Raw genomic sequence first — 72,089 nt, 5'->3', positions numbered from 1 at the left:
TTCCTCCCCACTGTTGTCAGACTCCACAATAAAGACTTTTGCAGCTGATCAAACACACAAACCCACACATGTGCAATAAGACTGCTATATGTGCAATTCTTCTTCTGACGAAGTTGTGTTTTTGTATTTTCCTACTCAGTTGTATATAGTATTTGTATTTCTATTTTATTCTATTGTATATATTATTCTATTCTATTTTATTCTATTGTACATAGTATTTTATTTTATTTTATTTTATTCTATTGCATTCCAGTGTTTTCTAATTTCTGCTACATAACTTTGCACTTTTGCTGTAACAAAACAAATTTCCCACCTGTGGGACTAATAAAGGCCATCTTATCTTATCTTATCTTATCTTATCTTATCTTATTATCCAGTATTTTACATAGTACCTTTTTTAGGGTCCCATCATAATTTCTTCAGAAGTAGCTAAGTACTGATTATGATGCCAGCATTTTCCCACATTTTCTAGATACTGTACCAGTACTGTCTGTAAAATGCCATCAAAAAGTCAATTAAGTTTTATTCTTTCTCACCTGTCTTTCTGTCTCCTTTCACTTTTTAAAGGTTGTCATGTTAGAAAAAATATTTTGCCCTGCCATGCTGTTTATTGATGTGGCAAATGAATGGTTTATGAAAATACATCTAAATCTGTCATCAGTAATCAGTAATGATCATGTCTCACCTCTAGTCTTCTCTGTCTTAATCTCAGGTTTTCACCACATGTTGTAGATAGTTCAGGAGATTAACTCGACCAAGCAGTCTACTTTTGGGTACTGTTTAGAATACCAGAATAGGGAGGATGGTGTAGGTTTAAGTTTATTAGACTGATACATATATACCAACAAGACAGCGTACATCACTGTGACAACAGCGTTTGTTTTCATTCAAAGGCTTTATGGTTTTTCCTATAATACCTGGTGGGCCGGTCTCTAGTCAAAATGCCCGGGACGATTTTTTGTCCCAGTCCAGCCCTGGCTGTTACTTTTGAGCATCTGGTAAAAAAAGAAAAATGCAAATTATATGTATATAAATACAATCAGAACTTTAGAAAACTGACTCTGAGATCTTGATTATGTTAATTTGACTGATCCAAGTCACACCACAAGATTCATTACCTTAAAGATGTGACTTATCACTTTCATAGCAGTAGGTGAATGAATGTTTAAATCTGTTTTTAAAGTGTGATACCAGATTGAACATCAGGAAAAGACTTACAGATCCTGAATGAATCAGTCAATAACAGACTAAAAACAAAACACGCTTGGACCTGGAAAGTGCATCCTAGACCAACTAAAATTAACTTTATCATTTTACATTTTACTCAAAACATGCTGGCAGATTGAAATGACACCTTTGCATTCCCATTGTGATGACTGCTTATGTAGTCATGTGTGAGTCAGTCAGATCATTTCCATAGACAGCCACTTTGCATCAGCAGCACCATGCTCCAGTGCTCTGGGAGAGTTTATAGTCCTGAGAGTTGAACACTGGATGACTGACAGCTGTCCTTCATCACAACAGAAGCCACAGAAATCCTCCTCATCAAAAACATGACTTTGATCTGCGTCCTCATCTGGACTCTCCTCTGCTGCTGCTTCACAGGTAAAGTCCAGAGAATCAAACTCCTCTCCTCTATCAACATCTGTCCCTCTGAAATGAAGCCCACAAAACCATGAAGCTGCTTTATGTTTTTGTCTCTGTATCCTCAGAGTCCAGAGGACAGATCACAGTGACTCAGCCTGGAGCAGTGAGCTCTGCTGTGGGAGGATCTGTGAGCATCAAGTGTAGGACCAGTCAGGATGTTTATGTTTATAGCAACAATCATATTTTAGCCTGGTACCAACAGAGTGATGGAGACGTTCCCAAACTGCTCATTAAGCGTGCCTATGAGCGAATATCAGGGATTCCAGCTCGTTTTACAGGCAGTGGATCAAACTCTGACTTCACTCTGACCATCAGTGGAGTCCAGGCTGAAGATGCAGCAGTTTATTACTGTAAGAGTTATCATGTTATCAACAGTCAAGGTGTGTTCACACAGTGAAAAACAGTCGTACAAAAACCTCCCTCAGTCAGACTGAACAGAAACTTAAGTGACTGCTGCAGCTGGAAGATACTGCAGAGACTGATACAGTTCACTGAGGACACACACACACACACACACACGTAAAATAAAGCTATTCATCAAAAATTCGTGTCCTACTGCTATCGCATACATGTTGTGTTCAACTTTCAAATATATATTTAACTAAAAAACAAACGTGGGCCATTAACAGATACCAGGATAAGTCCTGTTCCTGACCTTTGACCTTAGAGCAAACCACTGAATCTGTAGCTGTGTCCCAAAACGTCGGCTGCATCCTCCGGAGGCCGCATTTGAAGGCCGATTACGTCACAGCCCGGCGACGAAGGCTGTCCCAATTCGTCGACTCCTTCAAATGCGGCCGACAAATGCGTCCTTCATTTCCCCGAATTTGAAGGATGGGTTGGGTGTGTCCTTCGTGGCCCACCATATCCCAGAATTCATAGCGCGGTCCAGCCAAATTTCAGCTGCCAACAATGGCGGCCGCTACTAAGTTTTAAAATTAGTCTTATTAATCTTTCTGGGTCACAAAATAAACTTTTAACATATTTTCAGGCGAGAAAGTAGCTGTGTAAATTTCAAATATCTGCTTGGTTCATCAAGACATCGCATATTTGCAAAAGTGCGCCGACGTTTTCGGAGACGTCTGTTACCCACCCGCTCGATAGCAAACCGGGGGGTTCAATGATCACTCGAGCCGGCGAGAGCAGCGGACTCCCGGCTTCATCGTTTTCAGACCCCCGCTCTTTCGCTACTCAGGTTAAACATGATATATAAGTCACTCGGATAACTTAAAAATGTAATTGTTTGCCTTATTTCGGTGTTTTATTTGTTCGTGAGTAAATCGGGTTGGCTGAGATCAAAGTTATTAGATTATTAGATTAAATAAAACTTTATTAATCCATCAGGTGGGTTCCTCCGGGATTTTCACACAGCTGAATAAACGTCAAACAGAAAACTGATTAAACAGAAGTGTGAGATGGTCGAGAATTTACGCCAGTGTCCTGTTATATTTTAGATAGCAAGGAGCAGACGGCCAAGTTTATTAAACTCCACCGACACAGCGGTGACGCAAATCTGAAGGCTAGACCGTCCCATTTCACAGCCTCGCACTTCCGGCCTTCTCGGTCTTCGAAGGACCCGGCCCACGTAGACCGCGAAGGCCGGGTCCTCCGAAGGATGCAGCCGACGTTTTGGGACACAGCTTATATCAAGATAAAATAATCTGAATCCAAAATCTGAAAATGTTCCTGATCAGTGAGGGTCAAAATAAAAACAATACACCTGTGAATTTAAGATTTTACTGTAAACATGTCATCAAACATGAACATGAGTGAAAAAGCTGTTATTGAACTGAAGGTGTTTTAATTTTATTCATATTTTGTTCATATCATCATTCATTTAATCTTCTCCTTGTTCGTCAATGAAATTAAAAGTTTGTACTTCAGATTCTTTCTAATCACTCCTTGTATTCGTTGACTCTCCTGTCTGTGAGTTCTCCTCAGAACAAACAGCTCATACGAGACACTAAAGACTCTTTCTTCTTTAGACTTGCTTTGTAGTCTGGTGAGATTGTTTCCATGGCAACATTCATGTAATTTTAAATAAACATAAAAATAACCTGTATAATTTTCAAACTCCTTTTTCAGCTTTTGCCAAAATGCAGATCTCCTTAATGGTTCTTTCAGCCTGTGTTTTATTTTACCAGTGTAAAATAAAGACATCATGTTGGAGTGCAGAGTTGGTCTAAATTCTTGTAAATGAAAAATATATTCATCAACTGCAGGTTTGTAGATTTTAAATAAAATAAAATGTCTGATTCAACCAAAATTCACTTTGCAAAACATCTTTATTACCTAAAACATGAATGTTGTCATTATGAGAAAGAAAATAACAGTTTTAGTCTTTATTTGTTCTTAAAAAATAAAGATGGAGAGACAGTTACAGAGTTGAGAATGAGAGCATTAAACCAGTATCAGGTTGAGTCAGGTCAGGACTGGGAACACTGGACTCTCCTCAGTGGCTCTGAGACCAGAGTCTGGCAGCCCTGGGTGGCCTCACAGGTCACAGAGCCCACCTTCATCCAGCGGTCTGCAGGGAGCCTCAGGGTGCTGCTCCAGCTGTAGAGGCCGTCATTCTGCAGCACCACGGGGCTCCTGCTCTCCTCCCAGCTGATGCTGCCACTGCCATCCACCTTCCAGGACAGACTCCAGTCTGAGGGGAAGCCCTTGTTGGCCAGACATGTGATTGTTGCAGTCCCCTGCTGTAGCTCCTCACTGGAGGGGGGCAACACTGTCAGGATGGGACGGGTATCACCTAGGAGACACCAATCAGCTTAGAGCACAGGGAGCACACAGCTGTCAATCAAACCACAGACAGTCGGACACCTTTACTGTAAGAGCTGATTTTCTCCGTTAAGAAGTTTCTGTCAGGTGTTTTTTCTGCTCCACCAGTCATTAACTCACACATTGTTTCACTTCCCTTTAAGAAAGCTCTCATGCATATCAGCACAGAGAGAATCATCACACAGTTTGACCTGAAATATGTTCAAACTACACTGGAAATAAAAGAAGCAGATGTGGCAACATTTACAAAACAAGTTTAAAGTCATCAATATTGTACATGACTTATATTAATATTAACTGGAAACAAATAAATAGAATATATATTCAGTGACACAAAATGCTCTTCATGTGTATCTAAAGCAGTTTTTAAAATTCACAAAAACTCAAAATAATTTCAAACAATACTTGACAAACTAAAGGCAAATGAGATCATATTAATATTTTCCTTTGATTTTTTCAGTTTTAATTTGACTGAAATGTAGACATAACATTTTGACAGAGCAGATCTGAATCACCCTCCATGACATAAGAGGATAATTCAAAATTCCAGCATTAAACTTGTTGTAAAGTTACGTGCTCTCTCAAAATCAGAAGAGAAATTGTTAATCAATCTTCAATATAAAGACAATATTTGATAGTAAACCAGAATAAACTTACTTCCAACATTCAGTCTGGTTCCTCCACCGAACGTGTACCACAGTGATACAAACTCATTGAGGCGCCGTACAAAAACCTCTGACTGTAGAGAGACACGGCTCTCTGACTCTGAAACAAACAAACTCAACAAAATAATTCACTGTTTGCACAGCAGCAATGACTCAGCTGATATGACTTCTTGAAATAACATCATACAATATGAGATTGTTAGAAAGGTGTCAAAGTACACAACACACACGATGATCGTGCTCACTATTATTGTGTTTTACTGACAGTTATGAACTCAACGAACACAGTCTGTTCCAGTCCAGCTCTCCCCGTCCCCGCTCGACTCTGTCTTCACTATATAGAGGAACAGGAAGAGACAGCGTCATCAGTCAGTCGCCACCACCTGTGGCTCACCTGCCTCCTGGTACCGCCCCCTTGAGCTCACTGTATCACTCCTCCCCTGCAGCTGAGCCAAGGACCACACCTCCACCACAGAAGGCAAATCAAAAATACCCATTTTGGCACTCTCTGTTATGGACACAGATGTCCAGATTTGTATACAGAGTAGCATGAAAGACTCAAATGTAAGCACTAATTAAGGTGCAGAAAAGTGCTGAACAATCATAAATTCTCAACAATCAGTTGTTTGTTTCTGCTCATTCAATTCTGTAAGAATTAGAAATGTGAAGGTCCCAAGTTCAGTCTGTGGATTTTACCTCCAACAGCACCTTTTATCCAGGTAAATCTTCCTGAACTTAAAGTGTCTGTGATGATAACAGAGATTCTATCATGATGGGTTTTATTCATTAATTTTATTCATTTTAATAAAGCTGGAATTCAGTTGTGTAATTGTTTGTTATTTATGATTAAAAAAACATCAACAGCAGTGAACAATGATACTTGATCTTCCCCACTGTTACATGTCACATGGTTGTGATCATATAGCTACAGAAAGGTGTTATAGGTAGTGCTGTCAGAGATAACAGCCTCATTTAAAAGATACTGATTGTGTCTGTTTGTGTTTTACAAGAACTCATTTGAAGCAAAGAGCAGTGACTGTACCTCCACATGTCTGAGCTCCTCACTCTTTCTGAGACTGAGCTCAGCTACTCTACAGCATGAACCTGTGACCTCATTAATTCATATTTTAAATTAATCCAGATATATCCTTACTAAATATTATGATAAGCATGTGAATCCATCAATGAACCATAAAAAAAATTGAATAATAGGAAATATTTTGGAAAAGAATATTCTGAAGAACAAGCTTATATATCTGCTCAAACTATGATGGATTGAATTATTCCTCGATAAACAGCATCGTCAGATTGATCCAAGTTCATGTCAGTCAGTTCATTTCCATAGAGAGGCACTTTGCATCAGCAGCACCATGCTCCAGTGCTCTGGGAGAGTTTATAGTCCTGAGAGTTGAACACTGGATGACTGACAGCTGTCCTTCATCACAACAGAAGCCACAGAAATCCTCCTCATCAAAAACATGACTTTGATCTGCGTCCTCATCTGGACTCTCCTCTGCTGCTGCTTCACAGGTAAAGTCCAGAGAATCAAACTCCTCTCCTCTATCAACATCTGTCCCTCTGAAATGAAGCCCACAAAACCATGAAGCTGCTTTATGTTTTTGTCTCTGTATCCTCAGAGTCCAGAGGACAGATCACAGTGACTCAGCCTGGAGCAGTGAGCTCTGCTGTGGGAGGATCTGTGAATATCAAGTGTAGGACCAGTCAGAACGTTTATGTTTATAACAACTACCATCTTTTAGCCTGGTACCAACAGAAAGATGGACAACCTCCCAAACGTCTCATTTACTGGTCTAGCACTCGAGATTCAGGGATTCCAGCTCGTTTTACAGGCAGTGGATCAAACTCTGACTTCACTCTGACCATCAGTGGAGTCCAGGCTGAAGATGCAGCAGTTTATTACTGTCAGAGTGAACACTACATGAACAGCCAACACGTGTTCACACAGTGAAAAACAGTCGTACAAAAACCTCCCTCAGTCAGACTGAACAGAAATTGAACTGACTGCTGCAGCTGGAAGATACTGCAGAGACTGATACAGTTCACTGAGGACACACACACACACACGCACACACACACACACACACACACACACACAAACACACACACACACACACACACAAAATAAAGTGATTCATCACAAAGATTGTCTTTAGTAAATGAGATAAAAATAAAAAGTGAGAGAATATGTGATATATAACATGGAATCTTCATGACTTTGACCTCCCTACATGTGTTATAACCAGTCATGTGAATAACGGCGTTACTTTTTTCAGTAACGAGTAATCTAACTAATTACTATTCCTATCGTTACAACGCCGTTACTGTTACTAAGAAGAACAAGCGTTACTATTTTTCAACAACCAGACGGTTGAAGCTGTCTTCAGCTTACTGCATCAGTTGTAAGGAAGTAGCTGTCTACGTAAGTAATCTGGGGGCTACATCTTTAAGCAGCCGCGCGCGCTCCCGCGGACGGCAATCACTTTCTGCCCGATGATCACTTTTTGGCACAACACCTGGAGCTCAGGGGGAAAAACAATCGCATGAGTGCTGCTGTTTGACTGAGGAAGATTAAAGCAGTCGTGGTAAGTAGTGATGGGTCAGTCGCGAACGAAATGGCTCTTAGAGCCGGATCTTTGATGTGAACGATGCGAGCCGTGGGTTTTTTTTTTTTCTTTCTCTCACCCTCTCTCTCTCTCTCTCTCTTTTTTTCCACTTCACTCCGCACGCGAGCCTTGTGCTTTGCGCTGGGCAGAGGGGGGAGGGGCGGTAGTTACACTCGCAGTAGCACAGGAACAGTGCGGGAGGGAGAGACAGAGAAAGAGAGCCAGGGACAACAACGTTACATTAGAAAGGTATAGTAATCATCCACAACTATTTTCAGTTGCAGATGATAAAGGATTCAGAAAGCTTATTCATGCAGGCCCATATGACAGAGAATATGCATCTTCTTTTTGTTTTCATATTTTAATTTATATTTAATTGTGTTGTGGTTTGCAGTGTTTTGTGTTGTTTCATTTTAAATTTGTTTAAAAGGAAAAAGCTGAAAATTTAAATAGTTAAAAGTTGAAATGTGAATAGTTGGTTTTTGTATTATATGATTTATTTATTACATTTTATGTAATAAAATGTAATGTAAACAGATGTAGCTCTGTTTTGGAAGTTCAGTTAACGCTAGAAATGGGTTTTGGAGTTTGTATGTGTTTTGTCTCTAGGGGCCACTGTATATATTTATATATAAACATATAAATATAACCACTTTCTTTTACATTAGTAATTCCTTTTGTGCATAATTTTATATTATTGTTAATAATAAATTAAAATTAAAGCAACAAAACAACCTGAAGAGCCGGTTCGGAGCCGAAAGAGCCGGCTCTTTTTAGTGAGCCGAGCTAAAAGAGCCGGTTCTCCAAAAAGAGCCGGAAATCCCATCACTAGTGGTAAGCCAATCACATGACCACTTAAAGATGACAAAGCAAGAAGGTGATATATACCAGTTTTTAAATTGTGTTGATAGGCCACGTAAAACCAGAGTCATGATAAACAATATATATGCACCATTTTTTCCTCAATAGTTGTGTCACGTTTACTGTCTAAGGACAGCCCTAGCAAGATCTCTCTGCTTATGAGAGTGCTTGCTAGCGCTTAAAAAAACAAACAAACAAAAAAAACCAGCCCTTTCGTGTTGGTGGAAAAATGCACCATGTCGACCAATCAAAAAATGATATGGCAACATGACATTTAGTTGTTTAGGAAGAGGAGGAAGTTTTAGGAGTGACGGTGAGAGAGAGAGAGAGAGAGAGAGAGTTTTGAGATGTGAGAGATTTGTGACGTTTAGCGTGTTTGGAGTGTGTAGTTAATGTGTTGTCTTGTGTAGTTAGTGTGTAGTGTTGTGGATAGTTTTGTGTTGTGTGTCAGAACAATGAGGCGACTGCTGTCTCCAGGTAAATGGTTGCAAATAATTTTGTTGTTTGCAAAACTTGTGGATAGGATTTTAAAATTGACAATTTATATTTGCATTTAAAGTTATGAAATATGATTCATTAAACATGTTTGTGGTTGTTACAGTAAAAATTATAACTTTTTCTACTCTGATTTTATGGTTTTTGTCTGATTTTAGGTCAATTGTGTTATGTTAAAATGAAAACATAACTGTAAATTCAGACACGTGAGGTTGTGCTGAAAAGGATGATCCCAAACAAGGCAAAGTAAATAGTTTTAAAGGTGAAATGTGGAGGGAAAATCAAAAGTAGTTAAAAATGGCCAATTATACCCTGGACCCAGAGGGTTAAACATTTTTTTTTTAAGTAACACAATAGTTACTTTTCAAGTAATTAATTACTTTTAGAATTTTGTAACTCAGTTACTAACTCAGTTACTTTTTTGACGAAGTAACTAGTAACTATAATTAATTACTTAATTACAGTGTTGGGGAAGTTCAACACTGGTTATAACATATATTTATTAAAGTTACATACTTGCATCAGGGACTGATAAACTTGTTGGCATGATCTGAGGTGACCAAAACAAATTCCACCTTCCAAAACTTTCTTAGAACCTTCTCCCAACTTTATATAAATTGGATTGTAAGAAAGGCAATCAAAAAAATACACGTCTTTGTACTCTCTGTTATGGACACAGATCTATAGATCTTTATGGACAGAGCAGTATGAAAGACACAAATCGAAGAACTGAGTAAGGTGCAGTGAAATGCTGAACAATTGTACCTCCTCAATAATCATTTGTTGTTTGTGTCACGGGCGTAAGCTAAAAGGGAGCCCCTTCTATAACGGGGAGAGCAGCAGGGGGTGATCATGGAAACAGAAGACGTATTATCTGGTTAAAATAGTCAATAAAAAATAAATACACTTTATTTACATTAAAAAACACTAAAATACCCTGATCAGGGGAGAGAAAAATAAAAACATAAAACTCAGCACAATAAAAACATAACGGTGCTCAGTCCATGAGCTAAGCCCCAAGTTCCGAGTCAGGCTCCGCCACTGTCATGGTCCTGGGACATTTTGACCCAGTGTTCTTCGTTTCCTGTGTTTCTGTATCATGTTAAGTTCATTTGTTATTCTTGGAGTTCCTATCGGTCCCAAGTTGTTTAGTTTATTGGGTTTCCCCTCTTGTTTTATTCCATGTTTCCCCCAGTCCATCATGTCTGTGTTCTCCCTCCTGCTCCTCAGTGTACTCTCTCTCTCCACTCTGTATCTCTGTGTATTTCCGGTTTTATTATTAATAATAATAATGGATTGGATTTATATAGCGCTTTACAATGCCATTATTCATTCACGCTCACATTCATACACTGGTGGAGGCAAGCTACGGTTGTAGCCACAGCTGCCCTGGGGCAGACTGACAGAAACGAGGCTGCCATATCGCGCCATCGGCCCCTCTGGCCAACACCAGTAGGCGGTAGGGTAAAGTGTCTTGCCCAAGGACACAACAACCAGGACAAAAAGGCCAGGACAGAAAGGCCGGGAATCGAACCGGCGACCTTCCAGTTACAGGTGCACTTCCCAACCCCCTGAGCCACGGTCGCCCTTATTGTGAAGGTTTGTGTCTTATGTTAGTGTATTCAGTTTATGTTTCCCCTGTCTCGTCTTGTCTGATTACTCCCAGCTGTTCCCTCCTTTTGTGTCTCATTCCCTGATTGTCTCTTTGTGTATATAAGCTCTGTGTTTTCTGGTGTGCGTTGCTGGTTCGTCTGTGTTCTTTCCCTGCATCATCCTGTGAATTCTCCCTGCTTGTTGTCTCCTCTCATGTTCAGGTTTGTTGTTTAGGTTTTAGTTTTCCCAGTATAGATTATTTCTAAGTTCTGTTTCTTGTCACTCTCACCTTTTGTTTGTTAATCACTCAGTCTCAATAAAGCCTCTCACTTCACTGCAATATCAGTATCTTGGGTCCTTTGTTAAATTCTACACGGCTCACCCCGCAAGCGGTGACAGCCACACTTCCCGGCCGTGAAGAATCCGATTACACCAGTGGGAGCCGGGCCGACCGCGTCCTCTGTTGTCACCTCGCCGCTCCGCTTGAGCTTCCGCTAGGCACAGGAGAGCAGCGGCAGTCACTCTTCTCAATTTCCCGGGGTATTACATGAATCTTAACAAGTGGTACTTACCCCGGGAGGCCAGAGCTCTGAACTCCGCCCGCCGCTGCTCCGGGTTCAAACGTACGGTCGGCTTTCGTCAAGCACCCACTGTCAGCTGTGGTTTCCCACTGAGACTACCCTCGACCGCTCTCAGCTCACTGGGCCAGTTTTCTAATATGGGGCGTCCTTTTTGCTAACCCTCGGTTTGGCTCGCCGTTCAGTTCAGCTCTCTGTTCTCTTCTCTCCATCCCCTGTCATTACGGCGTCTCCTCTCGCTGCCCTTCAGGTGTCTCTAATCAAGCATCAAGTGGAGGAAGGCGAAAGGGAGGGGCTTCTCCCCAAACACAAACAATATATACAAAAACTTGAAACACTACAATATGCTCTAACAAAAATAAACACTGACACAGCAACACATGCAAAGGAAAAAAATAAAAAGAAGGACATGTCCCATCCCCCAGATGACATTTGTTACTGCTCACTAAATTATACAAAAGTGTGTTACATCCTCGGTGTAACAAGAATGTGTCTCCACACTCCAACTCCACCCAAGAAAGAGCAAAATCTCTGCGCAAGTGTAAATGCAATGCAGCCGTTTATTGACTTTGGCAGTGAGCTGCCAAAATAACAAACAAAAGATCTCTAAAGGTCCCTAATCTTCTCTGCCAAACTAAAAGTAAAAAAAGTCCATTTGTTTCCCTAAACTACTACTGGAAAAACAAGGGAACACAGGTTTCAACAGTAAAGGCTCACTGCTATGAGGCTGCTGCAGTGTTCAACATATACCGCCAGAGAAAGGGTTACCTAATTTACAAAAGTTTTTACAACTGTCCCAAAAGAGTTGAGCATTTCTTTGGATGTGCCATTATTAGTTGGAGAAAGCTTTCTTTACTCGTCCAAGTGATGAAACTTTCTCTCACTGAAAACACTACGAACAGAAGAAGAGAATTTTGGGGGATTTCCTCACCTGGGTGGTTGAGAATACATCAAGATATTTACAACTATTTACAAAGGACAGATCACAGTGACTCAGCCTGGAGCAGTGAGCTCTGCTGTGGGAGGATCTGTCACCATCAAGTGTAGGACCAGTCAGAATGTTCATGTTTGGAACAACAATCACCGTTTAGCCTGGTACCAAAAGGAAGATGGAGGAGTTCCTAAACTGCTCATTCACTCTGCTAGCACTCGACAATCAGGGACTTCAGATCGTTTTACAGGCAGTGGATCAAACTCTGACTTCACTCTGACCATCAGTGGAGTCCAGGCTGAAGATAAAGCAATGGTAAATGGTACACGGACTGGTTCTTATATAACACTTTTCTACTCTGCTTGAGCAATCAAAGCTCTTCATAAAACGCCTCATTCACAGACGTTCATATAAACACTAAATCCTATGCCTGAGTGCTTTCTATCTATGTCTGTGAAGGTTCTCAGTCATCCAGGTCATCGTAGTCAAAGGAGTTAGCAAAGAAAAGCGTCTGGACTTCTTTGAGTTGCTTGAAGACGTTTCACCTCTCATCCGAGAAGCTTCTTCAGTTCTAAGGTCAAATGGCCGAGAGTCCCAGATTTAAACCCAGTGGGAGTATCCCCCCAAGGAGGGACAAAGGACCCCCTGGTGATCCTCTAATCACATGCGCCAAGGTGTGAAAGTGGGTGTGGGACCTAATCAGCCAGGGTTTCGGGTGAGCTCATTGTGAAACCTGGCCCCACCCTATCATGTGATTTCCTGAGGTCAGATGGCCCAGGATGTGAGTGGGCGTTAAGGCGTCTGGGGAGGGAACTCAAAACTGGATTATAGATGGCAGACAGTTGGTGTCGTAAACCACCGCCTCTGTTCAAAGATGGTCGCTCACAGTGGACATAGATGGCCTCTTTCACTCCTCTTTCAAACCATCTGTCCTCTCTGTCCAATATGTGAACATTGGCATCCTCGAAAGAGTGACCTTTATCCTTAAGATGCAGGTGGACTGCTGAGTCTTGTCCTGTGGAGGTGGCTCTTCTATGTTGTGCCATGCGCTTGTGAAGTGGCTGTTTGGTCTCTCCAATGTAGAGGTCTGGGCATTCCTCGCTGCACTGTACAGCATACACCACGTTGTTCAGTCTGTGTTTTGGAGTTTTGTCTTTCGGGTGAACCAGTTTGTGTCTGAGTGTGTTGTTGGGTCTGAAGTACACTGGGATGTCGTGCTTGGAGAAAACTCTCCTGAGTTTCTCTGATACACCGGCTACATAGGGGATGACAATGTTGTTGCGTCTGTCTTTCTTATCCTCCCTCGCTGGTGTCTGATCTTCTTTTCTGTGCCTCTTTGCTGACTTTATGAACGCCCAGTTAGGATAACCGCATGTTTTCAGTGCTTCCTTTACATGTGTGTGTTCCTTCTTTTTCCCTTCAGGCTTAGAGGGAACTGATCAATATCTGAGTAATATTATTCATAATTAGGCACTAACACACATGGTGTCTTGATGCATGCTCAATCATCTAGATAAGTAAAACCCACAAGGTTGATTCGGTTCATCTGGATGTAATGTTATCAGTGGGAGAAACATTTCATCACTCATCCAAGTGACTTCTTCAGTCTCAGCTGACTGCAGGTTTCCCCAAACCTTATAAACAGTACATTTGCATAATAACTGAAACCAGCCCAGTGAATGAACAGTGGGCTGGGAGGTCAGTTCGTTGATCATTAATATGCAAATTCTCATGACCATTAATAAACAGCCAATGATCAACGGCCATGAGTAAGACACACAGTCTGGTGCAAAGATTCAGTAAAGTTCTGATGATGTGCTGCTTATTTGTTTTTATGCTGTAATCTTTATAGTGTAGTACAGAGCAAGATGAAGAAATGATGACTTTTCTTCATGCAAATATTTACCTACTGTATTGCCAGATTTGAAGTATGTCACAGAATAGCCTGCCCAATCCTCACAACCAAAGCTTGCTCAGCATAAGACGCACAATGTAAAACTTCAAAAAAATACTTTTAAAAGTAATCAACAAAATGCAAATTGCTGATTTTATGAAAAACTCAATGGATTAATTAAAAAGACTAAGAGAAAAATCTGATGTAATTACAGCAGACTGAAATACCAAATCACTGATTCTTGAACACAGAGTAAACCTTTTATAATGGACAAGGGCATTTCCATGATTTCCATAGAGAGGCACTTTGCATCAGCAGCACCATGCTCCAGTGCTCTGGGAGAGTTTATAGTCCTGAGAGTTGAACACTGGATGACTGACAGCTGTCCTTCATCACAACAGAAGCCACAGAAATCCTCCTCATCAAAAACATGACTTTGATCTGCGTCCTCATCTGGACTCTCCTCTGCTGCTGCTTCACAGGTAAAGTCCAGAGAATCAAACTCCTCTCCTCTATCAACATCTGTCCCTCTGAAATGAAGCCCACAAAACCATGAAGCTGCTTTATGTTTTTGTCTCTGTATCCTCAGAGTCCAGAGGACAGATCACAGTGACTCAGCCTGGAGCAGTGAGCTCTGCTGTGGGAGGATCTGTGAGCATCAAGTGTAGGACCAGTCAGGATGTTTTTGTTCAAAGCAACTCTCACTGTTTAGCCTGGTTCCAACAGAAAGATGAAAAACCTCCCAAACGGTTCATTTACTACACTAGCATTCGAGATTCAGGGATTCCAGCTCGTTTTACAGGCAGTGGATCAAACTCTGACTTCACTCTGACCATCAGTGGAGTCCAGGCTGAAGATGCAGCAGTTTATTACTGTCAGAGTTATCACTACATCAACAATCAAGGTGTGTTCACACAGTGAAAAACAGTCGTACAAAAACCTCCCTCAGTCAGACTGAACAGAAGCTGAACTGACGGCTGCAGCTGGAAGATACTGCAGAGACTGATACAGTTCACTGAGGACACACACACACACACACACACACACACACACACATACACACACACACACACACACACACACACACACAAATAAATTTTCTCTCAAAGGCATTTAGCACAGATTTGTGCTTAATTAACTACAGAAAAAAGAGTGGGCCACTAACAGAAACCAAGATCAGTCTTAGTAATGACCTTTTACCTTAAAAGTGGAGACACTAAATCTATATCAAGCCATAAAAATCTGAAGACAAAAATCTGGAAATGTTCCTGGTCAGCGAGGATCACAATAAAAACAATACACCGGTGAATCGCAGATTTTACTGTAAATATATCATCAAACATGAACATGAGAAGGTGTTTTCATTTTTTGAAAAATGAAAAAGGTCATTATCTATTTGCACTGTGAAGTGCTGTCCAATGACTTTCCAACTACTCCAATGAGTAAAATTGGCTCCAACATCTTTCACAGATGATGTGACATTCTTCAGATCAGTTTTCCTTCTTCATCATTTTCTTTTCCAATTATGCTGATAAAATTTCATCTTGGAACTGTTCCTGCTTTTTTAAAGTTTTTTTCTGGCAAAGTCTATTCCAGTCTTCCAGTTCTTGAGTGTAACCAGCAGTTTACAACTAGTAACAGTTTCCTTTCATGAAGATGACTCTTGATCTCTTGGTAGTAGACTTTGACTATGATACAGCCACCTGGGGCTACTGTAGCTCAGAAGCATCCATCCAATGCATCCATCTCAGTCTGAATGTGTTTGAATGTTGCATAGAAAGCATTCCAGTAGGAAAAGCATACAAAAAAGTGCTTGTATTTCTTTATGGGTGAGTGATGTAAATTATGTAGAGTTTTAGAGCAGAAAAGCACTACAGAGAAACCAGCCCATTTCCCCTTAGACTAAGGAATTGGACTTGTAAAGTACTAAAAATTAAGCTGTGGTAAAAAAAAAAAATTCCTTAAACTATGAATTCTGTCCTCATTCGTTTCAGCTTTCTTCTGTGGTCTTTTAGGCCTTATTTGTGTTGTGCTGGCCAATACAATCATTCCTTTTAAAAATGAACCAGGTTGTTGATTTTGATAATTCATTTGACCTCATATGCTAGGATCTAATTAACAACCAATAAATGCAATCAGATAATTTGAAATCAACTCATCTGTTTAATTTGTCTTAGAATAATGACGGGACAGGCTTTATCTGTTGATGAAATGGCTTGAAGACAATTGCTCAGTTATTTTTGAGCCTCTGAAAAAAAAAGAAAAAAGGAGCATCCTTGTGGCAAAGACGTCCACATGTTATCTGCTCCAATACAGGACGAAATTTAGAAAACCTACTTTGAATTTCACTAAAATGTGAAAAACATGTGATCATGTTTAATAATCATGCTTTATATTGGACGGGAAAAAGAGTTAGTGTATTACAAAAAGGGAAACAACTGTTAGTGCAATGGGTGAACACAATATCATGACAGTCAGGGCATGTGCAATACTGGGGTTTGTGCAATATAATTGATGTGTTTCTGTTATTGTTATCTAAACTGTCCTCTGTGTCCACTCTTCTTGTCATTTGTTTGTTCTAGTATAATGTGATGACTGTTTTTGTCCTTGTCACATGACCTGTAAATAGTGTCTCTGTATGTTTTTACTAACTTGTGTTTAACACCAACCTGCCAGAGGGTCTGCAGATGGAAATTAGCCCAAGGCTATAATTCAATTCAATTCAATTCAATTTTATTTATATAGCGCCAAATCACAACAAAAGTCGCCTCAAGGCGCTTTATATTGTACAGTAGATAGCACAATAATAAATACAGAGAAAAACCCAACAATCATATGACCCCCTATGAGCAAGCACTTTGGCGACAGTGGGAAGGAAAAACTCCCTTTTAACAGGAAGAAACCTCCGGCAGAACCAGGCTCAGGGAGGGGCGGCCATCTGCTGCGACCGGTTGGGGTGAAAGAAGGAAAACAGGATAAAGACATGCTGTGGAAGAGAGACAGAGATTAATAACAGATATGATTCGATGCAGAGAGGTCTATTAACACATACACTGTAAAATATAACTTGTTGTTTCAACTTAAAAATATGAGGTAAAGGGCTGCCTTAAAATTTTAAGTTAAGTCAAGAAATAGAGTTTGTTCTTATAACACAACCAATTGTTATCTTAATGAAAAATCACATGTTGTCTAAACTTTCATCTTAGTTTAGTTGACTGAGATTTATTAGTCAGTTCAACTCCTTTAATTGTCATCTTTACTTGGGAAAACCCTTTCAGCTAAATTAAAATAATCTATTGTTTAAACTCTTGTCCTAGTTCAGTTGACTTGGGTTTTTTAGTTAATTCAAATACTTTAGTAGTTCTTTTAACTTAGGAATCTATTTTAGCTTAACTAACATAATCTGTTAGCTAAGTTGATTTAAGTTTATTAATTAACTGAGCTCCTTAAGGTAGCTGAGTGAACTTGTAAATCAGTTTCATTTTAATTATCAGAGTTGATTGACTGGATGTAAAGAAAAATGTGTATTAAACATCTTAAGTTTTGTTTTGTTTTTTTTGGCTTTCTAACATCCATTTCAGCAAAACTACCTGTTAGGTTTATCTTAGATCTCAGGTTTAAATATCTACATTCCTTTAAATTAATTTTCTGTTGTTTACAGAAAAAAAATAAAACCCCACAGATTCCATTAAAGTCTATCTGATCATTTCATACAGAAAGTTTGTTTTAAGAACATGACAAGACAATTACTCATGAGCACCCAACATTCACCATTTATTGTGCCATCTTAGTCATCTGAGAAACAGAAAAATCAGTGACGTAGCTCATCAGGCTCACAATCCATCAAAACTCAAAGGCTGCCTCCTGTGAAACAATAAATTTGAACTTGGTCTTGAGCCCAGTTTGGGTGAAGATGAAATTCTGACCAATACTCTAGGAGCAGTAGTGATTCTTGTGAAGTAACAACATAAAGTCTGCATTAATGTAATGTATCAACGGGACACTTGCTATTTTAGAAAAGTTATTCTTTACATTTACAAAATTTTTAAACTTCATTGTGCTCAGTCACACCTGTTAGCATAAAACTTGAAATATTAAAATAGTACAAAACCTTTGATAAGTGACAGTAAAGATCAGTTTATAATAACTAAGACATCAAACTCTTGTATTTGTCTTCGTTTACAATTGCAACAAATTCCACAGAACCAATATCTCTGAAAATGACTGCATGCTTCTGAAACATTTGATAATATGGATATTTCAGAAACATTAGTTTGAGTCTGCTCAATTGCAAAACAAAGGAAAAACTACTGACTTGCATGAGATAAGCATCTGCAAAGTCCAGCATTATATTGTTGTTCACATAAGTTTCTTAAACCATGAACAAATGAGTAATTGTCTAATCTGGAATGTAAAGTGTAGTCATTTAGTGACATACAAAAGTGAGAATGAGAACTTGCAAGAATAAAAAAACAAACAGTAAAATAAAAACTGTCCTTAACACTAAGGATCATACAATTACAGTTCTGCATGGCTTTCTGCAAGAGTCTGTTTCTTAGACCATGCACTAGTGAGATGCACTGCCTTCCACCAATGTTCATTAGGATGTTCTGAATGACTTCAAAGATGTCCTTAAGTTCCTTTGGATAGTCTATGTTGAGGGCAAAAAGAAGGCCCATCAGCATGGAAATGGCACTTGAGACATCCCTCAGATTAGACAGGATTACTGCCGCCTCAAGGACAACCAACACATCGATGATGTCTTCTTCTTTCACCATCGCAATGCCAACTTTCATCCTCTTAGAAAACGCGTCTTCAATACCTGTCGGCTATAAAAGGGTTCAAAGACAAAAGATAAAATAAAATTACACAATTACAATTACACAATATCCCTTGTGCTTAACAATTCATGTCTTTCCAAAGAAGAGCCATACTGATGCTTTGGATGATGGTGATTGGCTTTGGGTAACACTTATTAGTTGTTAAAGTTTTTTCAGAATGAGATATGCACCCCCATGTTACAAATCCATTTCTTGCTTTAAACAAAGACCATGTTCATAAATAACTGAGCATGTCTTCAATTGCAGAATTCAAACAAAATTTTCAATTTAAATGGTAAATGGCCTGTATTTGTATAGCGCTTTACTAGTCCCCTAAGGACTCCAAAGCGCTTTACACATTCAGTCATTCACACACATGGGTGGATGACTGAATCGTGACTCAAGAGTTGACAGTTCGTCTTATAATTGGAAGGTTGCCGGTTCGAGCCCTGGCTCCGACAGTTTCAGTCGTTGTGTCCTTGGGCAAGACACTTCACCTGTTGCCTACTGGTGGTGGTCAGAGGGCCCGGTGGTGCCAGTGTCCGGCAGCCTCGCCTCTGTCAGTGCGCCCCAGGGTGGCTGTGGCTACAATGTAGCTTGCCATCACCAGTGTGTGAATTTAAATCTACTTATGCTAAATATTGGCTGTGCTCTAAACCAAATCTGGCTGAGAATACATGAAATGTGCAAACTGCAGCTACACTACAGGATCAGATTATGGCTCCATAGACAATGCTTCTTTAATCAGTTTATTGATTAAAGTTTATTTTTTCCCCCTATATTAACAGCATGAAAAAAGAGCATATAGACATGGCTGAACAGGTTGCATAATTGGCACTGAATATCAACATCCACCTTTACCCAGCTGCCCAATGACTCTCGGCCAGTAACCTTTAATTGATTACCCAGTCTACACAGTCTCTTTTCCAGGGTCCAGGACATTTCACCAAAGTATTGCCCCCCACAGCTGTAGCAGCCACTGCAGCCCCTTAAATATCCTAATATCTCTGCCATTACAATATACAATGTGAGAAATCAAACGTAAAGCTGAAGTGAACAGTACAGCAGCGAAATGTCAAAGACCCTGGTGAAGACATGAATAAACACAAGACACTAATAATATCAATGCTAGCTTGCCAGTTAGTTTCTCTGAAACCCAGACCAAATCCAGTGTCAAAGATCTTGTAATAATACATTTGGTGAGGAAAAAGTACACATGTACTTTTTAATTTAAAATCCACTGTGGTGCTGTCATTATTAAATTTACTAAAAGAAACAATGCTAACCTTCACAGTCTTGAAAGTGTGTGAGGGATCTTCCTTTAGAAAATGAGGTCCTCTGTCCTCTTCCTTTGTGTAGGGCTCTGGTCAAAGAAGTCAAAAAGAAAACAAAAACACTTTTTAAACAGTGTTTATGAAGCATGTAGACAGCTCCAAATTCACAGCTTTTTGATACATAATTCCATCAATATATGATTATCATTGGAGATTTTGAATCAGGCTTATCAGGACATTCAAGTAGAATATGATATCCAACCTACCACCAATATACAGATTCTGTAAAAGTTACCACACTAAATGTCCAGTTGTGAAATATGATGACAGACTTTACTTATCAGCTTTCTTTCAATGAGTTCATCAGTTGAACTGGATAACCTAAAACTTAAACAAAGGATTAGATTTCGCAGTTGAACACTTACATCATCTCCGAAGCATCTTATGAGCCTAGTTAGCCCTCCTATGCCGCTCTTGATTTTGTACAGCTCCACGAACCTCTCCATAATGGTCAAGCACAGCAAAAAGGAACCCTTTCAGGTCAACAGATGTAAGACGGGCAAATTCTGCTTCAACCTGAGCAATAGAAGAAGAGGGTGGAGAGTACAGGCAGAATAAAAAAAAGATTCTTTGAGACCCAAATTTAAGCAAATGGTCATCTGAGGCCCATTAGAGAAAACACAAACACACAAAAGCAAACAAACAAAAAGATGCACTTTACCTGCCGTTCAGCAAACAAGGAAGTTCAGAGAACAATAAGCTCTCTCTTGAAATCTTTTAAAGTAGAATGATTGTGAAAATGACTTATGTGATGTAAAACTTTAGTAAACGTGCGATTAAAAGAACACTGAGTAAAAGGACAAGTAACAATTTCCTTATTCCTCAGATGTTTACCTTGATGAGCAATACTGTTTTAGTCCAACTGCCTCATTAAAGTTACACAACAGGCTTTTTACATTAAAGCCAGCAAGTCCATTACATACTCCCTTTTTAGATCTGAAATACTGTGCAGATTCTGTGTATATGTAGTGGACAGCAATTTACCCCAAAGAGCGCAAAGTTTGCAAGTCCACCTCATTTAAATGACAAAGTCAAATGTGATCATCTAGACCTGTGAAAATAAATTAATGACAAACTTGCAGTTATGGATGTTATTACAACCACAAGAACCTAAACAGTCTGCTCCATTGCTTTTGTTAATGAATCATTTGTTGGTAACACGTCTGAATATTTAGTTTATGCCACCTGCATGTGATCATCAACAGTGCCATATTACTTCTTAAGAAGTACCCTGACACTACAATCTTTATATCATTTGTTCTACAGAGCTATTAAGTTACAATATAATCTGTGGTGTTTCCAGTATGACAAAATGCACAAATTGTAACTTACCATTTGACTCCACTGACAAAAATAAATCCCCAGCATCAAGTTTGGCTTCACAGACCTAAAATAAGTAAAATAAAAATATATGTTATAATTATATTGTTTTCGCCATTTATTCATGTTTGCTAATTTTCTGACATATAAACAATGTTAGTTTTGTTACAATACAGAGAATGCAGTTTAATTAAAAGGTAAATTATGCAAAAAAAAACAAACTTCTGCAGTATACCATGCCAAAAATCAGTGTCTCTGATGCCAATTATTTTATCACTACAGCTCTTTTAGTATGGAAACTCACAATCTAGTCATACTGATCACAAGAGTTCAAAAATAAGTCAAAATAGTGAGCTGTTGTTAAGCATAAAGCATTTCAGGGTAACAAATAACTGCACAATATAATTAAAGCAAAAAATAAGCACACTGGAGGACTATCTGATAAAAACTAATATAATGCTGGTTTGTAGACCATATTTTGTCTCAGTCCTCAGTGCACTCTTGCAGCTTAGCATGCAGCAGTTAATAACAACTTAAGTGATTACATAGGGATAAACAGATGACAACAAGCATCCGAGTCCTGCCAAAAAGTTCTTTTTGAACCCAGTCAGTTATTGGAAATATTGCCAAAATGAACTTCCACCAAAATACAACAGCCTGTGAACTTGAAAGAAATTTACAAGTACAGAGACAATATGAAATAAGCTTTATTAATTAGCTGAGTTAGCTTGCTAATATCGCAACAGGGTGAGTGCACAACCTTAAAGCTAGCGGCACAATACTTGTGATTTGCTCAGCGCCACATTAAACCCATAAAAAAGGCCATGTGTCAGTTTATTAGGTCAAGTTTGGTCATGACACACAAGCTGGACCTTGTCGGCTAAAGTTACATTAGCTAAAGCAAACATTTCGGTAAAAGAGAAAAACACACATCATGCCATAAATTCAAAACATGTTCCAACTTTTGTAGCTGTCTTTCCTTATAGTTATAACCAATGTTACTCACCTTGAAAGCATATTCCAAAGAAGACGATTAGAAAACGTCCAAGTAAAGTGAGCATGTCGTTAACCGCCAATTCCCCATGATGCACCTCGGTAGCAGTCACGTGAGGCAGTTTTGAATCCTGCTGTGCTCAACTTACCCGCATTGTCAAGTTCACATAAGTTTCTGATTTAGCTGGACATGAGTTTTCAAGTTAGCTTTTTTTGGTGTAATTGGGACGTTTTTAACTTGTAATTCTATGTTATAACAACAACTTCAGTCATCTATCGTCAAACTGATATAGAATAATATGTTGAAATAACAAACAGCTAGAATTACATTTTACAGTGTAGTGAGTGAGAAAGGTGACTGGAAGGGAAAAACTCAATGCATCATGGGAATCCCCGGCAGCCTACGTCTATTGCAGCATAACTAAGGGAGGATTCAGGGTCACCTGGTCCAGCCCTAACTATATGCTTTAGCAAAAAGGAAAGTTTTAAGCCTAATCTTGAAAGTAGAGATAGTGTCTGTCTCCCGAATCCAAACTGGAAGTTGGTTCCACAGAAGAGGGGCCTGAAAACTGAAGGCTCTGCCTCCCATTCTACTTTTAAATACTCTAGGAACAACAAGTAGGCCTGCAGTGCAAGAGCGAAGTGCTCTAATAGGGTGATATGGTACTACAAGGTCATTAAGATAAGATGGGGCCTGATTATTTAAGACCTTGTATGTGAGGAGCAGGATTTTGAATTCAATTCTGGATTTAACAGGAAGCCAATGAAGGGAAGCCAAAACAGGAGAAATATGCTCTCTCTTTCTAGTCCCTGTCAGGACTCTTGCTGCAGCATTTTGGATCAGCTGAAGGCTTTTCAGCGAGTTTTTAGGACATCCTGATAATAAAGAATTACAGTAGTCCAGCCTGGAAGTAATAAATGCATGAACTAGTTTTTCAGCATCACTCTGAGACAGGATATTTCTAATTTTAGAGATGTTGCGCAAATGGAAGAAAGCAGTCTTACATATTTGTTTAATATGTGCGTTGAAGGACATGTCCTGGTCAAAAATGACTCCAAGGTTTCTCACAGCATTACTGGAGGCCAAGGTAATGCCATCCAGAGTAAGAATCTGCTTAGATACCATATTTCTAAGATTTTCAGGGCCGAGTACAATAACCTCAGTTTTATCTGAATTAAGAAGCAGAAAGTTAGCGGCCATCCAGGTCTTTATGTCTTTAAGACATTCCTGCAGTTTAACTAATTGGTGTGTGTTACCTGGCTTCATGGACAGATAGAGCTGCGTGTCATCTGCATAGCAGTGAAAATTTATGCTATGTCTTCTAATGATGCTGCCTAAGGGAAGCATGTATAATGTAAATAGAATTGGTCCTAGCACTGAACCCTGTGGAACACCATAATTGACCTTAGTGTCTGAAGAGGACTCTCCATTTACATGTACAAATTGGAGTCTATTAGATAGATATGATACAAACCACTGCAGTGCAGTACCTGTAATACCTACAGCATGTTCTAATCGCTCTAATAGGATATTATGGTCAACAGTATCGAACGCTGCACTGAGGTCTAGCAGGACAAGCACAGAGATGAGTCCACTGTCAGAGGCCATAAGAAGATCATTTGTAACCTTCACTAAAGCTGTTTCTGTGCTGTGATGAGCTCTGAAACCTGACTGAAACTCTTCAAATAAGCCATTCCTCTGCAGGTGATCAGTTAGCTGTTTGACAACTACTCTTTCAAGGATTTTTGATATGAAAGGAAGGTTGGAGATTGGCCTATAATTAGCTAAGACAGCTGGGTCTAGAGATGGCTTTTTAAGTAAAGGTTTAACTACAGCCACCTTGAAGGCCTGTGGTACATAGCCGATTATTAGAGATAGGTTGATCATATTTAAGATTGAAGCATTAATTAATGGCAGGACCTCTTTGAGCAGTTTTGTAGGAATGGGGTCTAACAGACACGTTGATGGTTTGGAGGAATTAATTATTGAAGTTAACTCAGAAAGATCAATTGGAGAAAAAGAGTCTAACTTAACATTGATGGTACTAAAAGTAGCTGTAGATAATATTACATCTGTGGGATGATTATTGGTAATTTTTTCTCTAATGATAAAAATTTTATTTGTGAAGAAGTTCATGAAGTCATTACTAGTTAACGTTAAAGGGATTGTTGGCTCAGTAGTGCTCTGACTGTTTGTCAGCCTGGCTACAGTGCTGAAGAGAAACCTGGGGTTGTTCTTATTTTCTTCAATCAGTGACGAATAGTAAGATGTTCTGGCTTTGCGGAGGGCTTTCTTATAAAGCAGCAAACTATTTCTCCAGGCTAAATGATGATCCTCTAAATTTGTGACACGCCATTTCCTCTCCAGCTTACGAGTTATCTGCTTTAGGCTACGTGTTTGAGAATTATACCACGGAGTCAGGGACTTTGGATTTGAGGCCTTAGTTTTCACAGGAGCTACAGTATCCAGAGTCGTACGTAGTGAGGAGGTAAAATTATTAACAAGATAATCGACCTCTGTTGGAGTAGCGTTCAGATAGCTGCTCTGCTCTATGTTGGTACAGGGCATTGAAGATGATAACAGTGGGTGGATTATATTCTTAAACTTAGTTACAGCACTTTCAGAAAGACATCTACTTTGATAAAGTCTACTCTCCACTGCTGTGTAATCAATTATTGTAAATGTAAATGTTATCAGGAAATGATCAGACAGCAGAGGGTTTTCAGGAAACACTGTTACATGTTCAGTTTCTATGCCATATGTTAAAACAAGATCTAGAGTGTGATTAAAGTGGTGGGTGGGTTCTTTTACATTTTGAGAGAAGCCAATTGAGTCTAATAACAGATTAAATGCGATGTTGAGGCTGTCATTTTTAGCATCTACATGGATGTTAAAATCACCCACAATAATTATTTTATCTGAGCTGAGCACTAAATCAGATAAAAAGTCTGAGAAATCAGAGAGAAACTCTGTGTAAGGCCCAGGTGGACGATAGATGATAACAAGTAAGACTGGTTTCTGAGTTTTACAGCTGGGGTGGACGAGGCTAAGCATCAGGCTTTCAAATGAATTAAAAGTCTGTCTTGGTCTTTCATTAATTAATAGGCTGGTGTGAAAAATTGCTGCCACACCGCCCCCTCGGCCTGTGCTTCGAGATTTCTGGTAGTTAGAATGACTCGGGGGTGTTGATTCATTTAAACTAACATACTCATCCTGCTGCAACCATGTTTCTGTAAGGCAGAGTAAATCGATTTGTTGATCAATTATTAAGTCATGTACTAACAGAGACTTGGAGGAGAGAGACCTAATATTTAATAATCCACATTTCACTGTTTTACTCTTTGGTTCAGATGTGGATACTGTATTGTTCTTTCTTTGTGATTTTTTATGTTTAAGTTGTTTATTGCTGGTTTTTAGTTTGTTTTTTGTCTTTTTGGGAGCTGACACAGTCTCAATGGAGATGGGTTTTTGGGGGGGTAGCAGGAGGAGAGAAGCTGCAGAGAGGCGTGTAAGACTGGAACTCTGCTTCCTGGTCCCAACTCTGGATAGTCATATTTTGGGGGGTTTAATAAATTGGTCCATATTTCTAGAAATGAGAGCTGCTCCATCCAAAGTGGGATGGATGCCGTCTCTCCTAACAAGACCAGGTTTCCTCCAGAAGGTTTGCCAATTATCTATGAAGCCCACATCGTTTCTGGGACACCACTCAGATAGCCAGCAATTTAAGGAGAACATGCGGCTAAACATGTCACTCCTGGTCTGATTGGGGAGGGGACCAGAGAAAACTACAGAGTCCGACATTGTTTTGGCAAAGTTACACACCGATTCAATATTGATTTTAGTGACCTCCGATTGGCGTAACCGGGTGTCATTACTGCCGACGTGAATTATGATCTTACTGTATTTACGTTTACCCTTAGCCAGCAGTTTTAAATTTCCTTCAATGTCGCCTGCTCTGGCCCCTGGAAGACAATTGACTATGGTTGCCGGTGTCTCTAGCTTCACATGTCTGAGAACAGAATCACCAATTACCAGAGTTTGACCCCCGGCGGGTGTGTCGCCGAGTGGGGAAAAACGGTTAGACACATGAACAGGTTGGTGGTGTACCTGGGGCTTCAGTTTAAGACTATGCTTCCTCCTCACCGTCACTCAGCCGCCCTCTTTCCCCAGCTGCTTGGGGTCTGCCGGGGAACAGCTAGCGGGGCCTACGCTATCTTCGGCTGCACCAGCTACAGGGGCCTGGCTAGCTACGGGTGAATGAAGGGTGCGAAGCCGAGTCTCCAATTCAGTAATCCTGGCCTCCAGAGCTGCAAATATGCTACATTTGTTACAGGTATCATTACTGCTAAAGGAGGCCGAGGAGTAACTAAACATCTGACACAATGAGCAGGAAAGTGCAGGAGGGACAGGTGAAGTAGCCATGGTGCTAGCGAGTCGGCTACGAGCTAAGCTAGCGAAACAGTAAAGAGACAGTGAGTGAATACTTTGGCTATAAATTAGGTAGTGAGTACACAGAAAGGGTGATTCAGATGAAGCACGTTAAGATTATACTATGAAAAAGGGATGTATCAAAAGATGTAAATTAAATTGCTAAGCAGAAAAGCTACTCAGAAACACCACTGTGTTTGAGCAGGAACAGGAAGTGATACTCTACCACAAAGCGAGCGAACACCAAGTGACAGCGCCACCAAGAGTCAGTCCAAGAAGCATCTGATGAGGAGCTGGGACTGGGTTAGGACCTGGCATATTTACATTTATTAAAATGTTCATTAATATGTATTGCCCCTCTTTCTAAAAATAAATAAATAAAATAAAATGTTAATTTGATTGATCCTGTGGGAATAAAGAAATTATTTTAGTGCTACAATACAGTGACCATCTGGAGTGTGAAACAAATTGCCATGTATGGAAGAATGTGAAAGAAAGAGGAACTTCTCTGTCTGTTTTTAGTAGAGGTGCAACGGATCACGGTTGATCCGAAATCCGAACCGATCCCACTCCACGGTTTGGTACGCACGTGATCCGAAGATTCGAAAAAAAAAAAAAAAAGTATGTGTATGTGCATGGTCAGTCTGTCAAGCGGTAGTTATGGGCAGCGCTAGCGGTCCAAGTAGCGGAGCAGAGGAGTTTGCGGCATTTAAGCAGCCCTTTGCTGCCCAGTCCAACCGGGCTAAAGCTATTACAAAAGCTATTGGGATGTTTAGCTGCAGACGGGAGGCCGTCGTCTGTTGTGCAAAATAAGGGGTTTAAACTGTGATGAACGTGCTTGAGCCACGCTATGATACCTCGTTGCGCGTCCACTTCAGTGACAAGATCGTTCCAAGCATGTATGAGCAGGAGAAGTTTAAAGTTATGGCTGAACTGTCCCAGGCATCTTCTGTTGCTCTAACTACAAATGGGTGGACCTCCAGGGCAACGGAAAGTCACGGGACCGTGACCGCTCGTTATATCACAGCGGAGCGGTAGATACAAAGCCCTGCACAGCCCTATAGATTACATTAGATTAGATGAAACTTTATTTATCCCTCGGGTGGGTTGCTCCGGGAAATTCAGTTTCCAGTAGCACAGCACCGACAGAAGATGGAAAATGTGAGCAGAAATATACCATATATACACATATATAAATACAGAGAATACAAAAGGGATAAATAGAATAAATAGGAATAAGAATACAAGGGAACGCCACATTTCAAGTATTGTGAATCATATCATTTAGATGTTTTTACAAATGTCTCTCAAACCACGTTGACTGACAAATGACACCTGTGAATTCACGTTGTGATGACTGCTTGTGATGTAATCCTGTTGAAGTCAGTCAGATCGTTTCCATAGAGAGTCACTTTGCATCAGCAGCACCATGCTCCAGTGCTCTGGGAGAGTTTATAGTCCTGAGAGTTGAACACTGGATGACTGACAGCTGTCCTTCATCACAACAGAAGCCACAGAAATCCTCCTCATCAAAAACATGACTTTGATCTGCGTCCTCATCTGGACTCTCCTCTGCTGCTGCTTCACAGGTAAAGTCCAGAGAATCAAACTCCTCTCCTCTATCAACATCTGTCCCTCTGAAATGAAGCCCACAAAACCATGAAGCTGCTTTATGTTTTTGTCTCTGTATCCTCAGAGTCCAGAGGACAGATCACAGTGACTCAGCCTGGAGCAGTGAGCTCTGCTGTGGGAGGATCTGTGAACATCAAGTGTAGGACCAGTCAGGATGTTATTAATTGGGACAACAACCAGCGTTTAGCCTGGTACCAACAAAGAGATGGAAAACCCCCTAAAATGATCATTAACTACACTAGCACTCGAGTATCAGGGATTCCAGCTCGTTTTACAGGCAGTGGATCAAACTCTGACTTCACTCTGACCATCAGTGGAGTCCAGGCTGAAGATGCAGCAGTTTATTACTGTCAAAGTCAGCACAATCCTAATAGTCAGCGGGTGTTCACACAGTGAAAAACAGTCATACAAAAACCTCCCTCAGTCTGACTGACTGGCTGATACAGTTCACGTCAGGGCGGTGTATCCACGCACCAATCGGAGCAGGGCCCTGGCACAGCTGAATTAACATAAACAGATACATTACCTGCACAGAACAAACACATGAAAATACAAGTTCGTAACACCAACATTCAGTCTGGTTCCTCCACCAAAAGTCCACCACAGTGATACAAACTCATTGAGCCGCCGTACAAAAACCTCTGACTGTAGAGAGACACGGCTCTCTGACTCTGAAACAAACAAACTCAACAAAATAATCCACTGTTTGCACAGCGGCAATGACTCAGCTGATATGACTTCTTCAAATAACATCACAATAACATCATACAGTGTTAGTTTACATACAGTTAGATCCATAAGTTTTTGGACAATGATACATTTTCAAAGCACTATTTAGACATTGTCCCCCATTTTCAGAGGCACACAGTTAATTTGACAAATAAAGGTGATTGTAAATATAATAATTATTTTTAATACTTGGATATAAATTTGTAGACAATGACTGCCTAAAGTCTAGAACCCACGGAGATCACCAAATGCTGTGTCCTCTTTCAACAGATAACAGATAACTCTTTATTGTCATTGCACACTCATACCTAGAACAACTGGAAACTGTCCCACGTCAGCACTACGCACAACACAGCACAAACAAGACAACACAACACAGTAACTTAACTAAAAAAATACAAAGAAGAAATAAAAAGAATGAGTGTATGTTTTATTGCACATTGTTATTATTATTATTATTATTATTGTTGTTGTTGTTATTGTTCCCCCCCAAAAAGTCCAGGGAGGTAGCAAGTGATAGAGTGAAAATGTAATTGATGCTACTTTAATCAAATAAGCTTATATCAAAAAAACAAGGACATTTCATAATGCATCATAATGAAAAATGACTGACAAGAAAACATTACGTCACTCAAATAATGGAAATCTATAACTAAGTCTTCAAAGTCAGCGAGTCACTGTAATACATCTTTTTGACAGTAACAAATTCAGCTTCCAATGAAAACTTCACATTAGAATTAGTAAAATAATTAAAATTCCCCTTCTGTCTTTTTTTTCCACTGTTAAATTCTAGCTTCAAGAATAACTTTGTTTTAAACTGGAATATTAAATCATCCCATAATATGAAACTGAATTGTCCTTGTGTTGAAATAGTTTTGACAAGCAGTGGACATCTTCAAAACCTAGTGCTCATTACGGCCGACCTGGACTAGAGACAAAATAGAATAGAATAGCTCTTTATTGTCACTGTTACAAGAACAAAGAAACACAGTTTGGCATCTATCCGTTGTGTGCAATATACAATAACGTAAGTATCTACACAATAGCACAGGCATTTACATTTACACAAAAAAGATATATACACATGCGTACATACGGATAAATCAATACAGGGCCGGTGTCCCTGCAGGTTTTAGATGTGTCCTTGAACCAACACAGCTGATTTAAATGGCTAAATTAGCTCCTCAACATGTCCTGAAGTTTTCCAGAGGCTTGGTAACGAACTAATCATGTGATTCAGGTGTGTTGACCCAAGGTGAGATCTAAAACCTGCAGGACACCGGCCCTCGAGGCCTGGAATTGCCCACCACTGTGCTATGATTACCACTAGGACCACCGTCACCTTCACCCTCCACATCCTCTCGAGCTCTTCTCTTAGCCCTTGGTATTTCTCGAGCTTCTCGTGTTCCTTCTTCCTGATGTTGCTGTCATTGGGAACTGCTACATTTATCACTACGGCCGTCTTCTTCTGTTTGTCTACCACCACTATGTCCGGTTGGTTAGCCAACACCATTTTGTCCGTCTGTATCTGGAAGTCCCACAGGATCTTAGCTCGGTCATTCTCCATCACCCTTGGGGGCGTCTCCCATTTTGACCTCGGGACTTCCAGGTTATATTTGGCACAGATGTTCCTGTACACTATGCCGGCCACTTGGTTATGGCGTTCCATATATGCCCTGCCTGCTAACATCTTACACCCTGCTGTTATGTGCTGGATTGTCTCAGGGGCATCTTTACACAGCCTGCACCTGGGGTCTTGCCTGGTGTGATAGACCCCAGCCTCTATGGATCTTATGCTCAGAGCTTGTTCCTGTGCTGCCATGATTAGTGCTTCTGTGCTGTCTTTCAGTCCAACTGTGTCCAGCCACTGGTAGGATTTCTGGATATCAGCCACTTCCTCTATCTGGCGGTGGTACATACCATGCAGGGACCTGTCCTTCCATGATGGTTCCTCGCCTTCCTTCTCTTTCTTGGGTTTCTGCTGCCTGAGGTATTCACTGAGCACGCTGTCAGTTGGGGCCATCTTCGTGATGTATTCGTGGATGTTCCTTGTCTCATTGTGGACTGTGGTGCTGACACTCACCAGTCCCTGGCCTCCTTCCTTCCGCTTAGCGTACAGCCTCAGGGTGCTGGACTTGGGGTGAAACCCTCCATGCATGGTCAGGAGGAGGTCAGTGGCTTCTATCTCCTCCTTTGGCCAGCTTATTATCCCAGCAGGGTACATGATCAAGGGCAGGGTGTAGGTGTTGATAGCCCGGATCTTGTTCTTACTGTTCAGCTGACTCCTCAGGACTTGCCTGACCCTCTGTAGATACTTGGTGGTTGCAGCTTTTCTGTCAGCCTCTTCATGGTTCCATTTGCCTGCGGGATCCCCAGGTACTTGTAGCTGTCCTCTATGTCTGCAATGTTGCCTTCAGGTAGTTTGATCCCCTCCGTTCTGACTACCTTCCCTCTCTTTGTTACCATCCGACTACACTTCTCCAGTCCGAATGACATTCCGATGTCATTGTTGTATATCCTGGTGGTGTGGATCAATGAATCGATGTCTCTTTCACTCTTGGCATGTCATCCATGTACAGGAGGTGGCTGACAACTGCTCCATTCCATAGTCGTAGTTCAGATGCTGAACCTCCTCTCTGTAGGCTGAATCATCATTGTTGTTCATCAATCCTATGATGGCGGTGTCATCAGCAAATTTTATAATGGTGTTACTGGTGTGGACTGGAGAACAGTCATGGGTGAAACGTGAGTATAAGAGGGGACTGTGGACACACCCTTGTGGGACGCCTACGTTCAGAATGAGGGTGGAGGAGGTGTGCTTTCCCATCCTGATGTTCTGGGGTCTGTTGCACAGGAAGTCCAGTATCGAGGTGCACAGTGAGCTGCTGAGTCCTAAGTTGCTTAGTTTATTAACCAGTTTCTGGAGTTGAACTGTATTGAAGGCAGAGCTTAAGTCCAAAAACAGCATTCTGACATAGATGTTACTACTGTCCAGGTGTGTGAGGGTTGTGTGAAGAGCTGTTATTATGGCATTCTCTGTCGACCTGTTTACCTTGTATGCAAACTGGTATGAATCAAGGTTTGCAGGGATGGCAGCTTTAATGTGTGACATCATAAGTTTCTCAAAGCATTTGGTAATTGTGGGTGTTAAAGCAACTGGACGGTAGTTATTCAAGCAGCTCACTGTGTTCTTCTTGGGCACTGGAACGATGGTGGTTGACTTAAAGCAGGATGGTACTACAGACTGTAGCAGTGAGAGGTTGAAGATGGTGGTGAAAACCTCTGCTAGTTGGTCTGCACATGCTTTAAGCACTCTACCGGCTACACCGTCTGGACCAGCTCCTTTCCTTGCGTTGACTCTGGGCAGTGTGGTTCTGACCTGATGCTGTTCCAGCTGGATGGGGGCGTCGTCCCTCTCTGAAACATTAGGATGGGTGATGGTGTCCCTGTTTTGTTGTTCAAAGCGGACGAAGAACTGGTTTAGGGTGTCAGGTAAGTTGATGTCCAGGGAGTGGGTTTGTGTGCAATTGTCTTTGTAGCCAATAAGTGTCTTGATCCCCTGCCACATGTTTCTCAAGTTGTTTGTGTTAAAGTGTTCCTTGATGCGGTGTTTGTATTTGCACTTGGCTTCTTTTATGCCTGTAAGCAGAGACTGGCGTGCCTCTTTGTAGACTTGTTGATCTCCTGATTTGAAGGCACTGTCACATGCTTTTAGTAAAGCTCACACCTCGATGTTGAGCCATGGTTTAGTGAACATGATAAAATATTACACATTACAACTACTTGAATGCTTTGTAAATAACATTTGTTTTGTGACTCATTTACAGCCAAAGCAGGGCTCTAGAGTGCGACCAAATTTTTCAATGGTTCGACTAAAAAAAAATCTTAGGTGGCACTGTTGCTGCCAACTGTTTGAGTAAAAAAAAAAAAAAAAAAAAAAAAATACTCCGCAACTCTGAAAGTCTCTGTGTGGTCAACAGCAGACACACATTATGCCCCTATCGTGGTCTTAACCAATCAAAGATAGTCAGGGGCGGGACCTCTCTGATAGGTCATGGTCCAGATATTCATGTAGTCCATGTGTACATTTGAAAGTGCAGGGCAGGTGGATAGAGAGAGGTGAGTAGCTTGAATAAAGCGATATTGATTCATTAAATTCTGAATGAACCTTTAAATATAAACGCATTTTGCCAGAAACGCCAGAATTTCAGGTTAAAGCTCACAAAACTATTTCAACAACCACCAAACAGCAAATGAGAGCAGGTAAACGGACTCCACACAAAGATGTAAACGCAGAGCGCGGACCTGACGCATCAGATTCATCTTCCTCTTTCTCGACTTTCTCACCCGATGGCCCGTACATGGACACGGCATCGGGGCTGAAAGCTGACAGCTCACCGATTCTGATGCGTCAGGTCCACGCTGTGTTTATGTCTTTTTTGCACTCGATTCTGAGCTGCAGGTTTTGTCTCTCTCCAACCAAAATTTACTGAACCAGCAGCAAAAGAAGCAACAAACTAAGCTTCACATTTGATAAACATCGTCATGAATTCCCTCTTACTTTTGCTATTTTCCCTCCACCACGATAAAAATCACACTTCATGCACAGCTCTCTCTCTCTCTCTCTCTCTCTCTCTGTACTTCAAGAACATCTTGATGCATTCTCAATCATCCAGGAAAGTAAATCTCCAAAAGTTGAATCTGTTCATCTGGACGTAGCGTTTTGTGGGAGAAACGTTTCGTCACTCATCCAAGTGACTTCTTCAGTCTCAGCTGACTGCAGGTTTCCCCAAACCTTATAAACAGTACATTTGCATAATGACTGAAACCAGCCCACTGAAGAAACAATGGGCTGTGAGGTCAGTTCCTTAATCATAATTATGCAAATTCCCATGACCATTGATCAACAATCACTGACCAAAACCCACTGATCAAAGAACACTGATCAATGGCCATGAGTACCATTCACAGAGAGTTGGGGAATGGCTGCAATCACAGCACTGTAAGATGGTGACAGATGTACCCTTAGGCCCCCTCCTCGATTCAGAGATGGTCTTTCCCTTTTCACGTAAATGGCCTCCTTGACTCCGCGCTCAAACCAGCGTTCTTCCCTGTCCAGGATGTGTACATCCTCATCATTGAAAGAGTGTCCACTGGCCTGTAGGTGTAAATAAACTGCAGAGTCCTGGCCTGACGAGGTAGCTCTTCTGTGTTGTGCCATCCGCTTCGCTAGAGGTTGTTTGGTTTCCCCGATGTATAAATCCTGGCAATCCTCCTGGCACTTAACAGCGTACACTATGTTACTCTGTTTGTGTCGGGGGAAACCTGCAGTCAGCTGAGACTGAAGAAGTCACTTGGATGAGTGACGAAACGTTTCTCCCACAAAACGCTACATCCAGATGAACAGATTCAACTTTTGGAGATTTACTTCAAGAACAGTTTTCCATCTCAAATCGTGATAAATGCGCTGCCCAACAGTCCTCTCTCCCCACTGCCTTTCAGCGGCAGGCAGCAGCAAACAGGTCGTCAGAGGAGGCCGAGATGATGATTAAGTTTAACATTATCTGCAATATTGCCAAAGAGTGCCAAAGCACTTTAAGCACAAGCACGAGATTGTTAGTTAATCATTTACAAGTCAATATTGTCTGTGTGGAAAGCAATTACCCCCCCCCAAAAAAAAAGTGCACATGTAAAACTGCTGTGTTAAGCGATGCGGTTGAAAAATTTAGGTGCGCCTAACTTTCGTGCTGGTGCGCCTAAGAAAAAAATTAGGCGCACCAGTGCAACCGTGGCAAAAAGTTAGTGTACAGCCCTGCAAAGTGTCTTTTTTGTTTCTTTTTTGTAAACAGTGCAAGGGAGTTTCAAAATGCCACTTCTAAATATAAGAGGTTTTTTTTAATAATGCATAAATAATTTCTGTTTGCAAACAATGATGAAATCATTTAAGAAAAAAAGATAGTTTTATTACTTCACAAAGCTTTCAGTAGTTTGGCCTCTAAGTATATCTCTGACATGCTCACTGTTCACAACCCAGTCAGACCTCTCAGGTCATCAGATGCAGATCTTTTAAATGTTCCCAGAATTAGAACTAGGTGTGCTGAAGGTGCTTTCAGTCATTGTGGTCGTCTGATTTTAATCCTTGCTGACCTAAATTCAGTTATATCTGTGCATATGTTTAGAAAGTACAACAATTGAAATTCATGATGTTCAGCTTTATATTTTCAAAGTCAAACTTCTGTAAAAATATTTTTGAAAAAAGATCACTGACAGACAGCAGCATGCACTGGACTGAGTCAACAAATTTCCATAGAGAGGCACTTTGCATCAGCAGCACCATGCTCCAGTGCTCTGGGAGAGTTTATAGTCCTGAGAGTTGAACACTGGATGACTGACAGCTGTCCTTCATCACAACAGAAGCCACAGAAATCCTCCTCATCAAAAACATGACTTTGATCTGCGTCCTCATCTGGACTCTCCTCTGCTGCTGCTTCACAGGTAAAGTCCAGAGAATCAAACTCCTCTCCTCTATCAACATCTGTCCCTCTGAAATGAAGCCCACAAAACCATGAAGCTGCTTTATGTTTTTGTCTCTGTATCCTCAGAGTCCAGAGGACAGATCACAGTGACTCAGCCTGGAGCAGTGAGCTCTGCTGTGGGAGGAACTGTCAGCATCAAGTGTAGGACCAGTCAGAATGTTCTTGTTTGGAACAACTACCATCTTTTAGCCTGGTACCAACAGAGAGATGGAAACCCCCCAAAACGTCTCATTTACTATGCTAGCACCCGAGATTCAGGGATTCCAGCTCGTTTTACAGGCAGTGGATCAAACTCTGACTTCACTCTGACCATCAGTGGAGTCCAGGCTGAAGATGCAGCAGTTTATTACTGTCTGAGCAGACACAATGTTAACAGCCAAGCTGTGTTCACACAGTGAAAGACAGTCATACAAAAACCTCCCTCAATCAGACTGAACAGAAACTGAAGTGACTGCTGCAGCTGGAAGATACTGCAGAGACTGATACAGTTCACTGAGGACACACACACACACACACACACACACACACACACACACACACGCAAAATAAAGTGATTCATCACAAATTTGTGTCCTACTGCTATCGCATACATGTTGTGTTCAACTTTCAAATATATATTTAACTAAAGAACAAACGTGGGCCATTAACAGATACCAGGATAAGTCTTCTTCATGACCTTTGATCTTAGAAGTGGAACAAATCCACTGAATCTAGGGCTGTATCCCAATTCAGAGTCTGCAGCCTTAAAGTACGCAGCCTCAATGATCCTCAAGGGCCGCGTACTCAAAGACCGCTAAGGCCGGAAGTGCGAGGCTTGTGAAATGGGATGGTCTAGCCTCCGTCGCGCTGCCCAGGTTGCCTAGCAACCATAACACCAACTGCTGGAAACGTGTCATACAGCTTTGTTTGACAGAAATGAAGGAGAACATATTTTGTTCGTGTGTTTGTTTCTACATGAGCTTTGTGTGATTTAATAATGTGCAGGTACACTGGTTCAGCACATGTGAGTGAACTCTGTGTCAAATACTGAGCTTCAGTAAAGATTCAAGTTATTTATATTTCCTGTCACCTTAAATCTTCACTCAAAGACAAGTATCTCTGACAGTGTATATACAGATGTATTATATATAAGAGACAAATATTGTCCGTTTAATATGTTGGCATTACTAAATTTGGCTCAATGCTTACATACATGTGTAAAAAGAAAATGTACGAGCTGTGAAAACTGTTTCTGATAGAATGAAGATCAGACTGATATATGAAATATTCCTTTATTGGGTGAGAAAATCAGACCATGTCATAACTGCTTTAAGTCATACAGAATAGATATCAGAGCCTTAAACAGGCTGACTTCTGCTAAATGGGTCAAACTGGGCAGAAAGTCTACAAACACATAACATCCTTATAGAATATGATGTAACACTATAGATCAACTTACCTCAGAATATATAAAGCATATAAACAATTACAGCAATATGATGCAACAAACACAGCAGTGCTACTAATCCAAAATACTCAAAGCTTCATAGAACTGAAACAAACATTTATTTTTAGCTCCATTCTGCTGCTGATACATACTTTAGGTTTCTGAACATTAAACTTGTTGCTGCCTTTCATAGTGTGTAACTTGAAGGCCCTGAGTACTTTCTCCCACACTGAAAACACTGGGATGATAACATTATTTGAACATTACCTAATAAGACTGATTCAGGACAGACAATTAGTTATGTTAAACTTTCCTAGCAGTCCTTCACAAACAGGGAACAGTCTGTCTATTCTCTCCATCTGTCAGCTGCTGCTGGCTCTTCCTCCTCCTCTTCCTCATACACTGCTGAGTTTGTCCTGGTGGATCATCAGGGGTGCAAAGCCTCACAGATGATGTGCAGCAGTGGGTCCCTCAGTCTGTCCTCACTCTGGACACTTGCAGTTGTCACACATGGAAATCAAATGTGTGATAAGCTGCAGGATTCAAACACAAGTGTAACTTATAAATACATGTTCATACTTTTATTCCACAATCAGAGAGAAAGAAACAGAGAGAGTGCAGGACAGACAGACAGGTGACAGTCTCAGGTGTACACACTGCTACAAAACAGCACAAGAGAAGGAGGATTTAGTGTTTGTGTTATTACGAGTGCTAAACAAGAAGAGTTCCAGATGGTCCAGTGGACACATGTGTGACTCCTGTGATTAAAGCATCTTTCTTTCAGCTTAACGAGTGAACCGTCAGCTCGTTCAAACACACGTTAAAGTCCGTTTGGCTCGACACCACCGAACAGAGGCAGCAATATAACATAGCTAACATTAACAGTGCAGTGAATCCTGCTTGTGCCGTCATATTCAGGACTGCAAACCGAGCAGCATCACTGACTTTCAGCTTGTTGTGTTTGTGGATATATGACTGACTTTAATTATCCATAAAATCATTACATTCTGTGTAAGATTAAGGTCGACTATTGTATTATATTTTAAAGGCTTTAAAACAAAGTGAACGCTGAAAGTACAAACATCGCTAATGGCAAATAACTTTGTCGACATGTGGCCAACAGTAATGTTTTAATGTTCCTCATTATTAAACATTTGCACATAAATAAGTGACATCATATTCAGTACTTACGTTTAACAGTTTACTCTTCAGCCGCTACGCTTCTGCCGTCTGCAGCAAAATTATCCACAGTGACTGCCGCGCTATGAATTGTGGGATATGTTGGGCCACGAAGTCTACACTGCCGCAGCCTTAAAATTCAGGGAAATGAGGGCCGCATTTCGAGCAGCCTTTGAATTGGGACAGCCTTCGGCGCGCCGCTGTGACGTAATCGGCCTTTAAGGCTGCAGACGCTGAATTGGGATACAGCCCATATCAAGATAAAATAATCTGAAGACAAAAATCTGAAAATGTTCCTGATCAGTGAGGATGAAATTAAAAACAACACACCTGTGAATTAAATATTTTACTGTAAACATGTCATCAAACATGAACATGAGTGAAAAAGCTGTTATTGAACTGAAGGTGTTTTAATTTTTTTCATATTTTGTTCAAATCATCATTCATTTAATCTTCTCCTTGTTCGTCAATGAAATTAAATCTTTGATTCTTTCTAATCACTCCTTGTATTCGTTGACTCTCCTGTCTGTGAGTTCTCCTCAGAACAAACAGCTCATAAGAGACTTGTTTGAAGTCTGGTGAGATTGTTTCCATGGCAACATTCATGTAACTTTGAACAAACATAAAAATAACCTGTATAATCTTAAAACTCCTTTTTCAGCTTTTGCCAAAATGCAGATCTCCTTAATGGTTCTTTCAGCCTGTGTTTTATTTTACCAGTGTAAAATAAAGACATCATGTTGGAGTGCAGAGTTGGTCTAAAATCTTGGAAATGAAAAATATATTCATCAAGTGCAGGTTTGTAGATTTGAATAAAATAAAATGTCTGATTCAACCAAAATTCACTTTGCAAAACATCTTTATTACCTAAAACATGAATGTTGTCATTATGAGAAAGAAAATAACAGTTTTAGTCTTTATTTGTTCTTTAAAAAGAAAGATGGAGAGACAGTTACAGAGTTGAGAATGAGAGCATTAAACCAGTATCAGGTTGAGTCAGGTCAGGACTGGGAACACTGGACTCTCCTCAGTGGCTCTGAGACCAGAGTCTGGCAGCCCTGGGTGGCCTCACAGGTCACAGAGCCCACCTTCATCCAGCGGTCTGCAGGGAGCCTCAGGGTGCTGCTCCAGCTGTAGAGGCCGTCATTCTGCAGCACCACGGGGCTCCTGCTCTCCTCCCAGCTGATGCTGCCACTGCCATCCACCTTCCAGGACAGACTCCAGTCTGAGGGGAAGCCCTTGTTGGCCAGACATGTGATTGTTGCAGTCCCCTGCTGTAGCTCCTCACTGGAGGGGGGCAACACTGTCAGGATGGGACGGGTATCACCTAGGAGACACCAATCAGCTTAGAGCACAGGGAGCACACAGCTGTCAATCAAACCACAGACAGTCGGACACCTTTACTGTAAGAGCTGATTTTCTCCGTTAAGAAGTTTCTGTCAGGTGTTTTTTCTGCTCCACCAGTCATTAACTCACACATTGTTTCACTTCCCTTTAAGAAAGCTCTCATGCATATCAGCACAGAGAGAATCATCACACAGTTTGACCTGAAATATGTTCAAACTACACTGGAAATAAAAGAAGCAGATGTGGCAACATTTACAAAACAAGTTTAAAATCATCAATATTGTAAATGACTTACATTAATATTAACTGGAAACAAATAAATAGAATATATATTCAGTGACACAAAATGCTCTTCATGTGTATCTAAAGCATTTTTAAAATTCACACAAACTCAAAATAATTTCAAACAATACTTTACAGACTAAAGACAACAGAGATCATATTTTTATTTCTTTTGATTTTTTCCAATTGTAATTTGACTGAAATGTAGACATAACACTTTGACAGAGCAGATCTGAATCACCCTCCATGACAAGAGGATAATTCAAAATTCCATCATCAAACTTGTTGTACAATGTTCATCAAGTGCAGGTTTGTTCAAGTGCAAAACTACGTGCTTTTCTCTCAAAATCAGAAAAGAAATTGTTAATCGATCTTCAATATAAAGACAGTATTTGATAGTAAACCAGAATAAACTTACTTCCAACATTCAGTCTGGTTCCTCCACCAAACGTGTACCACAGTGATACAAACTCATTGAGGCGCCGTACAAAAACCTCTGACTGTAGAGAGACACGGCTCTCTGACTCTGAAACAAACTCAACAACATAATTCTCCACTAGGCCTTTACTGAATCCAAATTCATTTTCTGTTCGTTTGTGGGTCTCTCTTCATTCAGTTTAGTATTTAATAACAGGAAAACATGCTCTGTTGAGGTGAAATAAGGTGACTTAAAAATGGAAGAATATCCTATTTCTTTGCCTCAGAAAGTCTTGGGTGGTTTTTAAAGTTTGGGCCATTATCCATTTGAACTGTGAAGCGCTGTCCAATCAGTGTTGCAGCACTTGGTTGAATGTGAGCAGAGAGTATAGCTGTGTACACTTCATATTTCATCCTGGTACTGCTTTTCGATCTCTCTCGAAGTTTGATTTAGTTTATTAGCTGATTGACAATTTCCTGGACCTTATGCTAACTTTGAACTGAAAATACTTCATCTTTTTAATTTATCTTTGAATAATGAGGAAACAAGTCTTATATCTCCATGAAATGGGTTGTAGTAGACAGTTGTTCAATTACTTTTGAGTGTCTGGTGAAAAAATCCTTGTGGGAAAAATCTACACACCTTTTCAATTCAAATACAATCAGAAAGTTAGACAACCGACTTTGTGATCTTGATTACAGTGGCTTGCAAAAGTATTCGGCCCCCTTGAACTTTTCCACATTTTGTCACATTACAGCCACAAACATGAATCGATTTTATTGGAATTCCAGGTGAAAAACCAATACAAAGTGGTGTACACGTGAGAAGTGGAACGAAAATCATACATGATTCCAAACATTTTTTACAAATAAATAACTGCAAAGTGGGGTGTGCGTAATTATTCAGCCCCCTGAGTCAATACTTTGTAGAACCACCTTTTGCTGCAATTACAGCTGCCAGTCTTTTAGGGTATGTCTCTACCAGCTTTGGACATCTAGAGACTGAAATCCTTGCCCATTCTTCTTTGCAAAACAGCTCCACAACTGCCCTGTGATGGCCTTAGAGGTTGTGTAAGAGAATATTGGGAGCAACAACACCATGAAGTCCAAAGAACACACCAGACAGGTCAGGGATAAAGTTATTGAGAAATTTAAAGCAGGCTTAGGCTACAAAAAGATTTCCCAAGCCTTGAACATCCCACAGAGCACTGTTCAAGCCATCATTCAGAAATGGAAGGAGTATGGCACAACTGTAAACCTACCAAGACAAGGCCGTCCAGCTAAACTCACAGGCCGAACAAGGAGAGCGCTGATCAGAAATGCAGCCAAGAGGCCCATGGTGACTCTGGACGAGCTGCAGAGATCTACAGCTCAGGTGAGGGAATCTGTCCATAGGACAACTATTAGTCGTGCACTGCACAAAGTTGGCCTTTATGGAAGAGTGGCAAGAAGAAAGCCATTGTTAACAGAAAACCATAAGAAGTCCCGTTTACAGTTTGCCACAAGCCATGTGGGGGACACAGCAAACATGTGGAAGAAGGTGCTCTGGTCAGATGAGACCAAAATGGAACTTTGTGGCCAAAATGCAAAACGCTATGTGTGGCGGAAAACTAACACTGCACATCACTCTGAACACACCATCCCCACTGTCAAATATGGTGGTGGCAGCATCATGCTCTGGGGGTGCTTCTCTTCAGCAGGGACAGGGAAGCTGGTCAGAGTTGATGGGAAGATGGATGGAGCCAAATACAGGGCAATCTTGGAAGAAAACCTCTTGGAGTCTGCAAAAGACTTGAGACTGGGGCGGAGGTTCACCTTCCAGCAGGACAACCACCCTAAACATAAAGCCAGGGCAACAATGGAATGGTTTAAAACAAAACATATCCATGTGTTAGAATGGCCCAGTCAAAGTCCAGATCTAAATCCAATCGAGAATCTGTGGCAAGATCTGAAAACTGCTGTTCACAAACGCTGTCCATCTAATCTGACTGAGCTGGAGCTGTTTTGCAAAGAAGAATGGGCAAAGATTTCAGTCTGTAGATGTGCAAAGCTGGTAGAGACATACCCGAAAAGACTGGCAGCTGTAATTGCAGCAAAAGGTGGTTCTACAAAGTATTGACTCAGGGGGCTGAATAATTACGCACACCCCACTTTGCAGTTATTTATTTGTAAAAAATGTTTGGAATCATGTATGATTTTCGTTCCACTTCTCACGTGTACACCACTTTGTATTGGTCTTTCACCTGGAATTACAATAAAATTGATTCATGTTTGTGGCTGTCATGTGACAAAATGTGGAAAAGTTCAAGGGGGCCGAATACTTTTGCAAGCCACTGTATGTTAATGTGATTGATCTATTACTTAACAGCTGTCAGGGTTTGCTGTGTGTATGTGAAGAAGAGGGGACCCAAACGCAGGACTCGTGGTGAGGATTAAGGGTGTTTAATGCAATGGCAGGATGAACGGATGAACAGTACATGGAAGAAGACTGGCTGACTGAACTGAAAGGCAAACAGGAAGAGTAGACAGCAGTGACAACATCAATGACAAGACAGTGAGCGAGTGGAAACTGAGGACTTAAATTTCCAAAAAGAAACTGTTGTATTGGGCGACCACGTGGCCAGCGGCTGGGCCAAAACAGGTCCGGTGGGCGGCTGCGAGGAGGGCGGCAGCGGCCACCAAGCAGGTCCAGTGGGCGGCTGCGAGGAAGACAGCGGTGGCCACTGAGCAGGTCCGAAGGCCGGTGGCGAGGAAGTCCAATCAGTGGGTGGAAGGTGGCTGCTGACACCAAACTTGACATGGACGAGCCGCCGGTGGCGGAGCAGCTGCAGGCGATGGCGTGGGAGCCTCTAGAGGGGTCAGGTGGGATCCTGGCCGCCCTCGCCCTGGGCGCTGGGACAGGCACGGGAGCTAGCTGGACACCAGTCACCCCCACCTGAGGAACCGGAACAGGTGCAGGAGTGGACTGTGTCTTAGCTGCCCTCGCCCTGGGAGCTGGCACAGGAGTGGGTGCCGGCTGGATGTCAGTTGCATCATCCCAAGGGGCTGGTGCAGGTGCGGGTACGTGCTGAGCCCTAGCCACCCGAGGAGGTGCTACAGGGGGCTGAACGCGAACTTGACACGATCCTCCTTGGCAAAGCTCAAACCACCGCTACTAGCACTGAGCTAGCCGACATAGTGCACTACCCAGCTGCTGTGTCCCAAGATCCTGCCAACAGTCAACCCAGGCTCTCAACTTGCGTTGCTGGTGTTTCTGCCCGTTTCAACTAGGGGCCAGACCCAAGGCTCTGGTCAGCTCCACTCCACTCCAACCAGCGGCATGGACCATGGTTGAGACGCGCGGTGGCTGCAGAGGAGCCAGGAGGATCCATCTCTTGCACCCTCACCCCTCCGGCGCGGTAGTACTGGAGAATAAATTCAATGTCCTGGATCCTGTGGACTTTCCTCCTCTGGCCCTAGCCCTCGCCATCCCGCTGTGTCGCTGAGGTCTGCGCCATCTCCACCACTACGCCCCGGAGCCGCGGCGGGCAGCCCGACGCTGTGGTGCAAACTCACCGCGGAGAGCTGTGCTTTACCCCGGCTCCTCAGAGAAGAGGACCCACGGCACGGCTACCTGGGAGTCACTCACACGGTCCGGCTGGCGCATCTCCACCTGAACATCCCCGTGCCACGGTGCGGGTGTCTCAGATGGCCAGCAGGCCCCGGTGGCACCTCCTCTCTCAACGCTGGTCCTCGGGGATTCCATCGTCAGGAACGTGCGGATGAGGGGGGCGCTCACGCTGGTGTTCCTGGGAGCCACCATTGTCGACATAGTGGACAGAATTCCCAACATCCTGGCATCCCACCCACAGGCCAACCGGCTCATCATCCACATCGGCACCAATGACATCCCCAAACAGCAATCTGGGCTGCTGAAGCTGGACTTCCTCCAACTCTTCAGCCTCCTTGGTCAGTTGCAGGTGAGTGCTTTCATCTCCGGGCCCACCCCCACCTGCGGACTGCATCTTTAACCAACAACACACTCACCACCAAACAAATTTTATTTGACCATTTTACCACTTTCGAATTCCACGCTATTGTTTTTAGCAGCCCTCCAGTTTTATCTGTCACAATTTATAGATCACCTAAAGACAGTGCTGCTTTTATCAAGGAATTCTCAGAATTTTTAACAAACATACACTCAAAATATAACATGATAATTTTAACCGGTGATTTTAACTTGCACATAGATAATCCTTCTGACTCTACATCAAAAGAATTCTTAAACATTCTTCACTGTATGGATTTTACCCAGCACGTCACGCAGCCGACTCACAACAGAGGACACACTCTGGACCTGGTCATCACCCATGGGCTGTCCACCAGTGTGTCCTCTGTTGTTGACTTGGCTGTCTCTGACCACTACTGTGTGTTTTTTAACATCACCGGTTTTATTCAGCGGGAGACCTCGGTGCGAACTGTGAGGAGGCGCTATCTAACCTCTGAAGTGGGTCTTGTCATTCTGTCATGGTTTGCTGTGTGGATGTGAAGAAGAGGGGACCCAAACGCAGGACCCGTGGTGAGGATTAAGGGTGTTTATTGCAATGGCAGGATGAACGGATGAACAGAACAGGGAAGAAGACTGGCTGACTGAACTGAAAGGCAAACAAGCAGAGTAGACAGCAGTGACAACATCAATGACAAGATAGTAAGTGAGTGGAAACTGAGGACTTAAATACACTGGCTGAATAATGACTGATTGGAGACTGGTGAGTGAACAGCTGAACATAATTGAACTAACACACAGGGAAAGGCTGGCACAAAGAACAGGGAGTGAAAACAGAGAATAAACCAGACATGAAACAAACTGAAAATGCTGGTTCAACAACCCAGGAACCCTGACAACAGCATCATGAAACTGATCCAAGTCAGTGTTGGAGTCAGTCCAGGAGAAAGTCACACCAAAAGTTTCATTGCCCTGAAGATATCATTCATCATGACTTTTATAGCAGTAGCTGAATGAATGTTTAATTCTGTTTTTAATCAGCTGCAGCAGTTTGTAGTTAAGAACACTTAGAGATCCTGAATGAATAAATAACAGACTCAAAAGAAAAATATTTGGACCTCGAAAGTGCATCCTAGATCAAAAAATTATAATTATAACATTTTTCATTTTTCTTGAAACATGTTGGCCGATTGAAATGACACCTGTGAATTCACAATGTGATGACTGCTTATGAAGTCATGCTGGAGTCACTGTGAATATTTCCATAGAGAGGCACTTTGCATCAGCAGCACCATGCTCCAGTGCTCTGGGAGAGTTTATAGTCCTGAGAGTTGAACACTGGATGACTGACAGCTGTCCTTCATCACAACAGAAGCCACAGAAATCCTCCTCATCAAAAACATGACTTTGATCTGCGTCCTCATCTGGACTCTCCTCTGCTGCTGCTTCACAGGTAAAGTCCAGAGAATCAAACTCCTCTCCTCTATCAACATCTGTCCCTCTGAAATGAAGCCCACAAAACCATGAAGCTGCTTTATGTTTTTGTCTCTGTATCCTCAGAGTCCAGAGGACAGATCACAGTGACTCAGCCTGGAGCAGTGAGCTCTGCTGTGGGAGGATCTGTGAGCATCAAGTGTAGGACCAGTCAGAATGTTTATGTTTATAGCAACTATCACCGTTTATCCTGGTACCAACAGAAAGATGGAGCTCTTAAAATGCTCATTCACTTTGCTACCACTCGAAAATCAGGGATTCCAGCTCGTTTTACAGGCAGTGGATCAAACTCTGACTTCACTCTGACCATCAGTGGAGTCCAGGCTGAAGATGCAGCAGTTTATTACTGTAAGAGTTTTCACTATCCTAACAGTCAGCGTGTGTTCACACAGTGAAAAACAGTCGTACAAAAACCTCCCTCAGTCAGACTGAACAGAAACTGAACTGACTGCTGCAGCTGGAAGATACTGCAGAGACTGATACAGTTCACTGAGGACACACACACACACACACACACACACACACACACACACAAACACTGTTAACTTTATTCAAACTTTATTGAACATTTCAAAACCGTTGCTTTTCTCATTGCAGGTTCACAGCATTTGAACCCATTTTAATATTGCATTTTTATCTCATTTACTAAAGACAAAGTGAGAGAACATGTGATATATAACATGTAATCTTCATGACTCTGACAATTTTTATTACATATATTTATTAAAGTTACATACTTTCCTCAGGGACTGATAAACTTGTTGGCATGATCTGAGGTGACCAAAACAAATTCCACCTTCCAAAATTTTCTTAGAACCTTCTCCCAACTTTATAAAATTGGATTGTAAGAAAGGCAATCAAAAAATACACGTCTTTGTACTCTCTGTTATGGACACAGATCTATAGATCTTTATGGACAGAACACTATGAAAGACTCAAATCCAAGCACTCAGTAAGGTGCAGTGAAATGCTGAACAATTGTACCTCCTCAATAATCATTTATTGTTTGTTACTGCTCACTAAATTATACAAAAGTGTGTTGCATCCTTGGTGTAACAAGAATGTGTCTCCCCACTCCAACTCCACCCAAGAAAGAGCAAAATCTCTGAGCAAGTGTAAATGCAATGCAGCCGTTTATTGACTTTGGCAGTGAGCTGTGCCAAAATAACAAACAAAAGATCTCTAAAGGTCCCTAATCTTCTCTGCCAAACTAAAAGTAAAAAAAGTCCATTTGTTTCCCTAAACTCCTACTGGAAAAACAATTGAAAACAGGTTTCAACAACAAAGGCTCACTGCTATGAGGCTGCTGCAGTGTTCAACATATACCGTCAGAGAAAGGGTTATCTAATTTACACACGTATTTACAACTGTCCCAAAAAAGTTTATTTTGTTTCTTTGGATGTGCCATTATTAGTTGGAGAAAGGTTTCTTTACTCGTCCAAGTGATGAAACTTTCTCTCACTGAAAACATTACGACCAGAAAAACAGAATTTTGGGGGATTTCCTCACCTGGGTGGTTGAGAATACATCAAGATATTTACAACTATTTAAAAACACCTCAGCCAGCACTCATAACACCAGACACACACATTTACTCACACTCACTAATGAAGGTTTTGACTCAGGATTTCACACAGAACACTCAAAGCTACCATCAGAAACACAGGCTGTTTGTTGGGGGTGGAAGCCAGGAGAGAGGGGGGAGGTGGCTGTCAGTCATCAGGTGGTCAAGAGCTCCCTGTCTCTGCTCAATACTATGATGAATGAATGATTCTGTCACAACCGTGTGGAGAGAAGAGAGAACGGACTCAAGTGCAGGCACTGACGTGAGTGAGTTTATTTAATGAAAAGACAAAATGCAAACAAAAGGAGAACACGGTGGGACTTAGACTATCAAAACTTAAACTGGGATAAACTAACAAAAGAACATGAGGAAAGAAGAAAACGTTACAAAAACCTGAACACTGTGAACGAGGAGCCTGAGACATAAACATGAGATGAGACACAAGATGAGAAACAGCAGATTACATGCAGACAAACCAGCAACAAACACAAGGAGACACATGGCTTAAAAATACAGAGGGATAAAGTGGGAATGAGACACAGAAGGAGAGACTGCTGGGAGAAATCTGACATAACGAGATACGGGGAAGCAAAACTCACTACACTGAACACAGAATACAGACTGTCAAAGTAAAACAGGAAATAGAATAGAGACGTGCACTTGACAAGGGGATACAGGGGAGACAGAGCGAATATGGAACAGAGAGAGAGAAACCAGAAAGGCTAAGACCTCTAAATAACACAGAAACCAAGAGACTCGAAATGATAAAAATCAACTAAAGAATATATAATATTCTAAATACAAAATACTGGGTCACTGATGAAGGACCGTGACAGTTTCATTGATAAACGCAGCATCATCAAATCAAATCACTTTTATTGTCACGTCACATGTGCAGGTACACTGGTACAGTACATGTGAGTGAAATTCTTGTGTGCGAGCTTCACAAGCAACAGAGTTGTGCAAAAATACAATAACGTAAAACAAGCAAAATATAAGAATGGCTAAATCTGAGTGTAATAAATATATGTACAATATAAGAGTGTATGCATTACTGGATGTGTATACTAAATATGTTTTTGTTTTTTTGTTTTTTACGTGTGTGTGTGTGTGTGTGTGTGTGTGTGTATACATATTTTACAAATTAAATAGATTAAACAATAAAATAAAATATATAAAATATACAGTGGTTGGTAGTTGAGACATGTGCAAAACAAGTGGCATTTATATACAGTGTGGAGTGCATAATGTTGTTGAATGTGGGTGAGGTGTCTATGAAGTGTTCAGCAGTCTGATGGCCTGATGGAAAAAGCTGTCTCTCAGTCTGCTGGTACGGGACCGGATGCTGCAGAACCTCCTTCCTGATGGAAGTAGTCTGAAGAGTTTATGGCTGGGGTGACTGGAGTCCTTGATGATCCTCCCCGCTTTCCTCAGGCACCGCTTCCTGTAGATGTCTTGGAGGGAGGGAAGCTCACCTCCAATTATCCGTTCAGCACACCGCACCACTCTCTGGAGAGCTTTGCGGTTGTAAGCGGTGCTGTTGCCGTACCAGGTGGTGATGCATCCAGTGAGGATGCTCTCAATGGCACAGCGATAGAAGGTCCTGAGGATGCGGGGGCTCATGCCGAATCTTTTCACTCTCCTGAGAAAGAAGAGGCGCTGCTGCGCCTTCTTCACTGTTTTGTTTGTGTGTACCGACCACGTGAGATCCTCGGCCAGATGTACACCAAGGAAGCGGAAGCTGCTCACTCTCTCCACAGCAGCGCCGTTGATGGTGATGGGGGTGTGTACTCCTCTGCACCTCCGGAAGTCCACTATCAACTCCTTTGTCTTTGCGACGTTGAGGGTGAGATGGTTGTCTTGACACCAGTGGGTCAGGGCGCTGACCTCCTCCCTGTAGGCCGTCTCATCACCGTTGGTGATAAGACCCACCACTGTAGTGTCGTCCGCAAACTTCACAATGATGTTGGAGTTTCTAGTGGCCGTGCAGTCGTAGGTGTAGAGTGAGTACAGGAGAGGGCTCAGTACACACCCCTGTGGAGCACCAGTGTTCAGTGTGATGGGGGATGAGGTGATGCTGCGCAGCCTGACTACTTGGCGTCTGTCAGTCAGGAAGTTAAGGATCCAGCTGCAGAGGGAGCTGCTCAGTCCTAGATCCTGCAGTTTCCTGTCCAGCTTCGAGAATGCTGAGCTGTAATCTACAAACAGCATTCTCACATACGTGTCTCTCTTCTCCAGGTGTGACAGGGCAGTATGTAGTGTCAATCCAATCCAATCCATCATCAGATCAATCCAAGATCATTTCCATAGAGAGCCACTAAGCCACACAATACCTCCTCATCAAAAACATGACTTTTGACCTGCGTCCTCATCTGGACTCTCCTCTGCTGCTGCTTCACAGGTAAAGTCCATTGATTCTAATAGTGCCAAAGATGGTGATCTGCCAGATCTGAACCCGTACTGACTCTTGGTGAGTATGTTAGTGATGACATCACCTGATATCTTTAGAAACCTGCAGAAGCTCCTAAACTGCAGATTGATGATGCTACCACCTGTAAATCTAGAGTTTGTGATTATTTAAGTGGGAGTCAGTCTGGAACTGACTTCACTTTGACCATCAGTGAAGTTCAACCTAAAAGTGCAGGAGTTTATTACTGTCAGCAGGAGTACAGCCGTCTGTTCACATGTGAGGAACACTGTGAGAAAACACTTTTGGTTATTTAAACTTTTGTCTTTTACACTGTAAGAAAAAGTCCTAATATAAAAGTATTTTACTGTGTATTTTACAGTTTTGTTCTGTTCTTCTAGAATATCATTAAATTTACATAAATAGACTGTGATTTCACATTTCAAATGTAAATTAACGTAAAATCACTGTAATGTCATAAAACATAATTTTCTTGTTTTTTAAATGTATCTGTCTGCACATATGCATATTTAGATTGTTAAAATACATTCACAAATGTATCATGATTTCACAAATATCTGTCCGTTATTTGAAAGATTGAACTGTTAAATTCAAATATAATGTTATGGAAAAATATATGAAATGATTCTTATAAACTTTTTTTAACATCAAATAATTATTACTATTACTGCTATTTAGGGCGATCGTGGCTCAAGAGTTGGGAGTTTGCCTTGTAATCAGAAGGTTGCCGGTTCGAGGCCCGGCTTGGACACTCTCGGTTGTTGTGTCCTTGGGCAAGACTCTTCACCTACCGCCTACTGGTGATGGCCAGAGGGGCCGATGGTGCGATATGGCAGCCTCGCCTCTGTCAGTCTGTCCCAGAGCATGCAATCCATTATTATTTAAACTAACTGTATATTTCTGTACATTTACGTATTATGATTCATATTGCCACATTCATTGACCTTGTTTATAGGTAATTTCATTCTTTAATCACATTAAAATGTTCCTAATTTAATGTTTAAAAGCACTTGAAAAAGGCAAAATCCCATGTAAAATTAGGGCAACAAACTGTATTGTCATTACTGAAAATAACCGTATTTTTATGATAAAGTTATTTTCTTTTATTTTATGGTATTATTTTGGCGCCCCAGCTGCTGGAATATTACCGTTTTTCTAGGATTTTTCTTTTAACAGTGTAGGAACGACAAATGAAAAATGATCAAATGTCTGAATTTTAATAATTTATTTTTCTTTTCAGAAGTGTGACCTTGTGTTAAGATGGACACTACGGATAATATTCATTACAGCTGATCAATTACTATTGACATTAATAAATAAATAAGCCATTCGGTTACACACTGAATGACTGACAGCTGATCATTCAGTTTTCATATTTAGTCACCTATATAATTTCATAAATTGGCCGTTGGGCCAACAAATTTATATGAAAAAAAAAGCATCAAATCAAAGTAATAAAAAGAATTTACGATGTCACACTTTCTATTTCAATCTGTGATCTTATCTGACAGGGTTCTAGAGAGGCTGGAGCTTTACCCACCTGTCATAGGGTCAAGGGCAGGTTACACATTAACTTCATCATCCATATGGAAATTGCAAATTAAATTTTGAGTAATTTTAAATATTGATTAATAGGAAACTAAGCAAAAACAGAAAAGACATCATTAATTCAGACAAAAATTTCAGAGAGAAAAAGCACGAATGATTTCATTGTGTCAGTCAGATGATTTCCATAGAGAGGCACTTTGCATCAGCAGCACCATGCTCCAGTGCTCTGGGAGAGTTTATAGTCCTGAGAGTTGAACACTGGATGACTGACAGCTGTCCTTCATCACAACAGAAGCCACAGAAATCCTCCTCATCAAAAACATGACTTTGATCTGCGTCCTCATCTGGACTCTCCTCTGCTGCTGCTTCACAGGTAAAGTCCAGAGAATCAAACTCCTCTCCTCTATCAACATCTGTCCCTCTGAAATGAAGCCCACAAAACCATGAAGCTGCTTTATGTTTTTGTCTCTGTATCCTCAGAGTCCAGAGGACAGATCACAGTGACTCAGCCTGGAGCAGTGAGCTCTGCTGTGGGAGGATCTGTGAACATCAAGTGTAGGACCAGTCAGGATGTTTTTGTTCATAGCAACAATCATATTTTAGCCTGGTACCAACAGAGTGATGGAGACGTTCCCAAACTGGTCATTAAGCGTGCCTATGAGCGAATATCAGGGATTCCAGCTCGTTTTACAGGCAGTGGATCAAACTCTGACTTCACTCTGACCATCAGTGGAGTCCAGGCTGAAGATGCAGCAGTTTATTACTGTCAGAGTTTTCACTATCCTAACAATCAGGATGTGTTCACACAGTGAAAAACAGTCGTACAAAAACCTCCCTCAGTCAGACTGAACAGAAACTGAACTGACAGCTGCAGCTAGAAGATACTGCAGAGACTGATACAGTTCACTGAGGACACACACACACACACACACACACACACACACACAAAATAAAGTGATTCATCACAAAGATTGTCTTTAGTAAATGAGATAAAAATAAAAAGTGAGAGAATATGTGATATATAACATGGAATCTTCATGACTTCGACCTCCCTACATGTGTTATAACCAGTGATGTGAATAACGGTGTTACTTTTTTCAGTAACGAGTAATCTAACTAATTACTATTCCTATCGTTACAACGCTGTTACTGTTACTAAGAAGAACAAGCGTTACTATTTTTCAACAACCAGACGGTTGAAGCTGTCTTCAGCTTACTGCATCAGTTGTAAGGAAGTAGCTGTCTACGTAAGTAATCTGGGGGCTACATCTTTAAGCAGCCGCGCGCGCTCCCGCGGACGGCAATCACTTTCTGCCCGATGATCACTTTTTGGCACAACACCTGGAGCTCAGGGGGAAAAACAATCGCATGTGTCGGTCGCGAACGAAATGGCTCTTAGAGCCGGATCTTTGATGTGAATGATGCGAGCCGGCTCCTTATTGCGAGCTGTGGGGTTTTTTTTTTCCTTTCTCTCACCCTCTCTCTCGCTCTTTTTTTCCACTTCACTCCGCACGCGAGCCTTGTGCTTTGCGCTGGGCAGAGGGGGGAGGGGCGGTAGTTACACTCGCAGTAGCACAGGAACAGAGCGGGAGGGAGAGACAGAGAAAAAGAGCCAGGGACAACAACGTCACATTAGAAAGGTATAGTAATCATCCACAACTATTTTCAGTTGCAGATGATAAAGGATTCAGAAAGCTTATTCATGCAGGCCCATATGACAGAGAATTTGCATCTTCTTTTTGTTTTCATATTTTAATTTATATTTAATTGTGTTGTGGTTTGCAGTGTTTTGTGTTTTTCATTTTAAATTTGTTTAAAAGGAAAAAGCTGAAAATTTAAATAGTTAAAAGTTGAAATGTGAATAGTTGGTTTTTGTATTATATGATTTATTTATTACATTTTATGTAATAAAATGTAATGTAAACAGATGTAGCTCTGTTTTGGAAGTTCAGTTAACGCTAGAAATGGGTTTTGGAGTTTGTATGTGTTTTGTCTCTAGGGGCCACTGTATATATTTATATATAAACATATAAATATAACCACTTTCTTTTACATTAGTAATTCCTTTTGTGCATAATTTTATATTATTGTTAATAATAAATTAATTAAAGCAACAAAACAACCTGAAGAGCTGGTTCGGAGCCGAAAGAGCCGGCTCTTTTTAGTGAGCCGAGCTAAAAGAGCCGGTTCTCTAAAAAGAGCCGGAAATCCCATCACTAGTGGTAAGCCAATCACATGACCACTTAAAGATGACAAAGCAAGAAGGTGATATATACCAGTTTTTAAATTGTGTTGATAGGCCACGTAAAACCAGAGTCATGATAAACAATATATATGCACCATTTTTTCCTCAATAGTTGTGTCACGTTTACTGTCTAAGGACAGCGCTAGCAAGATCTCTCTGCTTATGAGAGTGCTTGCTAGCGCTTAAAAAAACAAACAAACAAAAAAACCCAGCCCTTTCGTGTTGGTGGAAAAATGCACCATGTCGACCAATCAAAAAATGATATGGCAACATGACATTTAGTTGTTTAGGAAGAGGGGGAAGTTTTAGGAGTGACGGAGAGAGAGAGAGAGAGAGAGAGAGGGACTTTTGAGACGTGAGAGATTTGTGACGTTTAGCGTGTTTGGAGTGTGTAGTTAATGTGTTGTCTTGTGTAGTTAGTGTGTAGTGTTGTGGATAGTTTTGTGTTGTGTGTCAGAACAATGAGGCGACTGCTGTCTCCAGGTAAATGGTTGCAAATAACTTTGTTGTTTGCAAAACTTGTGCATAGGATTTTAAAACTGACAATTTATATTTGCATTTAAAGTTATGAAATATGATTCATTAAACATGTATGTGGTTGTTACAGTAAAAAATATAACTTTTTCTACTCGGATTTTATGGTTTTTGTCTGATTTTAGATCAATTGTGTTAGTACAGTACGTCAAAATGAAAACATAACAGTAAATTCAGACACGTGAGGTTGTGCTGAAAAGGATGATACCAAACAAGGCAAAGTAAATAGTTTTTAAAGGTGAAATGTGGAGGTAAAAATGGCCAATTATACCCTGGACCCAGAGGGTTAAACATTTTTTTTAAAGTAACGCAATAGTTACTTTTCAAGTAATTAATTACTTTTAGAATCTTGTAACTCAGTTACTAACTCAGTTACTTTTTTGACGAAGTAACTAGTAACTATAATTAATTACTTAATTACAGTGTTGGGCAAGTTCAACACTGGTTATAACATATATTTATTAAAGTTACATACTTGCATCAGGGACTGATAAACTTGTTGGCATGATCTGAGCTGACCAAAACAAATTCCACCTTCCAAAACTTTCTTAGAACCTTCTCCCAACTTTATATAAATTAGATTGTAAGAAAGGCAATCAAAAAATGCATGTCTTTGTACTCTCTGTTATGGACACAGATCTATAGATCTTTATGGACAGAGCAGCATGAAAGATACAAATCGAAGCACTCAGTAAGGTGCAGTGAAATGCTGAACAATTGTATCTCCTCAATAATCATTTGCTGTTTGCGTCACGGGCGTAAGCTAAAAGGGAGCCCCTTCTATAACGGGGAGAGCAGCAGGGGGTGATCACGGAAACAGAAGACGTATTACCCGGTTAAAATAGTCAATAAAAAATAAACACTAAAATACCCTGATCAGGGGAGAGAAAATTAAAAACATAAAACTCAGCACAATAAAAACATAACGGTGCTCAGTTCATGAGCTAAGTCCCAAGTTCCGAGTCAGGCTCTGCCACTGTCAAGGTCCTGGGACATTTTGACCCAGTGTTCTTTGTTTCCTGTGTTTCTGTATCATGTTAAGTTCATTTGTTATTTTTGGAGTTCCTATCGGTCCTAAGTTGTTTAGTTTATTGGGTTTCCCCTCTTGTTTTATTCCATGTTTCCCCCAGTCCATCATGTCTGTGTTCTCCCTCCTGCTCCTCAGTGTACTCTCTCTCTCCACTCTGCACCTTTGTGTATTTCCTGTTTTATTGTGAAGGTTTGTGTCTTATGTTAGTGTATTCAGTTTATGTTTCCCCTGTCTGGTCTCGTCTGATTACTCCCAGCTGTTCCCTCCTTCTGTGTCTCATTCCCTGATTGTCTCTTTGTGTATATAAGCCCTGTGTTTTCTGGTGTGCGTTGCTGGTTCGTCTGTGTTCTTTCCCTGCATCATCCTGTGAATTCTCCCTGCTTGTTGTCTCCTCTCATGTTCAGGTTTGTTGTTTAGGTTTTAGTTTTCCCAGTATAGATTATTTCTAAGTTCTGTTTCTTGTCACTCTCACCTTTTGTTTGTTAATCACTCAGTCTCAATAAAGCCTCTCACTTCACTGCAATATCAGTATCTTGGGTCCTTTGTTAAATTCTACACGGCTCACCCCGCAAGCGGTGACAGCCACACTTCCCGGCCATGAAGAATCCACCGATTACACCAGTGGGAGCCGGGCCGACCGCGTCCTCTGTTGTCGCCTTGCCGCTCCGCTCGAGCTTCCGCTAGGCACAGGAGAGCAGTGGCAGTCACTCTTCTCAATTTCCCGGGGTATTACATGAATCTTAACAAGTGGTACTTACCCCGGGAGGCCAGAGCTCTGAACTCCGCCCGCCGCTGCTCCGGGTACAAACGTACAGTCGGCTTTCGTCAAGCACCCACTGTCAGCTGTGGTTTCCCACTGAGACTACCCTCGACTGCTCTCAGCTCACTGGGCCAGTTTTCTAATATGGGGCGTCCTTTTTGCTAACCCTCGGTTTGGCTCGCCGTTCAGTTCAGCTCTCTGTTCTCTTCTTTCCATCCCCTGTCATTACAGTGTCTCCTCTCGCTGCCCTTCAGGTGTCTCTAATCAAGCATCAAGTGGAGGAAGGCGGAAGGGAGGGGCTTCTCCCCAAACACAAACAATATATACAAAAACTTGCAACACTACAATATGCTCTAACAAAAATAAACACTGACACAGCAACACATGCAAAGGAAAAAAATAAAAAGAAGGACATGTCCCATCCCCCAGATGACATTTGTTACTGCTCACTAAATTATGCAAAAGTGTGTTACATCCTCGGTGTAACAAGAATGTGTCTCCACACTCCAACTCCACCCAAGAAAGAGCAAAATCTCTGAGCAAGTGTAAATGCAATGCAGCCGTTTATTGACTTTGGCAGTGAGCTGTGCCAAAATAACAAACAAAAGATCTCTAAAGGTCCCTAATCTTCTCTGCCAAACTAAAAGTAAAAAAAGTCAATTTGTTTCCCTAAACTACTACTGGAAAAACAAGGGAACACAGGTTTCAGCAACAAAGGCTCACTGCTATGAGCCTGCTGCAGTGTTCAACATATACCGCCAGAGAAAGGGTTACCTAATTTACAAACGTATTTACAACTGTCCCAAAAGAGTTGAGCATTTCTTTGGATGTGCCATTATTAGTTGGAGAAAGCTTTCTTTACTCGTCCAAGTGATGAAACTTTCTCTCACTGAAAACACTACGAACAGAAGAACAGAATTTTGGGGGATTTCCTCACCTGGGTGGTTGAGAATACATCAAGATATTTACAACTATTTACAAAGGACAGATCACAGTGACTCAGCCTGGAGCAGTGAGCTCTGCTGTGGGAGGATCTGTGAGCATCAAGTGTAGGACCAGTCAGAATGTTTTTGTTTGGAAGAGCTACCATCTTTTAGCCTGGTACCAACAGAGAGATGGAAGCCCCCTCAAACTTCTCATTTACTCTGCTAGCACCCGACAATCAGGGATTCCAGCTCGTTTTACAGGCAGTGGATCAAACTCTGACTTCACTCTGACCATCAGTGGAGTCCAGGCTGAAGATGCAGCAGTTTATTACTGTCAGAGTTTTCACTATCCTAACAGTCAGTGTGTGTTCACACAGTGAAAAACAGTCATACAAAAACCTCCCTCAGTCAGACTGAACAGAAACTGAACTGACTGCTGCAGCTAGAAGATACTGCAGAGACTGATACAGTTCACTGAGGACACACACACACACACACACACACACAAATAAATGCTTTTTATACCTTAGTGAGGACATCTAATTGACATAATGCTTTCCCTAGCCTCTTACCCTAACCCTAACCTTAACCTTAAAAATGAATCCTGAACACCTAGCCTAAATCTTAAATTAACTGTATCCCTGACACTAAACCCACATTTTGAGCCTTGTGGCTATTTAATAATAGGAGACCATGCTCTGTTGAGGTAAAAACAAACAAATAGATGACCTGACCATTTCTTTACCTGAGAAAGTCTTGGGTTGCCAGTTTTCTTTGGGTCATTATCTATTTGCATTGCAAAATTCTGTCCAATGACTTTCCAACTACTCCAATGAGTAAAATTGGCTCCAACATCTTTGACAGATGATGTGATATGCTTCAGATCAGTTTTCCTTCTTCATCATTTTCTTTTCCAATTATGCTGATAAAATTTCATCTTGGAACTGTTCTTGCTTTTTTTTTTAAGTGTTTTTCTGGCAAAGTCTAATCCAGTCTTCCAGTTCTTGAGTGTAACCAGCAGTTTGTAACAGTTTCCTTTCATGAAGATGACTCTTGATCTCTTGGTAGTAGACTTTGACTATGATACAGCCACCTGGGGCTACTGTAGCTCAGAAGCATCCATCCAATGCATCCATCTCAGTCTGAATGTGTTTGAATGTTGTATAGAAAGCATTCCAGTAGGAAAAGCATAAAAAAGTGCTTGTATTTCTTCATTGGTGAATGATGAAAGTTATGTGAAGTGTTTAGAGTGTTAGAGCAGAAAAGCACTATAGAAAAACCAGCCCATTTCCCCCTTCGGGAGTGTTTCAGACTAATGAATTGGACGTGTAAAGTGGTAAAGTATTTTTCCTTAAACTATGAATTCTGTCCTCATTCGTTTCAGCTTTCTTCTGTGGTCTTTTAGGCCTTATTTGTGTTGTGCTGGCCAATACAATCATTCCTTTTAAAAATGAACCAGGTTGTTGATTTTGATAGTTCTTTTGACCTCGTATGCAGGGATCTAATTAACAACCAATAAATGCAATCAGATAATTTGAAAAACTCATCTGTTTAATTTGTCTTAGAATAATGACGGGACAGGCTTTATCTGTTGATGAAATGGCTTGAAGACAATTGCTCAGTTATTTTTGAGCCTCTGAAAAAAAAAGAAGTAAATTAACAAAGAAGTATCCTTGTGGCAAAGACGTCCACATCTTATCTGCTCCAATACAGGACGAAATTTAGAAAACTTACTTTGAGATTCAGTAAAATGTTAATTTGATTGATCCATTACTAAACAGCATCATGAGACTGATCCAAGTCTGTGCTGACTTGGAGCCAGAGCAACCAAAACAAAACTAGACCAGGGGATGTTAAAATATACATTTCTGAATAAATATGAATCATATCATTTAGATGTTTTTACAAATGTCTCTCAAACCATGTTGACTGACCGAAATGACACCTGTGAATTCACGTTGTGATGACTGCTTGTGATGTAATTCTGTTGAAGTCAGTCAGATGATTTCCATAGAGAGGCACTTTGCATCAGCAGCACCATGCTCCAGTGCTCTGGGAGAGTTTATAGTCCTGAGAGTTGAACACTGGATGACTGACAGCTGTCCTTCATCACAACAGAAGCCACAGAAATCCTCCTCATCAAAAACATGACTTTGATCTGCGTCCTCATCTGGACTCTCCTCTGCTGCTGCTTCACAGGTAAAGTCCAGAGAATCAAACTCCTCTCCTCTATCAACATCAGTCCCTCTGAAATGAAGCCCACAAAACCATGAAGCTGCTTTATGTTTTTGTCTCTGTATCCTCAGAGTCCAGAGGACAGATCACAGTGACTCAGCCTGGAGCAGTGAGCTCTGCTGTGGGAGGATCTGTGAGCATCAAGTGTAGGACCAGTCAGGATGTTCATGTTTGGAACAACAACCATCTTTTAGCCTGGTACCAACAGAGAGATGGAGGAGTTCCTAAACTGCTCATTTACCATGCTAGCACTCGACAATCAGGGATTCCAGCTCGTTTTACAGGCAGTGGATCAAACTCTGACTTCACTCTGACCATCAGTGGAGTCCAGGCTGAAGATGCAGCAGTTTATTACTGTAAGAGTTTTCATCTTATCAACAGTCAGCTTGTGTTCACACAGTGAAAAACAGTCGTACAAAAACCTCCCTCAGTCAGACTGAACAGAAACTGAACTGACTGCTGCAGCTGGAAGATACTGCAGAGACTGATACAGTTCACTGAGGACACACACACACACACACACACACACACAATAAAGTGATTCATCACAAATTTGTGTCCTACTGCTATCGCATACATGTTGTGTTCAACTTTCAAATATATATTTAACTAAAGAACAAACGTGGGCCATTAACAGATACCAGGATAAGTCCTGTTCATGACCTTGACGACCTTAGAAGTGGAGCAAATCCACTGAATCTATATCAAGATAAAATAATCTAAATACCAAAATCTGAAAATGTTCCTGATCAGTGAGGATCAAAATAAAAACAACACACCTGTGAATCAAATATGAACATGACATCAAAATCTGTTATTGAACTGAAGGTGTTTTGGTTTTTTGAGTATTTGTTCATATCATCATTCATTTAATCTTCTCCTTGTTCGTCAATGAAATTAAAACTTTGTACTTCAGATTCTTTCTAATCACTCCTTGTACTCGTTGACTCTCCTGTCTGTGAGTTCTCCTCAGAACAAACAGCTCATAAGAGACACTAAAGACTCTTTCTTCTTTAGACTTGCTTTGTAGTCTGGTGAGGCTGTTGCCGTGGCAACCAGGTCCCAGCATTCCTTCATGAACCAGTCTGTCTGGTACAGGTGAGCAACACCACCAACAACCTACCACACACAGTCATGTAACTTTGAACAAACATAAAAATAACCTGTACAATTTTAAAACTCCTTTTTTATGGAGGACCACAAGAGCCACGCGCATCGAAATAAAAATTTCTGTGCTTTAATAATGAATTGTAGAATAAATTCTGCAATTGTAAATTCATTTTTGAATTCCAATTTAATAAACTGCATTTCAAAATCCTTTTTCCAATTGCATTTCAAAATCCTTTTTCCAATTGCACTTTAATAAACTGCATTTTAAAATCCTTTTTTCAGTTGCAATTTAATAAACTGCAGTTCAAAATCCTTTTTCCAGTTGCAATTTAATAAACTGCAGTTCAAAATCCTTTTTCCACCTGCAATTTAATAAACTGCAGTTCAAAATCCTTTTTCCACTTGCAATTTAATAAACTGCAGTTCAAAATCCTTTTTCCACTTGCAATTTAATAAACTGCAGTTCAAAATCCTTTTTCCACCTGCAATTTAATAAACTGCAGTTCAAAATCCTTTTTTCAGTTGCAATTTAATAAACTGCAGTTCAAAATCCTTTTTCCACTTGCAATTTAATAAACTGCAGTTCAAAATCCTTTTTCCACCTGCAATTTAATAAACTGCAGTTCAAAATCCTTTTTCCACTTGCAATTTAATAAACTGCAGTTCAAAATCCTTTTTCCAATTGCAATTTAATAAACTGCAGTTGAAAATCCTTTTTCCACCTGCAATTTAATAAACTGCAGTTCAAAATCCTTTTTCCACTTGCAATTTAATAAACTGCAGTTCAAAATCCCTTTTCCACTTGCAATTTAATAAACTGCAGTTCAAAATCCCTTTTCCACTTGCAATTTAATAAACTGCAGTTCAAAATCCTTTTTCCACTTGCAATTTAATAAACTGCAGTTCAAAATCCTTTTCCACCTGCAATTTAATAAACTGCAGTTCAAAATCCTTTTTCCACTTGCAATTTAATAAACTGCAGTTCAAAATCCTTTTTCCAATTGCAATTTAATAAACTGCAGTTCAAAATCCTTTTTCCACCTGCAATTTAATAAACTGCAGTTCAAAATCCTTTTTCCACCTGCAATTTAATAAACTGCAGTTCAAAATCCTTTTTCCACTTGCAATTTAATAAACTGCAGTTCAAAATCCTTTTCCACTTGCAATTTAATAAACTGCAGTTCAAAATCCCTTTTCCACTTGCAATTTAATAAACTGCAGTTCAAAATCCTTTTTCCACTTGCAATTTAATAAACTGCAGTTCAAAATCCTTTTTCCACCTGCAATTTAATAAACTGCAGTTCAAAATCCTTTTTCCACTTGCAATTTAATAAACTGCAGTTCAAAATCCTTTTTCCAATTGCAATTTAATAAACTGCAGTTCAAAATCCTTTTTCCACCTGCAATTTAATAAACTGCAGTTCAAAATCCTTTTTCCACTTGCAATTTAATAAACTGCAGTTCAAAATCCTTTTTCCACTTGCAATTTAATAAACTGCAGTTCAAAATCCTTTTTCCACCTGCAATTTAATAAACTGCAGTTCAAAATCCTTTTTCCACTTGCAATTTAATAAACTGCAGTTCAAAATCCTTTTTCCAATTGCAATTTAATAAACTGCAGTTCAAAATCCTTTTTCCAATTGCAATTTAATAAACTGCAGTTGAAAATCCTTTTTCCACCTGCAATTTAATAAACTGCAGTTCAAAATCCTTTTTCCACCTGCAATTTAATAAACTGCAGTTCAAAATCCTTTTTCCAATTGCAATTTAATAAACTGCAGTTGAAAATCCTTTTTCCACCTGCAATTTAATAAACTGCAGTTCAAAATCCTTTTTCCACTTGCAATTTAATAAACTGCAGTTCAAAATCCTTTTTCCACTTGCAATTTAATAAACTGCAGTTGAAAATCCTTTTTCCACCTGCAATTTAATAAACTGCAGTTCAAAATCCCTTTTCCACTTGCAATTTAATAAACTGCAGTTCAAAATCCATTTCCCTTTCCTGTTCGCTCCGGGATTAGCTGCTGGATTAGCTCCTGGATTAGCTGCTGGATTAGCTCTTCGATTAACAATTTGCTGGAGGCTATTCAAATTAGCCACACCGTGGGATGTAAGGAGCTCTCTGATTGGTTGGTCGGACACAGGCTGTCTGCCAGCAGTGTTGCCAACTTAGCGACTTTGTCGCTATATTTAGCGAGTTTTCAGACCCCCTAGCGACTTTTTTTCTATAAAAAGTCGCTAAAAAAAGACGTGAAAGCGCGTATCGCTTTTACTCTTAACAAGCAGCGGGTGCTGTAATGCAGTCAGTTCTTCTTTTAATCTTTTACTCTTATGCTGTTTTGTGGATCACAAGGTTTAAAACTATTTATAAACACACACACACAAAGTAACTCCACCAGAGTGCCTATTTCGGATCACTTTTGCCGGTTCAAGCCCGGGTAAAGGAGCAGGGTTGGAATTGTGACATTAAAAAAACAATAATTGCTAAAAGAAATTTAATTTGTAGTTCTAAATAAACTCTAAATGCATTTAGGACGTTTTTTACTCACTTTATGTCTCTTCCACGATGTTATTTCTCTCTCCAACAACATAGGTTACAATTGTATTAGCGTGACCAATTATGCAAATTAGGTGATGACGTCATTTAGCGACTTCTAGCGACTTTTAGGACAACCAATAGCGATTTTCCTTACTGAGGAGTTGGCAACACTGTCTGCCAGCCTGGATTTTTCTAGCTCATAGCTTCTCCCTGCTAGGAAGCGTGTGTGCTTGTACAAAGGCCGTTCAGCGTCGGGATTTACACTCGGCTCGACACGGATAAGTGAAGAATGAAGGGACCCTGCAGCGAAACGGAGAGCCAACCTCTGACTGAGTGCCTGTCTACACATTCTGACCACCTGTTGAAGGTAAGGTGCTAACGTGGCTAACGCTAGCATCACCGCACGTAGCCCCGTTATTTTAAGATCATCTTAGCTAATGAAAGTTTTACGTCGCAGCTGTACGAGCTCGCTACGTGTTTTGTAAGCTGCTGTGCTCTTCACAAATAAAGCTGGAAGCAGCTCAGACTGTTAGAACCAGCACTGAGCCCTGTTACATTTATACGGTGTTAGAGCAATGGCTGCAACCTACAGCCTTTAAACTAGCAATTACAATGCTGACAGTAAACTCGTCAGTCCAGATGTTACCACATTACTCTATGGTACTTAGAGTTAAAACAACTGAGACAGGCTGATTAAAATAACAGCTGTCAGTTCTCTCATTCAACATATAAAGACTGGAGATCACACTACTGATTTCAGTTCATTTAATATGTGAGTGCACAGATTCATTCTCAACTGGACATAAATGATGATCAAAGGTTGTTTAAATGATGAATTCATCAAATCCCAGCCTCTAACACAGTGCGCTGAATCTTAGCTTTGAATGTCCAGTATATTCTAATCAGTGCAATGTAAGCATTCACCGAACCTATAGTATCTACACCTGTGTGGCAAATGTGTGGTAAAGATACAGATAATGAAATTTAATTATTAATACAATATACATCATGAAAAATGAAAGCTGAAATTGATTCAGTTTAGTACTTTTCTCTGTATGCTCTGTGATTATAAAGGCCTTAAATTCTGTGATATATACTGTAAATGATTTTCACAGAGGTCTTAAAGTACTTAAATCACTGCTGATAGTTTGGTTGTTTATATTTTCACATGTTTTTGTGTCTGTAGGGCTGTTTGATGACGATTTGGACTCCTCTGGGAGATGAGGACACACCCACATCTGTTCCATACTGCAGCCATGGATGGTGTTACAGCTCTGAGTCAGCTTTGGGCCATCAGACGCACACACTGGAAAACCAGCACCTGGACTTCATGCAGGAGAGACGGCCTCAGTGATGGACTCTGCATCCTCTACTTTACCTCTAATCTCTTTCTTCTTTAACACACAATTAAAATCACTCCAAAAGAGTGTAAACTTACTGAGGAAGTCTCTAACTTGTACACATTTGTACTTTTACTTGTTTTATGAGTTATTTTTAAGAAGAGTAAAGTTATTCACATAAAGTTGTTATTCTTCTGTATTTATTCTTTTGTATCATGTACCACAGTCATACTGAACTTTACAGACCTGGTGAATTGGAGAAAACAAAGATCACACACACACACACATATCATTCAGCTTCAGCAGTATTTCTATTCATCTTATGAATTCCAGTCTAATGTCAATTCACTGAGTTCAGTTTTGGTCTTAAACTCCAGAGAATACCACCTGGTTCAACAATCTTTTTATCTGATTATTGGCAAAATGTTTTCTTCTTTCAGAAAACATTCTTCTGAAAGAAGAAACATTTTGGGCTCAATTTCAGCCTCAGGCAAAATTGAGCCCAAAGAAACAACAACAAAGTTTAGTTCCTCTGGATTTTCCATGGAAAATTGTTTTATCACTCATCCAGGTGACTTCTCCAGTGTCACGGATGAGTGATGAATGTATCTCCCACTGGAAACCATTGTGTCCAGTTAAAGTCAATCGACTTTTTTTAAGGAGAGTTGTTAGATGCTGTGCTCATGAGGACAATGGGTTTTAACTTGCAGCACAACACAAAGCTGCCATACTGGATCAACGATCAAAACACTTAATTGAGCAGAATTAAGGCAAAATGTAATATCCTCATATGATGACACATCACACATGATCCAGCATTGTTCTAAGAATGCAAACTTTATTATTGGAAGTTTCCACAGCTGCCAGAAAGGGACAGATTTCTGGCTGGTCTTAATGAGTGGTCGTTGCTCTCTCGTTTTCTCTGGAATTGCTGCACAGAGGATGTAAAACCCATGATAAGCACTGAGGTTTGTGTCCTTGTCAGAAATCAGCAATACTCAGCTTCCAGGTAAGGAAAAGTGGAACCAGAAGATATTCAAATGCATCTCTCCACAGCTGCTGATGAATTCTACAAAAAACAAAGTTTGTTAAAAACATTTGCAGGTGAATCACCACTGATTTATCAGTGACATCCATTTACTCAAAAATTACTGACAAGTGGATAACTAGGATATATAATATATATATAGATATAATTTCAAAAATGTCCTGTACAAAATGGAACTGTATATGACAAATGTGGTGTGGTGCTTGTGGAATTTTTAACAAGGACCCTACAAAACTTTACAGTACTCATACTGCCAAACTTTTGACAGCTAGGTGTGCAGTAGGGCTGGGTATCGTCACTGATTTCTAGAATCGATTCATTTCCGATTCACAAGGTCCCGAATCGAATCGATCCACGATTCGATTAAATTCGATTTGAATCTGGGAAATTTTGACAGTCAGAAATATTATAATTCAGATTTCATTGACATATTTTTGTATCTATAAAAAGGAAGCTGACACACGCAAGACTTTATCAAAGGTGTGAGCGTCACAGCAGATGCCTTTGTGTCAAAGTAGCTGAAGATAAAACAGAAAAACATGAAGGTGGTTTTCCTGGCCTGGGATTTTATAAAAATATGTATCTGCAGTACATCAAAAACGAAAGAAAACCATTAATCAACATATGAACGTTACCTCTGACGTTACAGCGGTTTTATTAGAGACACGGCTAAGCGTTTTGCATTTTGCATAATTTTAAAAAGTTTAAATTTGTTCAGTATTGAACGGCAGAAATTAGGTTTTCTTTTCGGAAGTATGTAAAACGAAAAAAAAGAAAAGAAAAAAAAAAAAAACAGCGGCCGACAGCGCTGTAAACAACAGTAGAGTTGCACGTAACAAGCAAGCGAATAATGCAGAAAACAGTACAGAGAGAGAGAGAGAGAGCTGTGCATGAAGTGTGATTTTATCGTGGGTGAAGCAAAACAGTAAAAGTCAGAAGGAATTCATGACGATGTTTACGTGAAGCGTAGTTTGGATCTTCTTTTGCTGCTGGTTCAGTCAATATTGTTTGGAGAGAGATAAAACTAACAGCTTTAGAATCAGCGCAAAAAGGGCGTGAACACAAAGCGCGGACCCGCCGAAACATCAGAATCAGCGTGCTGTCAGCTTTCAGCACCGACCGTGTCCGTGCAGTTGTTGTGCCAGAAAGTGATTGCCGTCCGCGGGAACGCGCGCAGACGCTTAAAGCTGCAGCGCCCGTCGGGTGAGAAAGGCGACATCTCACTGATTCTGATCCACGGGTCCGCGCTGTGTGTTTACGTCCTTGTGCAGAATCCGTGTACCTGCTCTCATTTACTGTCTTTGCTGTTTGGTGGTTGTTGAAATTTTGTGAGGTTTCACCTGAGATTCTGGCGTTTCGGGCAAAATAAATTTATATTAAAAAATCGATTCAGGATTTTAATGAATTGATTTCACGTTATCCAAGCCAGGCGATTTTAATCGATGAATCGATTATTAAAACCCACCCCTAATGTGCAGTTCCTGCTTTAAATGCATTCAAAATCTAAGTGATAAGAGGCCAGAAATGTTTGAACTCGCTTATGAACCTACATCACTGAGGCCGTCTCTCCTGCATGAAGTCCAGGTGCTGGTTTTCCAGTGTGTGCGTCTGATGGCCCAAAGCTGACTCAGAGCTGTAACACCATCCATGGCTGCAGTATGGAACAGATGTGGGTGTGTCCTCATCTCCCAGAGGAGTCCAAATCGTCATCAAACAGCCCTACAGACACAAAAACATGTGAAAATATAAACAACCAGACTATCAGCAGTGATTTAAGTACTTTAAGACCTCTGTGAAAATCATTTACAGTATATATATCACAGAATTTAAGGCCTTTATAATCACAGAGCATACAGAGAAAAGTACTAAACTGAATCAATTTCAGCTTTCATTTTTCATGATGTATATTGTATTAATAATTAAATTTCATTATCTGTATCTTTACCACACATTTGCCACACAGGTGTAGATACTATAGGTTCGGTGAATGCTTACATTGCACTGATTAGAATATACTGGACATTCAAAGCTAAGATTCAGCGCACTGTGTTAGAGGCTGGGATTTGATGAATTCATCATTTAAACAACCTTTGATCATCATTTATGTCCAGTTGAGAATGAATCTGTGCACTCACATATTAAATGAACTGAAATCAGTAGTGTGATCTCCAGTCTTTATATGTTGAATGAGAGAACTGACAGCTGTTATTTTAATCAGCCTGTCTCAGTTGTTTTAACTCTAAGTACCATAGAGTAATGTGGTAACATCTGGACTGACGAGTTTACTGTCAGCATTGTAATTGCTAGTTTAAAGGCTGTAGGTTGCAGCCATTGCTCTAACACCGTATAAATGTAACAGGGCTCAGTGCTGGTTCTAACAGTCTGAGCTGCTTCCAGCTTTATTTGTGAAGAGCACAGCAGCTTACAAAACACGTAGCGAGCTCGTACAGCTGCGACGTAAAACTTTCATTAGCTAAGATGATCTTAAAATAACGGGGCTACGTGCGGTGATGCTAGCGTTAGCCACGTTAGCACCTTACCTTCAACAGGTGGTCAGAATGTGTAGACAGGCACTCAGTCAGAGGTTGGCTCTCCGTTTCGCTGCAGGGTCCCTTCATTCTTCACTTATCCGTGTCGAGCCGAGTGTAAATCCCGACGCTGAACGGCCTTTGTACAAGCACACACGCTTCCTAGCAGGGAGAAGCTATGAGCTAGAAAAATCCAGGCTGGCAGACAGCCTGTGTCCGACCAACCAATCAGAGAGCTCCTTACATCCCACGGTGTGGCTAATTTGAATAGCCTCCAGCAAATTGTTAATCGAAGAGCTAATCCAGCAGCTAATCCAGCAGCTAATCCCGGAGCGAACAGGAAAGGGAAATGGATTTTGAACTGCAGTTTATTAAATTGCAAGTGGACAAGGGATTTTGAACTGCAGTTTATTAAATTGCAAGTGGAAAAAGGATTTTGAACTGCAGTTTATTAAATTGCAGGTGGAAAAAGGATTTTGAACTGCAGTTTATTAAATTGCAAGTGGAAAAAGGATTTTGAACTGCAGTTTATTAAATTGCAAGTGGAAAAAGGATTTTGAACTGCAGTTTATTAAATTGCAGGTGGAAAAAGGATTTTGAACTGCAGTTTATTAAATTGCAAGTGGAAAAAGGATTTTGAACTGCAGTTTATTAAATTGCAACTGAAAAAAGGATTTTAAAATGCAGTTTATTAAAGTGCAATTGGAAAAAGGATTCTGAAATGCAATTGGAAAAAGGATTTTGAAATGCAGTTTATTAAATTGGAATTCAAAAATGAATTTACAATTGCAGAATTTATTCTACAATTCATTATTAAAGCACAGAAATTTTTATTTCGATGCGCGTGGCTCTTGTGGTCCTCCATACTTTTTCAGCTTTTGCTAAAATGCAGATCTCCTTAATGGTTCTTTCAGCCTGTGTTTTATTTTACCAGTGTAAAATAAAGACATCATGTTGGAGTGCAGAGTTGGTCTAAATTCATGTAAATGAAAAATATATTCATCAAGTGCAGGTTTGTAGATTTGAATAAAATAAAATGTCTGATTCAACCAAAATTCACTTTGCAAAACATCTTTATTACCTAAAACATGAATGTTGTCATTATGAGAAAGAAAATAACAGTTTTAGTCTTTATTTGTTCTTTAAAAAGAAAGATGGAGAGACAGTTACAGAGTTGAGAATGAGAGCATTAAACCAGTATCAGGTTGAGTCAGGTCAGGACTGGGAACACTGGACTCTCCTCAGTGGCTCTGAGACCAGAGTCTGGCAGCCCTGGGTGGCCTCACAGGTCACAGAGCCCACCTTCATCCAGCGGTCTGCAGGGAGCCTCAGGGTGCTGCTCCAGCTGTAGAGGCCGTCATTCTGCAGCACCACGGGGCTCCTGCTCTCCTCCCAGCTGATGCTGCCACTGCCATCCACCTTCCAGGACAGACTCCAGTCTGAGGGGAAGCCCTTGTTGGCCAGACATGTGATTGTTGCAGTCCCCTGCTGTAGCTCCTCACTGGAGGGCGGCAGCACTGTCAGGATGGGACGGGTATCACCTAGGAGACACCAATCAGCTTAGAGCACAGGGAGCACACAGCTGTCAATCAAACCACAGACAGTCGGACACCTTTACTGTAAGAGCTGATTTTCTCCGTTAAGAAGTTTCTGTCAGGTGTTTTTTCTGCTCCACCAGTCATTAACTCACACATTGTTTCACTTCCCTTTAAGAAAGCTCTCATGCATATCAGCACAGAGAGAATCATCACACAGTTTGACCTGAAATATGTTCAAACTACACTGGAAATAAAAGAAGCAGATGTGGCAACATTTACAAAACAAGTTTAAAGTCATCAATATTGTACATGACTTACAATAATATTAAGTGGAAACAAATAAATAGAATATATATTCAGTGACACAAAATGCTCTTCATGTGTATCTAAAACAATTTTTAAAATTCACACAAACTCAAAGTAATTTCAAACAATACTTTACAGACTAAAGACATCAGAGATGATTTTTATATTTTTTTTGTTTGTTTTTTTCCAGTTTCAATTAGACTGAAATGTAGACATAACATTTTTAGAGATCAGATTTGAATTACCATCCATGACATAAGAGGATGATAAAAAATTCCAGCATCAAACTTCTCGTAAAGCTACGTGCTTTTCTCTTAAAATCAGAAGAGAAATTGTTAAATGAACTTTAATAAAAATGAAAGTATTTGATAGTAAACCAGAATAAACTTACTTCCAACATTCAGTCTGGTTCCTTCACCAAAAGTCCACCACAGTGATACAAACTCATTGAGGCGCCGTACAAAAACCTCTGACTGTAGAGAGACACGGCTCTCTGACTCTGAAACAAACAAACTCAACAACATAATTCACTGTTTGCACAGCAGCCATGACTCAGCTGATATGACTTCTTCAAATACCATCATACAATGTTAGTTTAAATACAGTTCAATCCATGAGCTTTTGGACGATCACGTTTTTTCCTGTCCCGTTCGGCACTGAAGCAATCAGAATTATTGTCTGAAGGCCAAGAAAAATTCTCAACAGATTTATTTTCTCAAGTGTATCATTCTGGCTTTGCCATACTGGTCCAGTTGATTCGTCTTTATTATTTTTTTATTTTTTTTATTTTTAAAATGATTACAATCGGAACAGATATAACCGGGGGATCGTAAAGAGAAAGACAGATAAGAGAAGTTTAGGAAAAGGAGAGGTAAAGAAAAACAGAGGGGAAGAGGGACAGTGAGAAAAGACAAAAGAAATCCGCGAGATCACTTGCTGGAAAAAAAAGAAGTAAACAAGCAAAAAGAGAACAACACAGTAGGGAGACCACAGCAACAACTAATTAAGCATAAATAAGAGTAAATAATAAATGCTGAATGTTACTGAGCAGCACAAAAGACCCACAGCAGACGATATGCTTAGAGGCAGCATCCAAGGAAGATAGTGAGTGTCTGTGCACACCTGTGTGCGTGAGTGCGCTTGTTTTCAAAAGGTTTCTCCATGTAACTATCTAATAGTAATTGCAGGGAGCCATAGCACTGCCCCCCAGGACATGAAGCAAGCATGGAGGACATCCAGGGCCCAGACATCTAGATTCCCCCCAGAGCACAAGAGCCCAAGGAGGCCCACTGGAGGGACAGCTGCGCCACCCTCCTACAAACAAGCTGGGGAGAGCCCCAGACGGGTGGGGGGGGTCACCCAGCAGCCAACGTGCCAGCAGGCTCCGCTGGCAAAAGGCTACGTGAGAGTGTACTGACGACCCTCCACACCCCGGTAGGGGCCCGATGGAGCCAAGGGCGCCAGGCCCTGGCAAGCAGCCACCGGACACCAACAACCGCTAATGTACCAGCAGGTGGGGGCCTCAACCACTGGCAGGGAGTGTATTGGGGGCTGAGAGGTGGAGTCTAACACCCAACCTGACATATAAACATAGACAAACAGGCAAACACAGACACAAACATGCATTCCCACCATCATGAACACACTCTTTTCTTTTTGCTCCTTGAGGAGGCGGATGTAGCTCTCTTGATACACCCCCGGACCAGTGATGGACTTAAAGCACGACTGTAAAATTCAGATGAAGTCTGTTCGTCCTAAACAACATAACCACCATCATCATCTCATGCGGCTACCCAAACCCGGCGGCAGCAGCTGGACACTTGAAGGCCGACGCCGACGAGAACAACAACAAATTCTCCCCTGACAGTGACAACGAGACTCCCTGACTCTCTCACCAGATCCCTCAACTCCACCTGCGTAGGCTGTGGACTGTTGATCTTAATTGGGCGAAAAGACACTTTCTCAGGCTGAACACAGGACACACATCCTCACACGCATGCACACACGTACACTTAGACAGATACCGCCCTCCCTGAACCCATCGCCTCCCATGCTTACCTCCCATCCGATGTAGACGGAGGTTCAGCATCACTTTAGGTTGCGCAGAGAGTGCAGCGTCCTTGATGCTGCTGTGTACATTAGCATATTCCCCTTTTGCTTATCTTGTGTTTTATGGTGTTGTGAAGATAAATGTGCTTTTGTGCTGAGAAGTTTTGGTTTCTGTTTTCTCATCCTGATCCCCCATTAGGGATCAGGATGAGCAGAGTTTCTTTTTCCTCATCGACTGCCCTTTTGTGTTATACATTCATTGTTTTCTCTATGCTACCTGTTCTGTCCTGTCTCCCCATTGTGATGTTTGTGTATTGTATGTGCGGTCGGAAAGGTCCGATTTTGCTGCAGGCAACTGCAAGTGACAAA

General features: G+C 40.8%; 10 gene segments (V, D, J or C); 7 read left to right on the top strand and 3 right to left on the bottom strand.

Annotated features, from left to right (window-relative positions):
* Nucleotides 1-1,548: 1,548 nt before the first annotated feature.
* On the top strand, nucleotides 1,549-2,044 carry LOC109199562 (Ig kappa chain V region K-25-like). The segment is given in 2 exon segments: nucleotides 1,549-1,605; nucleotides 1,713-2,044. Coding segments are annotated over 2 exon segments (384 nt in total).
* Nucleotides 2,045-3,913: 1,869 nt separating this feature from the next.
* Nucleotides 3,914-5,590, bottom strand: LOC109199561 (Ig kappa-b4 chain C region-like). The segment is given in 3 exon segments: nucleotides 3,914-4,399; nucleotides 5,086-5,145; nucleotides 5,488-5,590. Coding segments are annotated over 3 exon segments (489 nt in total).
* A 977-nt stretch (nucleotides 5,591-6,567) lies between these two features.
* LOC109199560 (Ig kappa chain V region 3381-like) lies at nucleotides 6,568-7,077 on the top strand. The segment is given in 2 exon segments: nucleotides 6,568-6,623; nucleotides 6,731-7,077. Coding segments are annotated over 2 exon segments (384 nt in total).
* Nucleotides 7,078-14,494: 7,417 nt separating this feature from the next.
* On the top strand, nucleotides 14,495-15,005 carry LOC109199558 (Ig kappa chain V region 3381-like). The segment is given in 2 exon segments: nucleotides 14,495-14,551; nucleotides 14,659-15,005. Coding segments are annotated over 2 exon segments (384 nt in total).
* A 20,760-nt stretch (nucleotides 15,006-35,765) lies between these two features.
* On the top strand, nucleotides 35,766-36,279 carry LOC109199556 (Ig kappa chain V region 3381-like). The segment is given in 2 exon segments: nucleotides 35,766-35,821; nucleotides 35,929-36,279. Coding segments are annotated over 2 exon segments (384 nt in total).
* Nucleotides 36,280-39,369: 3,090 nt separating this feature from the next.
* Nucleotides 39,370-71,775, bottom strand: LOC109199572 (Ig kappa-b4 chain C region-like). The segment is given in 3 exon segments: nucleotides 39,370-39,794; nucleotides 40,515-40,622; nucleotides 71,730-71,775. Coding segments are annotated over 3 exon segments (465 nt in total).
* Nucleotides 45,900-46,491, top strand: LOC112844678 (Ig kappa chain V region 3381-like). The segment is given in 2 exon segments: nucleotides 45,900-45,951; nucleotides 46,059-46,491. Coding segments are annotated over 2 exon segments (381 nt in total).
* On the top strand, nucleotides 51,847-52,378 carry LOC109199575 (Ig kappa chain V region 3547-like). The segment is given in 2 exon segments: nucleotides 51,847-51,905; nucleotides 52,013-52,378. Coding segments are annotated over 2 exon segments (384 nt in total).
* Nucleotides 59,170-59,680, top strand: LOC112844676 (Ig kappa chain V region 3381-like). The segment is given in 2 exon segments: nucleotides 59,170-59,226; nucleotides 59,334-59,680. Coding segments are annotated over 2 exon segments (384 nt in total).
* Nucleotides 68,883-70,210, bottom strand: LOC112844675 (Ig kappa-b4 chain C region-like). The segment is given in 2 exon segments: nucleotides 68,883-69,368; nucleotides 70,063-70,210. Coding segments are annotated over 2 exon segments (459 nt in total).
* Nucleotides 71,776-72,089: the final 314 nt, after the last annotated feature.

The sequence above is a fragment of the Oreochromis niloticus genome, unplaced genomic scaffold (genome assembly GCF_001858045.2).
Source record: "Oreochromis niloticus isolate F11D_XX unplaced genomic scaffold, O_niloticus_UMD_NMBU tig00000736_pilon, whole genome shotgun sequence".
NCBI lineage: Eukaryota > Metazoa > Chordata > Actinopteri > Cichliformes > Cichlidae > Oreochromis > Oreochromis niloticus.
The sequence above is the reverse complement of the archived record's forward strand: the minus strand, read 5'-3'. Positions and strand labels throughout refer to the sequence as shown.